Source organism: Rosa rugosa, chromosome 2 (assembly GCF_958449725.1).
Source record: "Rosa rugosa chromosome 2, drRosRugo1.1, whole genome shotgun sequence".
NCBI classification, from domain to species: Eukaryota; Viridiplantae; Streptophyta; class Magnoliopsida; order Rosales; family Rosaceae; genus Rosa; species Rosa rugosa.
The window spans coordinates 18216182-18288270 of NC_084821.1; the positions used below are offsets into that span (position 1 = coordinate 18216182).

At 39.0% G+C, this 72089-nt stretch overlaps 4 protein-coding genes across 4 annotated transcripts; all 4 read right to left on the bottom strand.

The window, feature by feature from the left end:
- Window positions 1-5084: 5084 nt before the first annotated feature.
- On the bottom strand, window positions 5085-10787 carry LOC133732110 (ABC transporter A family member 2-like). The gene is made up of 16 exons (XM_062159577.1): window positions 10344-10787; window positions 9549-9780; window positions 9280-9449; window positions 8966-9151; window positions 8783-8878; window positions 8501-8701; window positions 8244-8400; window positions 7929-8155; window positions 7459-7576; window positions 7289-7365; window positions 7079-7168; window positions 6784-6927; window positions 6395-6700; window positions 6238-6318; window positions 5584-5760; window positions 5085-5459 (listed from the first exon to the last, which is right to left on the bottom strand). The coding sequence occupies exons 1-16, from the start codon at window positions 10710-10712 to the stop codon at window positions 5202-5204; spliced, it is 2889 nt and encodes a 962-aa protein (XP_062015561.1). The 5' UTR covers window positions 10713-10787; the 3' UTR covers window positions 5085-5201.
- A 2212-nt stretch (window positions 10788-12999) lies between these two features.
- Window positions 13000-14253, bottom strand: LOC133730477 (F-box protein CPR1-like). The gene has a single exon (XM_062158058.1). It carries the CDS (start codon window positions 14251-14253, stop codon window positions 13000-13002), a length of 1254 nt encoding a protein of 417 aa, XP_062014042.1.
- An 11650-nt stretch (window positions 14254-25903) lies between these two features.
- On the bottom strand, window positions 25904-26707 carry LOC133730478 (uncharacterized). The gene is made up of 2 exons (XM_062158060.1): window positions 26557-26707; window positions 25904-26436 (listed from the first exon to the last, which is right to left on the bottom strand). Exons 1-2 carry the CDS (start codon window positions 26705-26707, stop codon window positions 25904-25906), a joined length of 684 nt encoding a protein of 227 aa, XP_062014044.1.
- Window positions 26708-35078: 8371 nt separating this feature from the next.
- Window positions 35079-39822, bottom strand: LOC133732322 (uncharacterized). The gene is made up of 10 exons (XM_062159850.1): window positions 39359-39822; window positions 38617-38647; window positions 38347-38495; window positions 37974-38065; window positions 37845-37852; window positions 37672-37743; window positions 37339-37506; window positions 37011-37106; window positions 36006-36125; window positions 35079-35462 (listed from the first exon to the last, which is right to left on the bottom strand). Exons 1-10 carry the CDS (start codon window positions 39376-39378, stop codon window positions 35337-35339), a joined length of 882 nt encoding a protein of 293 aa, XP_062015834.1. The 5' UTR covers window positions 39379-39822; the 3' UTR covers window positions 35079-35336.
- Window positions 39823-72089: the final 32267 nt, after the last annotated feature.

A 72089-nucleotide genomic window follows, 5' to 3' on the forward strand; every position in this document is an offset into this window, starting at 1 on the left:
TTCCAGATACATTCTGTTGACAAATGATGGAGAGCCTGAATGCTTTGAGGAGGCAAAGACTCATGCAGACAGTGATAAGTGGATGTTGGCAATGAAGTCTGAGATGGAGTCCTTATTGAAGAATGGCACCTATGAGTTGGTGGAGCTTCCTAAAGGCAGAAAAGCACTCAAAAATAAATGGTTGTTTAAGTTGAAGAGAGATGAGAATGAACAGTTGACAAAGTTCAAGGCTCGCTTGGTTGTGAAAGGTTTTGGGCAGAAGGAAGGAGTAGATTTTGACGAGATCTTCTCACCAGTTGTCAAGATGACTTCTATTAGAGTTATTTTGGGCATGGCAGCTAGCATGGATCTTGAGATGGAGCAGTTAGATGTGAAAACGGTATTTCTTCATGGTGATTTGGAAGAAGAAATATACATGGAGCAACCAAAAGGTTTCAAAGTTGAGGGAAAGGAGAACATGGTTTGCAAGTTGAAGAAAAGTTTATACGGGCTTAAGCAAGCGCCAAGGCAATGGTACAAGAAATTTGACTCATTCATGATGGGTCATGGGTACAAGAGAACTGATGCAGATCCATGTGTGTATATTCAACAGTTTACTGGAGGTAACTTCATAATTTTGTTGCTCTATGTTGATAGTGGGCCAAGACGTTTCTATGATTCGCAAGTTGAAAGCAGATTTATCAACGTCATTTGATATGAAAGACTTAGGGCCAGCTAAGCAGATTTTGGGCATGGAGATTACTCGTGACAGGCAAATGAAGAAAGGATTAAATTCTGTTTAGTCCCTGTACTATGACCATTTTTTCGTTTCAGTCTCTAACATTCTCAATTAATCTGAAAAGTCCCTAACGTCAAAATTTCCGTCTGATTGGTCCCTCCCGCGTCAAATTAGGAGTTGGCCTTAGGTGAAATGTCAAATATACCCCTCTGTTATTTCTTTTTCCTTTTTAATTTCTTTTTCTCCTTTTTTTTTCTTTTTCCTTTTTAATTTCTTTTTTTTTCTTTTTTCTTTTTCCTTTTTCATTTCTTTTTTGCTTTTTTATTTTTTATTTATCCTTTTTAATTTCTTTTTTTTTTCCTTTTTTATTTTTTCTTTTTCCTTTTTAATGACCATCGCATCCTGCTGCATCGGTAGCGCCACGTCGGCGAACCAATCCAGATCGACCCGAAACCCCAATTCTTGTTCTCCATGCCGGCGGCCCTTTTTTTTTTCTTTTTTCTTTTTCCTTTTCCTTTTCCTTTTTTTGTTTTTCTTTTTAATTTCTTTTTTCTTTTTTCTTTTCTTTTTTCTTTTTTCTTTTTCTTTTTTAATGACCATCGTATCATGCTGCATCGGTAGCGCCACGTCGGCGAACCAATCCAAATCGACCCGAAACCCCAATTATTATTCTCCACGCCGGCGGCCATTTTCCTTTTCCATCACTATTCTTCTTCTTCACTTCTGGTTTTGGTCAACTTGGCCATCAAAAACCATCATTTCAACCGGACCCAAAATCCAAATCACCATTTTGAGCAAGACCCAAAAACCTCAGGGTCTGAAAAAATGGTAGTTTTCAGTGAAAAGTTTCCAGATTGAGGCTTGATGTGGAGAGAGAAAGTGAGATTTGAGTGGGAGAGAGAGAAGTAGGCTGTGAAAACAAGAGGGGAGTGGTTTAGCGGCAAATTTCCGAGCTGATTGGGATCTGCTTGTGTTTGGGAGATGGCGTCGGCGATGATGGAGGCAAGGGCGGATCCCAACAGAGGGAGATGGCTTCAGAGAAGGTGAAGAAGTGATCGATCAGCTCCTAGCCTCTTGCTTTTGCTCGATGTCCATCTCTGCACCGCCAAGCTAGATCTTTGCTGGGTTTGGTTTCTATTTGGGGAGAGAAACAGATGGGTAGTGGAGTTTGATCGGAATGGGATTGGTGGGTTGAGGAAGGAGAAAGTAGGCAAAATGAAAAGAAAAAAAAAAGGAAAAAAAGAAATTAAAAAGGAACAAGAAAAAAAGAAGAAAAAGCAAAAAAGAAATTAAAAAGGAAAAAAAGGAAAAAAATAAAAAAGGAACAAGAAAAAAAGAAGAAAAAGCAAAAAAGATATTAAAAAGAAAAAAGGAAAAAAGGAAAAAAAGAAATTAAAAAGAAAAAAGAAAAAAAAAGGAGAAAAAGAAATTAAAAAGAAAAAATAAAAATAAAAGGAGAAAAAGAAATTAAAAAGGAAAAATAAATAATAGAGGGGTATATTGGACATTTTACCTAAGACCAACTTCTAATTTGTCGCGGGAGGGACCAATCAGACGGAAATTTTGACGTTAGGGACTTTTCAGATTAATTGAGAATGTCAGGGACTGAAACGAAAAAAGGGTCATAGTACAGGGACTAAACATAATTTAATCCATGAAGAAATTATGGCTGTCACAGGAGAGGTATGTTGAACGGGTGCTTGAAAGGTTCAACATGAAAGAAGCTAAGCCAGTAAGCTCACCTCTAGGCAATCATTTCAAGTTAAGCAGATTATTATGCCCAACTACACAAGTGGAGAAGGATAAGATGACAGGTATCCCTTATTCATCAGCTGTTGGTAGTCTTATGTATGCCATGGTATGCACTCGCCCAGATATTGCACATGCAGTTGGTGTTGTTAGTAGATATCTTTCTAACCCTGGCAGAGAGCATTGGGAAGCTGTTAAGTGGATACTTACATATTTGAGGGGCACCTCAAAGTTGTGTTTGTGTTTTGGTGGATCAGAACGGATCTTGGAAGGTTTCACAGATGCAGATTTGGCAGGAGACCTTGATAATAGAAAGTCCACTTCTGGATACTTATTTACATTTTCTGGGGGAGCTGTGTCATGGCAGTCCAAGTTACAGAAGTGTGTTGCCTTATCCACCACAGAATCTGAGTACATAGCAGCAAATGAAGCAGGCAAGGAAATGTTATGGCTGCAAAGGTTCGTTTAAGAGTTGGGTGTGAAGCAAGAAAATTATGTGGTGCATTGTGATAGTCAAAGTGCTATTCACTTGAGCAAAAATTCAGTGTATCAACCCCGCACTAAGCACATTGATCATCGTTATCATTGGATTCGAGATGCAGTGTCAAAGAAGTTTTTCCAGTTGAGAAAAATTCACACCAACAAGAATATTTCAGATATGTTGACTAAAGTTGTTCCCAAGCAGAAGCTGGAGTTTTGCATTAAGGCTGCTGGGATGGACTTCCATTGAGAAGTCATGGTACCCATGGTCTAGAGGGGGAGATTGTTGAATATTCTAGACCATGTGACTTTTGGGTTCTCCCATAGAGATAGTTATTGTCTCTACACATTCCTATGCAAGTTTCTTGAAGGATTCATGAATATGGAAGATTCATGAATGAGTATTCATTGGAAGAGTTGAATGGAGCATTAATGAAGACATCTAGAGGGTTCCTCCTTAGCCTATATAAGGAGAGGTCATTTGCTCATTCTAATCATCAATCCAATCTCATCTTCATCCAAGTAGAGAGTGAAGAGTGTCCACTTCAAGTTGAGAGTGTTGTAGTTGTTAGGTAGCAAAACAAGTGAGAGAGAGAGTTTCCTTCAAGTAGTGTTCTTGAAGTTGTGTATCTCTTGTACCCATCTTATCATAGTGGAAGTTCTTGTTGTTGCTGCCCCGTGGACGTAGGCACCTTGCCGAACCACGTTATATCCGGTGTTCTCTTTCCATTACTTTTTTTATTATTTCTTTGCATATTATCCTTTTGTGGTTGGAGTTATTATTTCCATTCTATTAATTTTCCCAACAATTTGGTTAATCTTTAATCAAAGAGATTCTTTCCTAATTGGAGTCTAATTAGGGTTGGCATTGCTTCCTCATATATAGCATGAAAAACACACGGTGAAGGCACCAAAGTGATGCAAGAATTATTTGGAGAGTCTTGCTTGAGATTGTGCTTTTATAAGAGATCTAAACACTTGTTCCTTGTTTAAGTGTTATAGGTCATTTGTTCATGTGCATGGAGTCGCTTGAGATCTGAAGAGTTTCTGTGAAGCAAGAAGAGTGATAGTCGAAGAACAATCAAGTGAAGAAGGAGTTCAAGATTGAAGACAGACTTTGTATTAGTTTTGTCTATTCATTGTAGCCGCGCTAGTGCTATTTGAAGTTGTAAAGAACATATATTTCGTCATAAATTAATTGTTCTTTTTTTTGGGTTCTCAAGAGTAAGAGCCCCGCAGTGTTTTTAATCTCATATTTGAGGTTTTCACTGCGTAACCAAAATCTGGTGTTCTGTTTGTTAATTTTGGTTTCTGCTGCCTAGTAAGAATTGATCCATAGCTTGCAATCCCCGTTTTCCAGAAAACACATTCTGTCCTTATATTTTCACAATGTATGCGGAAAATAAAGACAGACCAAGCCATTCATAGTCTATGCATTGTAGACACAAGAATACTTGGTCAGTGGTGTGGGAAGTTTCAGAAGGTGGTTGGTGCTTGGTAGTGGACTTCCTTCTTGGTGGATTTGTACTGAGAAGAAATGTTGTTGCTTTGTGGTTCGGTCCCAAGTGGTGAGAAGGAGATTACTGTGCTTGTTGCTATTGAAGTTTCGGTGAGTTTCGATAAATGAAGGGTTACGGGTGAGAGCACAGCAAGATTTGCATACGCACCTGAAGCGCATCAGGGACTTGCCTGGTAGCCTTGGGAGTATATGAAAGCATGTAATTACGTTTGGGAGCTCCGGAAGCATGGGATATTATGATTCAAAAGTATTTTGGTGAATGGAAAAACTTTGCAGCTTCATAGTTTTATGAATTTTTATCAGAAAGCGAATATGCTGACTAAGGCTACGTTGCTTCGCGTTATCCGCGAGACTCTGAATAAACAACATATATATACTTGGTTTTAGTTAATAAGACCATACAAAGAGAACATTCAGCTGCTTGAGACAAAACAAACAAGAAGAAGAAAGCTGCTAACTCACAAAGGCTACGACTTAAACGTAATTATTTATCATTGCAAGAAAAATTAATTGCCGAACTAGCTGAAAAGCTCCACCGTTAAACATCCGTATATCTGTGTGTGTGTGTGTGTGTGTGTGTGTGTGGGTTTGGGTGGGGGTTTGGGGTTGAGAAGAATCTTAAAATAAATATGTGATCGATAATATGTGAAATTCTAAATGGCTATGTACTCACAATGGAGGAACTCGTGAAATATACAACTAATATGTACATTTGGTAACATATGACCAAGTGTATCAATGAGAGGTGGTGGTATTACTGATTTGATCAGGGTGGATTACAACTCCATGAACTGGTAACAGATTGCGGCGTGAAGTAGGTGCCAAGGAAGGCATTGGTTCAACATTTGGAGGTATTGGAGTTTCAGGTGAGTGGCCTGAAATGCAGAGGGAACCGGAATCATCTTGCACCCAGTAAACTTCTACCATAACTCCTCTTGGATTTTCTGTGGATTCTGTACCGGGAATCCCAATAAACCTAGCTCCTACAGGTATCTGCAAAACCATTGAGATACATTAGGAAGAGAAAATTGAGAGAATAAATTATCAAGTGATTTTATACTTGATGTAAACATATCTTGCTACAGAAGTAATTAAAAGAGAAAGAAGCTGCACTTACCTCGATTAAGGCTCCGGATGTTAATGTGAGAGTGACCAACCTCCCCTCAGCCGTAGCAGTTTCTAGCTCTGCCTGCCTTGCAATATTCAAGAAAACTTCTTCAAGAGTTGTAAGACCCAGTTGGATGTCTGAGATACCAAACTCAATTTCTCTATCTTGAAGCTCCTTAAAAAATTTCTGAAGATTATAAAAAACAAGAAATAAGAACAATAGAACATTTACGAACTTCTATAGTGAGACTTCTTTTGTTAAGAAAAGGTCATTCATACTAATTATTATTATTATTATTATTTTGAACAGTACTAGTTTTGAAACATGAGATATACTTAGTATAGCAAATATAAATACAACTCCTATGGACATAAGCAATAAGAGTATTGAGGAACATTCACATGAAACTACATAATAAACAATTGAAGCATCTTGGCAAGCATGTCAAATGTAATATTAAAGAAGTATATAAGAAGTATAAATCAGTCAATATCAAATTACTTGATGCCAATATTTACAGTATCTTATTTCAATTCAACCGCCACATCATAGGAGGATACTATGCCATCCTTCTTCTACTGGGTTTCAGTAGAAGAACCAAAACAAAAACTTTGAAAGGAAACAGTAGATTTGAAAGGTATAAGAAAAAAAGTAGAAGATTACCGTCAGAAGTGCCTCTCTGTCATGAGGAATAACAAAAGTCAGAAAGGCTTTGTTCTCTTCTTTCGGTAAAACATCCAAATGCTGTCAAATATTTTCCATGTTAGCATTAACCTTTGTACGCATAGATAAGTACAAACCATTTTCGAAATAAACATACATATTTAAAGAACTGCTTCACTGCCTCATGGTGAGGTGTAGTAAGTGCATCCCCATGTGGAGGGCTTTGTCCATTGGTGCTTTCACTGAAACTAACAGTAGCAATAAAGCCAGTACCAAACCGTGATTTCAGCCTGATTGAAGTACCAATGCAACGGAGCCTACCCTTTGCCATTATTCCTATCCTATCACTTAAAATGTCAGCTTCTTCCATTGAGTGAGTGGTTAGGACAATTGCACGCCCCTTTTTTGCATCCTCAATGATGTCCCACACATGTCTTCTAGTTATTGGATCCATACCAGTTGTCTGCATGCATAAATTATATTACAGAAAAAAAGATAGAGTAGATGAACTTGTAAAGGAAAAAAAAAAAATTCTGATTTCCATACCGGTTCATCTAAGATGACTAACTTTGGATCACCAATAAGGGCTATTGCCACACTTAAGCGACGTTTCATTCCTCCACTGTAACTCCCAGCTCTAATTTTGGCTGCCTCGGTGAGTCTTACTTCTACCAATGACTTCTGAGCAACCTGCAGTTGAGAAAGAGCATTCAACTTATTCAGAACAGAAGATCATTCTTGTCCAGGGAACAAAAATGAAAGATCAAAGCATGTTGAATCCCTTATTCAAATCAGTGTAGTCCATATGCATGGCATAAAAGAAATTTAGTGTAGCACATACCACTTTTATTGAAGCTGGGGATAGGCCTTTAATACTAGCAAACAGGTGGAGGTGCTCTTGCCCAGACAATGCATCCCAAAGAATATCAAACTATGACAAGAGGCACAGTAGAGATAAGTCGGTCTAATTTTTTGAAATGAGTTGTTACAACATGGTGATAAATGATAACTATCTAATGCTAATATCTGTTAATGTAGGAGGAAAAGGTACCTGCGGACAAACTCCTATAATTTGCCGAATTTTAGCCATGCCAACAGAGCTTCGAACAGAGTTCCTATAAATCAATGCTGTTACAAGACAATTTACAATATTATCATATGACTTCACCTTGGTAAATTTCTGATTGAATGAGCCAAAAGTAATGTAATTATAGGTCTTACCATCTCCGCCAGTAACAGGTGTGATGCCAGTCAAACAATTGATTGTGGTGGTCTTCCCAGCTCCATTTGGCCCAAGTAAACAAAATAGCTGATTCTTGGAAAAATTCACCCATAGACCCTGTATTTAGGAACAAATGAATTGTTAAGATTTTGATTCCAGTTGGGACAGCTATGATCAGGGTAGCTGCAGTAAAGTAGGCACGGGTATCAACGTCTAAGCCCACAGTAAACATATGATGAGCCCAAACAAGAAATCCAAGAACAACTATACTGAGTACATTACTTAATTGAAAAACCTCACCCTATACACTGCCCCTGTACTGTATTTTTTGTCTTTAAGCAGTGACAACTAATGAGAATTGAGAAAGATGGGAGAAACATTGATCATGAAATACAGACTTAAACAAGGTGAAGTCCTTTAGTGTCTACATACTTCCTCTGAAAAATACAACTCAGAAAAGGTTCTTTACCTTCAGAGCATGGTAAGGTGACGTGCTCTTGCATCTACAGCAACCAATATTTGTGGTCCCTGGATATGATTTTGAGAGGCCACGTATCTGAACTGCAATATTTGGATCAACTATGCCCTCGCTAGTTTGTTGTTTTACAATGTTCTCTTCTTCAAGTACATCTTCATCATCCGGAGTAAGTGGCTCCTGTTCTGGAACTGAACCTATGCAACTGCAAATGCCACCCTCTATGAAAGAGAGGAGAAGCACGAAGTAATAAGTACCATTCAACAAATGGAAACTGAAGCACAAACTGAATTACAGTCTTATTAATACCTTCCACTTTTCCACCCTTCCCTAGCCAGTACCCAGGATTTAAAAAGTAAAAAACTGATTTTCTGACACCAGATACATTTGGGATGATATTATCGAAGTAGATAGCCAATACAAACCAGAGAAAGAATGTTGCCGCCAGCCATTTAAAAATGTCACTCTGTCAAAAATTTAAAGAGAAATATTAATAGTTATGAGCTAATCAAATGGACTTAAGCTATAGTTCAAGCTTGAGATTGACTAACAATATGATAACATACAATTGTTATAACGCAGTCCGTTTCATTTGGTGGACACTTTGTTATTCCACTCCATTTTATGCCCATATCATAAGGGGGAGATGTTGCACCAGAGAGTATCTCTAGAGCTTTGGCAAGAAGATTTGGCGGGAATAATGACCACATTATTCTATACCTTTTGCGGATGTTTTGGCTGTAGGGAAATCCAGCGGCTGTGACAATCTGCGATGAAAAAATGGGTTCTGTTATTACCATTGAACCAATAACCCCTAATCTATAAATTTCAAACCTGAGGAAGCTTGCCTGGGTGACAGATCCAACAATATATATGGAGAAACCCACAGTTGTTGATGAAGATGACTTGCTTATGAATGCCGATAACATAAAGGCAAAACCAATCTGGCAATAATGTTAAGAGAGAAGGGGTCAAAGGATCAGCAAGAACAAGTGTAAATTAAAGCAAGTAATTGCAAGATACAGACTTACCATATTGAGTTGAAAAAGAAAGAAAATGAGGAAGATGACCGCAAAATTGTTTTTCAGGAACATATCAAACTGAAATATGATTCCAAACAGAGTGATGAAAAGTGATGAGAGAAGTGTGATAATTCCCTCCCATGTGAGCCATGAGAACCAGTATGCAGAGTCATAAAGACCCATAATTGTCATTGCCTGCAGGGCAGAACACATACAGCGGTAAATAACTAATTGATTTTGTAAATGCAAAGCAATGCTAGGCATACTTAAGGTCCATCTAACCAGACAAGCATTCATCAATTGAAGTTGTTTACAGTCATTACCTGTCGAAGCTTTAGTTCTTTTTCTGTGATCAAAGAACTCATTTGAAACACAAAACCAAACATGGAAGTTGCAAGAAAGAAGGTCGGCCCTACTGTCTGCAATGCAGAGGGAATCTCCCTTGAAGGGTGTGCAAATTCTTTTAGCGCAACAACCCAGCTGAAGTTTGGAACTGAACACAAGTCATTATGTGAGTGCTAAGCTCTTGGTGATAGTCATGCAAGTAAAACTTTCTGCAAAATAATACATGGGGACTATTGGGAACAGATACCTCCAATTAAAGACCTAGCAATTTCACGCTCTGCAGCAATCTGAAGGGGAATTTGAAATTTGAATGTGGGATCCTCAAATTGCCCTTGTTTTGCAAGAGTAGTAGAGTTGGTCTGTATGCCATAACTAATAACACTAGCATTTCTTTCCACAAAATGCAAAGCTCCGGGGCAGTACATAGGATTACTAAATAGCCATACATCTACATCAGCTTTTGTTTTAAATGATTTGACCTGCGCATAAAGCAGGAGGAGAGTAATTACATGACTTTGATGATCTTTCAGACTGCTTTCGAAGGATCTTCCTTTGAAAAGAACATATTAACACTATCACATACATTATTTAAAAATATATACATATAAAAAATAATAATAATAATACCAGCTAAGCTTTATTTGGCTAACAGATAAAACCCAACCAACCTACCTATCTCCGAGAACCCTAAAACCATAAACTTTAGCATTTCAATTTTGGATCTTCCACTTCTTTTACTTTTGAACCAAACCCTGATCGTTTAATTTCAATCATGAACCTTACAACACTCGCTCAAAACCAATTTTGGACAACTGACCACATTTTCTTAGACAATGCTACTTATCATTGACTTTTCTTGAATATTTCCCCAAGTTTTGACTAAATCAAACAGAATATATGCCTTCCTCTAAATCTAAGCAAAGACCAAATTAAATGCAGCCACACAAATAACGTGCCTTACTGCTATGCAATTAAAACTCCACTCCTTCAGTTTCTGGTAACCAAACACAACAAACAACAAACAGAAAAAAATCTTTAGTACCTTTATCGACGGAATCGGCCGGCCGGGATTGTTAGCCATGATAGCAGTGGCAATGCTCCGAATCCTAGGGCTGTCATTTCCGCTCCACACAAAGTCAAAGCAGGGCTTGTGGATGTAGTACTTGTCCTCGCACGGCGGGATCGGCGGCGCAACCAGAGGCTGGGGATCGGTTACGCTCTTGTAAGTGGTGGAGGAGGCGAATCGAGCCATCATGGCCTTCTGGATACAGAAGAGGAGGAAGACGAAGAACAAGGACGAGAAGAGCTGGAGGAACGTCGCCGCCTTCTTCCGCCATGCCAGCAGCAGGTTCTTCCGGAACAGAGCCTTGAATTGCTGAAACAGCAATGGGACTCCGCTCTGCAAATCCATGGCGGATTCTGAGAGGTTTTGGGCTACGGATTTGAGCGTTTGATTTCTGAGAGTCTCGACATTTTTTAAGTAATGGGGTTTTGGGGGGTATTTATAGTGGGGGGGGATGAACTGAGGGGGGTGAAGTGGTTTAAGCATTTGTGATAGATTTACGGATTTGCCACTGGGTTTTACTTGGTACTAGAGCTGACATCGGATGTTATTTTTTTTGTTTTTTTTCTGCTTCTTTAGTCAAAGTATGTGAAATTTCGTGATGTTTTGCGAGGGGTCACTTAACCTCTTGCGTGACCCAACGTTCAAGAGATAGATATTGTTGTTAAAAGAAAAAAGTTGGTAAGAACTTTTTTTTATTTCAAGCCAAATTGTTCAACTTTCAAGGATTAGGATCGGTCTATTTTTTATCTATATACATTTTTTTTAAGAAAAAATTTAGAAATATATATATATATATATATATATATACATGATATAAACAAAACTTTCATTTTCTGTTTGGACAAGAAAAGTCATTCAAAGAAGGTTGATTTTACAAATGCGGGAATTAGCTAGGAAAAAACATAATCTGGTGTATAAGTTTAGAAACTAAAGTCAACACGCACAAATTTCTCTATATGATGTAATCATGTGCACAATAGCATTAGTTTCGAGACAACTATTTATAATTTTGTTATAGTGTAATGCGTTATACTTTGTTTCTGTTACAATAGCATTAGTTTCGAGACAACTATTTATAATTTTGTTATAGTGTAATGCGTCATACTTTGTTTCTATTACGATTTAGCTAGTGTCATCTAGTAATTATGATTTTTGATGTAATTAGCAAACTAGCTCATTGACTTAATAATTTTTGTTAGTTTTGATTTAGTGTTGTATAAATATATTTCGAGTTAAATAATGCAATGTGAAAAAGAAATCCTCTATCTTGTGACACCACAAAATAAATCTCTTTTTTAGTTAAATTATTAATTCCTTGGCCATTAGCTTGATTTCCATAATATTAAAATTTCCAAAAATAACCCACCTTATGCCATTAAAATGATTTTTAACCTTGGTCAGCTACTCTCTTGGAGGTCACAAGATCGAGTGCTCATTTGTATGAAGCTGCAGGACTAGTACTAATGGAAGCTTAATGGCAGCCAACGGAGTAGAATCCTTGATACTGAGAGTCTAAGACCACAGATTTTGAACAGCCCGAGGAATTTACACAAACAATCAGTGGTACTTGTAAATCTAATGGAGGCTCAATGGCAGCCAACAGAGTAGAATCCAATGATGGTGAAGATACTGAGACCACAGATTTTGAACAGCCCGAGGAATTTAAACAAACAATCAGTAGTACTTGTAAATTGTTAGACTTCGATCTCAACAAACCTGCTCCTTCCGGAGAATAATTAAGGAATCATCGATCAATGTCCATATATATACAAGTATATAGAAATATTAGCTTGTTTTGAAAAAACCTCTAGGGTGTGCACAATAGCTAGCAGCTCAATTGTTTTCTCAATAAGATGAGCTTTGACTGCGGTATCTATTGATAAGGGTTGGGATGTGAGAGGAGTGAGAGTTACTTATATGTACCGTGTTGTCGCCATTGCTTATGGACATAGGCAATTAACTAGAATCGATGGGGTCACTGGGGTGAAATATACAGCTTATGTTGAACTACTAAAGAATGAAAGACATTTCTCTCAAAACATGCTTTTGAGTAATAAACGATGCGCAATTCCATCAATCATATATAGATATAGTATATTGCAGTTACATCAGTATAAAAACCAAAACATGCCCTAGAAACACGTACAATATTATAAGAACTCAATTTAGTAGATTCACCACTTTGATGCAGTTGCATACTCTATTTTGCTCCAAACACAGAACTGCATAATATATTATAGAAACAGTCCCATTTAGAGAGGGACGTCAAACTTTTTGTATAAAAAAGATGACCTCCTCATAACTCAATTATCGGAACCGCACATTAGTTATGTGGATCTTTTCAAGAGTTATCCCTGCAATCGAAATGTAGTTACATAGTAAATGAGATGAAGCTAAAACGATGAATATGCAATGAAAAGATTCGAATAATTTTGTGCTCAATGATGCTTGAATGAGAATGGTTCTGATTATCTGTTGATACCACTAGATGATCAGGAGGTCCTCTGTTTAATACAAGAAAATCCTCTCTGGAATGATAAATTACACACACGCACACATATCACACACATAAATCAACAGAAAAGACTTACGGTGATAGTTTAGATATCCACTGCTCCGCTACCAGTTATGTTCACCCATAAGTCTCTATGTACGTAGCTTGGTTATATGAATCACAAACACGGATCCGAGAAGCAATCCTAGATTTCTTCTTATGTACATTATATAATATAAATGATGATAAGTTCCCTGAATTCCAAGTCATCAGAACTTCACCATTCTGTAAAATAACTATCGGCCCAATGTAATGTATATCAGGAAGTGCTGGAGGTCGAGGTACACAGTCTCTATGAATTTGCACTTTAGTCCAAGATTCCATGACCCCATATTCCTCCATCGTCCAAATTGTAAACAATATAGGGTCCAAGATCACTTCATGGGCACAGTACACAAAGAGAGAATTTCTAATGGTGCTCATTCCTATTTGGGAATATTTGTTGTTAGAAAGAAAGGATAGACGTACCATCTCCAAAAATTTCTCCTCCGCTAAATTAAATAAGATAATTCTTGATGTTGAACTATATTGATAATCACGGCCTTTTTCTATCCAATGTAGGGCTCCGTTTGATAAGCACCCCTGCCCAGATATTTTACCATAATCTCTCAGGTTTCCAACATTCCTCCATGAACCCTTTTTCAGCGTAAAGACCTCGATTTTCGTTGTTGTTGTACCACCCAATATGACCTTGAAATCTTCAGTTGTAGAATCATAACCGAATCCATAAAACATATCACCCCAATTAGCATCACTAACAGTTTGTTCTGGTAACTTGCTGGCATCTCCGGCACAAGGGTTCCATAGAAAAACCCCGCCGCAGCGAGCTTTCAGGCATATCAAACCATTGCAAGAACCCACAATAACTTCCAAAATTCCCGGAATATCAAGCTCTTTGCTTGCAGTGTGGCCAACAAAATTCTTCAACGAGTCAACCAACATGGATTCCGGATGATGTTCTAAGAAGTTCTTATTGTGTAAGAACAGGAGCCTAATTGTGCAGTTAGTACTGTTGTCGATCCCATTGATTGCGTGGTTGAGGTGCTTCTTAACAAAATAAGAACTGGAGATTAGAGCACGCCATGACTTGCAAACAGAACGACACCGTAGTAAATATTTCACTGGTAGCCTTGACAGTATCTCTACAATAATATCGTCGTTCCAGCTCTCTGAACATAAGCAAGGTTGTTTATTAAGCACGCCGCCTGAGAAGAACAGTTGCCGGAGCCAATTTCGAAGGCGGTCTGCACTGTAAATTTGTGATGGTGGTGGCGGCATGCGATTGCATATGGCCATACACCCTGCCATAAGCCCTAAATTTAAGGTTTCCATGACTGTGAGGTTTATTGTTAATTATTTGATTTGCAGCTGGTGTGTATACATCTGCCGTTATAAAGAAAGGTGGGGTTTTTTTTTTTAGGGTAATGTCACAAAAGTCTAATTTTACCACAATTGTTTATATTTTTCTCTCTTTATTTCCCATAAATAATTTTTTGTTCTTTTTCTTTTCTTTTTCAGTGATTTTTGTTTTTTTTGTTTCTTTCTATTTATTGTTTTGCCTCCTTCCTTTTATCTCTTAGAAATTGCTGTTTGTGGTCTTCCTCTCGACCCCGAGTCTGAGAGTAATATAACTTGAACAACAAGATTATAGGTCAGAGATTACTCTTATAACTTGAACGCAACAAGATGGATTATAGGTGTAATCGATCCAAACATATAGTAATCAAATATTTTTATTCAAAGATCAATTATTAAAAGAGATTAAAAATAGAATCCAAACAAGTTGTTCTTGTTTGGCATCCTTGCCGGAGTGAGGCCCTATTTGAGAGTAGATCAAATAAAACAACTTACACAGTATCCAACCTAAGTGCAATCAAAAATTTTGGAGCAATCTGTTATGAATCTTTTGTTAATTAAGTTTCCTACTCTAATCAGGTTGTTGCTGTGAGAGTGTGAGGTTATTTGTTTTTTGTAATAGTCACCTCTAGTTTCTTGACATGTGTCATGTGCCAGCTTGCACCTTGTTTTTTTTTTTTTTTTTTTATGATTAGCTTGCACCTTGTTGCTTGGTATTTAGTTATTTACAGGTTGTTTTGCTTTGTTGAAGGAATCTATCAAATCAAAAATCTGCATTTCTAATTACTTAGGGTTTCTCTTAATTTTCTTCTTTCCTTTTGAAACGATGTTATTTCCTAACTTTCATCTCAGGGATCCTAACACAATCTCTGTATCATCTTTCGGTTGTTGATTTCCATGTGTTTTTTTGGCACACGATTTCGAATCTGACTTCGAATTGAATCGAAGTTTATGAGATTTCACAAAGTACAGAAACAACAAACAAAGAGTGTAGGGGAGTGTTAATCACAAGTTTCGTTGTGGGAGATGAAGGTAAGTGGGTCGAAGGGCTGAGAGGAGTATGGGATCAGATCGGATCGCCATGGCTGCCGGAGTGGGATCTGGTTGCCGGTTCGATCGGGTTTGGCGACGGTAACGCATCGGGGGTGACGTTTGGTGGGGGTGGCTCCATATTGGGTTCGGTGGGCGTTCGACTTCTGCGGCGGCGGCAACATTACCAATGGTTTGGACAGGTTGCTGTTTCGATCTTCCATGGCCGCTGCTGTTGGGTCTGGCTACTGTTTCGATCTGGTATGTGGATTGTTGGAGAGAGACGCTCCAGATTGGGTTGGGTGGGCAGTGTTGGTGGTGGTGCACTAGTGGTGGTTGTTTAAGGGTGGTGGCGACCTGTGAAGGCGGCAGCAACGATAACAAAGAATGGGCTGGGCCATTGGAATGTTCTCTCAACATGAGGTTGGATAGATCGTGGATTTGGACTCAGACTCTGGGCCCACATTGGGCTGATGGTGATTTTACTTTACTTTATTTATTTTGGTTTTTACTTTTAGTAAAATGTGGCTTTATGCCGGTAATAAGTCCCTACCGAGTTGTGGTAGGGCGACGTGGGCTCTGTCCCGGACTGCACACAAACACTTTGTGTGCCTTGTTTGCTCTGGTTAGGCGGTGAGTTCCTTGCTTCGTCAAATGGTCGCAACCTCCCAGTAGCAGGATGAAACTAAGTGACACCGGATTTGTTTTCCGGTGGCAACATAGTGGGAAAGCTGATAGTAATAGTAACTTATGGCTCCGCGTGAGCAATATCTTTCTGGTATGTCACCACCTTTGTAAAGCGAATAGAGTAGCCACAAGTGCACTCTTCGCTAATTGGTGCATGGTAGAATACATATTTTTTGTAGAGACTCTCGTTATTATCTCGGGATGTTCTCCTTATGCTTATTGTAATTTGGGGTTCAGGTATCATGTCCCCCCTATGTATTCTGAGGTTTTATTAATGATCAAGGCTTAAGGGCAGCCGTACTGGCCCTATTTCAAAAAAAAAAAAAAGGATCAAGAATAAGGGAGGAGTCCACTTCCAACCATATATATTTTCAATCTCTAACCCAAACTAGTCCAACCGCTTTAATGACAGCCTTCATTAGATTTTTAAGATTCTCCATGGTTATTTTGTTTTCCAATTTCTTTTTTTTTTTTTCGAAAGGGAGCTGGTGCGGCTGCCCTCAAGCCTTGATTAATGAAACTGCAGAATACAAGGGGGCTTGGAAGGGGGACATAGAGCCTAAACCCCACATTACAATAAGCATCAAGAGAACATCCCAAAATAATATCAGGAGTCTCCACAAAATCTATGTATTCTAACATGCACCAATTAGCAAAGAGTGCTCGATTGGCTACTCTATTTGCTTTGACAAAGCAGTTAAATAATGGAAAGATAACTCTATAACGAAGAAACATCATTACAAATAGCACATCTTTCCTACTATATTGCTGCACTGAAACAAATCTGACGACACTTTGTTTCATCCTGCCACTAGAAGGCTGCGTCCATTTGATCAAGAAAAATCTCGCTACCTCGCTAGGCCAGACAAGACACACTGAGTGTGCATACCGGGACAACGCCCACGTCGCCCTGCCATAAAATGGTAGGGATTTATTACCGGCATAAAGCCACTTGTGTAATAACAATAAAACATTAATGTAAAATAATATGGGTCCAAGGCTAAAGCCCAGGCCCAACATTCACCAAGCCCAAGTAGAAGGCTGCAATGAGCCCAACACCACCTTCTCGTCTGAAACCCATCCGCAATTATACCACCGCCATCACACCTACCACCGTCTGCCACTGACTGTGCGCCTACCAACCATCGAATCGCAGCTCCCAGCCGGCTATAGGACGCCTGCGATCTAAGACTTCCAAAATCCTTTCCACGAAACCCCTTACTTCGATATGCACATAGATCAAAAGTAATTCCCCAACATCTACTTCGATCTGCACACTGATCCTTTGACCTCCAGCAGAGTTGGAATCCAGTAACCCATCGTGGGACACACAGCCCCACCCTCCCACCTTCAATCTTCCGCCGTATCTCTCCACAAAACCCTATAGTCTCAACCGAGAACAACCTGGTACCGTCACCATCACCTCCTCTACTCCAACTTAATTTGTTTATAGAGAACCCACCGTTGTCCATCAAGGACACAATACACTAGAGGTCAAGAGATCACATCGGCCTGCACCTGCCAAGAGCCGACGAGGCCAGAGGCCCACTTCTACTCGGAGGGCGGCCAGACGAGAAGGGAGGAAGGCTGAAAGAAGGGCGCGTTCCTTTAGGCTAGGTTTTTTTTCTTAAGACTTGTAATTTGTTCATAGAGGAATTAATGCGTTTTCCAATTTCAATATAGGTTGTTTATCAATACCAACACTTATATATCACTTGCCTAAACCAATCAACGTAGTGAAGAGAAGTACACAGTGTTTGAATTGAATAAAGTTGTACATGTGCTAAGCATTTAAATAATCAAACTACCTACCACTTTGTTTTACATAAGTTTCAAACAGTTAAAAAGATTTGCATCCAAAAGAGAATCGATATGATGGGACAAAGGTCATAAAGCCCTACATGACACAAGCAGCCTAAGTGCTGCATAGAACCGCCAACAGCGATCATAGCAAGACTTGATTTTGGACAAAAGGAACTCTAACCAGTTCATCGCCATACGCCCTTTGCTAAAAATCCTAGCCACCTTCTAGTCTTCATATATATATATATATATATATATATATTGCTTCGTTTTTCTTGTTCATTCTTCTTCCTAAGTGCCGCATAGAACCGCCAACAACGATCATAGCAAGCCTTGATTCTGGACGAAAGGAACTCTAACCAGTTCATCGCCATACGCCTTTTGCTAAAAATCCTAGGCACCTTCTAGTCTGCATATATTGCTTCCTTTTTCTTTTTCATTCTTCTTAGTACCTTTTTTTTTTTTTTTTTGCAATTCCTACTACTTCAACACATTCTCGTGTAAATTGACTATCTTTTCTTTCCTACGTGCTCTTCCATTTACCTTCACAAAAGATGACATCGATCTAAAGTCTTTTTGAAATACAAGTAACTTTTTTGAAAGGGGAAATGATCATTTACCCAAATTCAAGGTTAGTTAACCCCACTTACCCAAACACTCTAAGAGTTTGACCACTTAAACAACAAGTTACATTCCAACTCTGTCAAAGCAGGCCTGTTTTCTTCAAAATTTCTGACCATTTTGTCCTTTTGTAATTGTTAAGCTTTCAAAATCGTAACAGAATGAGATTTAGAGAGAGAAGCTCCCTGATTTTAGAGAGAGAGAGGATCGGCGCAATTTCTAGAGAGAGAAGCTCCCCAGTTTTTGAGAGAGAAGCTCTGCCATTTTAAAGAGAGAGAGGAGCTGGGCGATTTCTAGAGAGAGGAGCTGTGCGAGTTCTAGAGCGAGAAGCTCTGCGATTTCTAGTGAGAGAAGCTCTGCTGCGATTATCACATGGAGTGAGATCGGGCTCTTGTTTGTGTTCCTCCATCGAGGTTTGATTCTTTTCTTCATCGATCTCTAATTGTTTGATTTTAGCTCAGTTTTATCTGTTTGATTTGAATTTCTAGGTCTTTTTGTGTACGAATTGCTGTGTTAATTTCGAACTGATTTTGGAGAATATGAGCTTCGTGTTAACTTTGAACTAGTTATGAAGTGTTTTTGTAGTTCTGATTTAAATTTCTAGGTCTTTTTGTGTACATTGTGTTACTTTTGAATTTCTGTGTTAACTTTGAACTGATTTTGGTGAATCTCAGCTTCGTGTTAACTTTGAGCTGGTTGTGAAGTGTTTTGCAGTTCTGACTGTACTATTAGGGGGCAATAATGTGTTTTAATTGTTATCCAGTCTCTATAATTGTTGGTTAGTGATCTTTTCCTTTGTGTACGTTCAGAGCAATTTGTTACAGTTTCTGAAGTGTTTTGGTAGTTCTGACTACATTATTGGGGGGCAATAATATGTTTATTAGGGGGCAGTAATATGTCTTAAGTGTTATGAAGTCTCTATAATTGTTGTTAAGTGATCTTTTCCTTTGTGTTCATAGTAATTTGGTACTGCTTCTGATGTGTTTTGGTAGTTCTGATTGTATTACTGGGGGCAATAATATGTTTATTGGGGGCCAATAATAGCTTTGTTTTGTTATTTTTTTGCAGGAATATGGCTGATCCTTTGGTTGCTAGGTACATTTATTCTAGAAAAGGTTATATGATTCCTCTGAATCAATATATGAGCTATTCTGACTTGTGTGAAGACATTTTTTGTACGTTCTAGTTTTTGCCAAGTGATGTTATTGAGCTTCAGTATTCAGTTCCTAGTTGTGAAGTACTTTCGTGTTGATATGTACAAGAAGAGCTACAATTTTCCTATTCGGCCGATAACCATTGTTGATATGTCTTCTTTTGAATCTGCTACTGACTTTATATTACCTCCCCTTGCGAAGAGGCCACTCGGGAAGCCTAGGGTGAAGCGATTCAAGTCTAATGGAAATGTTGAAAAGAAGCTAATTCGTTGCGGCCGTTGCGGCAAAATGGGGCAGTCTGATAGGAGCATTTTAATGCGACGTTTTAACTGCTATTTCCCTACATTTCCTGCGTTATTTCCTTAAAGAAACCCTGTTTAGGAAAGTTTCCATTCTTCGATTGGGAAAGTTCCTAATTGTAGAAAGTTTCCGTTTTGTAGTTTCTATTTCTCATTTTTAGAAAGTTTCCCATTTTAGTTTAGGAAAGTTTCCATTTCTTATTTTAGAAAGTTTCTATTTTCAGGTCCTTGGAATAAATAAGTTGAAATGAGCTTATAAATGGAAAGAGGAGCTAACCAACGTTGGAGGGAGACAAGATGAGATACAAAGGGTTGCATAAATGAGCAGAAATGAAGAAAAGAAGCTTTCCTGTTTCAACCAGGAAATCCTGTCCAGAAGAGGAAACCCTGCCAAAACGAGACTCTTGAGTCAACCAAGAATGGAAATCGAAATGATGAAGTGTCATGGCGTGAGAGAAGCTTCTTGAAGACCTTAGAAGATGACATGGCAAGGAGGTGACGCAAGAAGGCCCGAGAACTCTCTAGAATTAAATTGGATTTTCGGCAATGGACAAAAGCCCATGAAATCAGGGTTTTGTGACGCAAAGGAGTATATGTGGAGCGTTTGCCGTGATATGCCAAGAGGAAAAGAAGGAAAGCAACGTGAAAATAAAGAGGAGAATAAAAGATTATGCCAAGAGATTTTCTAGGGAGACTTTTAAGGAAGGAAATATTCTTGGAGGAGTAATTTTGTGTGATTGCCGTGAAAAGGGAGAGAGAATGTGTGATGCCAACGTGAAAATCAGAAAATAATCAAGGAGATGACGCCAAGAGAAGAAATAGGGAGAAGTTTAAGGAAGGAAGAAGTGTGGACAACAAGAAAAAGCTCAAAAGGCGTCTAGATACATTCCCTACTTTCTCTAAAGAGTTTTGGCCGAAATTGAAGTATAAAATCAGAAATTATCTTATATATTTCTGCAACTAAATATTAGGGAGGTATTTTAGAGAGTTTTGATTGGTTGGACCACATCACAGGGCTTACTTGGCAAGCTATCATTGGAGGAAACTATGTGGAATTATCAATTTAATTCCGTGAGAATTATTAGAGAAATACACGGCTTGGAGAGCAAGGAGGCCGTCCCCTATATAAACTCTCTCTATTGTCACGTCTAGGGTTCCTCTCGACACACTTTACTCTCCCATAATTTAGAAAAAAAAATCATATAGTTAACGTCTAGCCTCTCCTCCTCTCTCCATTCTCTAGTTCATCTTTGGCGTTTCAAGCAAGGCAAGGAAGAAGGAAGAAGAAGCCGCGAGCATCCCTCCACCATCCACCTTGGAGCCGTGAAGCTTGAAGATTTGCTTTCAAAGTTCAAGTTCAACGTCCAAGACCTTCATTCCCATCTCCATTCACGGTGTAATTCAACCTTGGCCCTTGTAATCACTTTTGATTTTTCCTTGCTTGAATTCGTTGGTTATGTTCTAGTTAACAATAACATTTGAAATAAGAGTTTAATTCCGAGTTCTATGATTGAATAAATTTCAGATTCCTATATTGTGATTCTTAAGTTGCTTTTGTGAGATTGTTTAATTAAATTTATTTAATCGAAATCCTTTATGTGTTAATCTTGTGTGGTTCGAAACATATAGGGTTAATATATAATTGTTGCTAGATTTAAGAACATGATTCAACTTATTGTTTTGTGAACTTGAATCAAAAGTAGTAAAGGTTTTGGACAAAAACCGAATTTAATTGAAAATGATTGCAATTAGATGGACTTTTTCATACTAAGTTGTACACTTGAGTTGATATCCTTTCTTGTGTTCTTCATGCGTCTAACATGTTATGATTGCCTAGCTTTCTAGAACTTGAATGCATGCATGTTTGATAGGATTAATCTTTGTGCTTTCACTTAGGTTAATTAGCATTGGAAAGTAAAATATGGGAAATTATTTGCTTTGAATATTTCACATGATCAACTATTTCTCATGACTTAAGATGAACAATATTAGGGTTGAGTCGAATTTGATTATGAATTTGGTTTTGATCTTTGTTTCATATGTTCCATTTTTGTATTTGTGTTTATATATTTTCTTTGCTTGGTTTCTTTTAATTTTCGAAATCCTAAATCCAAAAATTCCCCTTAATTCGTAAATATGTTTATACTCTCTTTTATTTTTGTAAATAAAATACTTTGTTTTAATTTTAATTGTTTATTTGTTTGACAATGACAGGTGTACCCTCAATCCCCGGATTAGATCGATCCCTACTTGCTTATACTATTGATGATATTTTTAGGGTTAAATTATATGCTTGCTTTTAGCGTATCACAGTCATAACAAGTTGAGCTGCACAGAACCTCTTGTTCAGCAGTAGTACATGTTTATGTAAAGAATTATTAGGTTTTACAGTTTCTATTGGGGGGCAGTAATAGGTTTATTGGGAGGCAATAATTGTTTATATTCAGGCTCATTGAACCATTTTTCTTTTGAGAATGATTGATACTAACTTTTAATTTGGTTTCTGTTGCTTTTAGAGAAATGGATTAAATTTTGAACAGGTTTGAGTTTGCAATGATTGCTTACAGGTGGTTTATTGGGGGGCAATAATTTGTCTATTGTCCCCCAATAAACCTGATTATTTGGGGACATTATTTCATCATGTGATTTGAAACCCAACTATACTTTTGCAAACTAATTTAAAACCCAACTGAGTTTCTTCTAACCATCTTTATAAAGATTATTGGGGGGCAATAAAAATTTTATGAACCTCCAATAATCCTAATTATTTTGTGGATTGAATCTATCAACAATTTGTTGAAAGGACCTGTAATAATTTGAAGGTAACAGAAGTATTTCATATCATCTAAATCATGTCATTTCACCATAATTTGAAAATAAGTTTAATATGAGAATTTACAATCCCTATTTTTGGAATCCCTAAGTTAAATTCCTACTTTCAAAATGAAGATCCTACTTTACAGTACATTGGATATCATGTTCAGGACTTCAGTCTTCACTTTCTCCAAGCTCCATCAAGGGTCATGATTCTCTCTAACATTCTTTTCCTCATGCTGTCCCCAGCTTCCTTGCTTGGTTCCTCCCCCTTTATTATGCTCTCCATGAAATGAAGCATAAAAGATCTGTAATCGCTGCTGATCTTTTGTTCTGCGTGCTAAACAAAACCGAAATGATCATTTATAATCAAACATCCTAGCACATTATTGGAGGACAATAATATGTCTATTACCCCCCAATAGACCATCAAAAAAATCACCACTTTCTATCGTTCACAGATTATTGCACTTTAATAAACACAAAACAACAGAAAACTTTTCAAAGCCTCAATTACAATGATTAATGAACCACAGTCAAGACATTTTTTTTGGGGGGGGGGGGGGGCAATAATCTGTCTATTCCCCCCAATAGACCATAAAAAAAACACTTCACTTTCTATCATTCACAGATTATTGCACTATATAGCCCCAATTACAATGATTAATGAACCACAGTCAAGACATTATTGGGGAGCAATAATCTGTCTATTGCCCCCCAATAGACCACCAAAAAACCACTCTAATTACATTCAATAGCAGATTAATGTACTTTAATAAACAGTGCAGTGATTATTGGCCCCCAATAGAAAGTCTATTGGGGGGCAATAATCTTTTTTTTTTTTTGGTTTGGACTCCACAACAATAGACTTTCAATCAGTCTGCATTTTCACTCAATTAACAGTTTATAATCAAAAAACAACTTTCAAAACAGTATTTCACACGTATGAACCAGAAATCCTAGATTTCACATATTTTCACACATGCAAAGTCAATTTCACAGATATGAACCAAATTGAAGTTATTAGCAAGTTTAAATCGAAGGTTTATGTAATTGATTTCACAGAAAACCTGAAAATCTGAAAAAACGAATCGGAAATTCAATTTTTACCTCTTTCGATATTTCCGAAGCCGGAGAAAATAGAACCGTTGCCGGACCTTGAATCCTAATCGCCAGTGTTTGGTGAGTATCGTGGTCGTTTACCCAGAGTTAGAGTTAGAGAGAGAGAGAGAGAGAGAGGGAGAAAGTTTGAAACTGTTTTGACTTGTGAGAGAGAAAACTGAATAGAGTCATGGTGTTAGTGGGTAGTGGCACGTTTATAATTTCTTTCTTCTTTTTTTCGGAGCCCAGAAGTATCGTTGCACTGTTAGTTTGGGTAAGTGGGCGCAAATATCTATAGGTGGAGTGTTTGGGTTTCTGTTGGGCTTATTTTGGGTAAGTGGTCACGGCCCCTTTTTGAAATTCATCCTATCCTACAAGCAAAACAGTTCTTGGCACAAAAAACCAGCTAGCTCCATTTATGCATGGGGTTATGAGCATATGTGACAAGCCCGGTCCATTACTCCTAGCATTCTAAAATGTTTACTGTTTGCACATTTTGGTGCAACTAATATTTGTAGAAGTGAATTTTCAAAAGAATTGTTCTTAAGACTCACCTCAAGGTGTATCTGTTCATACACTCCACTTGTGATTAGTGAATCATTTCACACTTTTATATTAGATTCATTTGTAAATCGTCATTCAATGCTACCTGATCACGTGTATCAAAAGAATGGATCACTTGTCATGAGAATCTAAATTGTTACGAAAGTAATTTATTTCGATATATCACTACAAATATCAATTAGATGTGTTTTATGATGATATTTAAAGAGTTGTTAAAATAAATAAATAAACAGTTCTGATCATGAATTTGTAAGGCGAAGATTTGCTAACCACAACTTTGGTGAATTGTGAATTTGAAGTTCGTTCACCTATGAACCTAAGAATTTACATTGCATTATTTAGCCTTATATAGATATCTTATACCTTTTTTTTTTTATCAAAGAAGAACATCATTAATAGACGAAGATTACAATGAGTTTAGAAGCTAGAGTTTCCCGAACTAATCAGAGGAAAGCCCTGCCCAATTAGACTTCATACGCAAAGTCTGTATTGACACACTGTTGGAGCCAACTTGGCCCCGACTCCAAACAAAGAAAAGGCTGACTCAACTTTAAGGCTTCCTTTGCTAAGCGGTGTGCAACCTTGTTGCAGTCCCGCTTCACAAATCGCCAACTACAAACTGCAAAAGACTTAACTAACTGCCTGACCTCGTCTAGCAAATGACCCTCCAACCTAAGATCTTCACTTTCATCATGCAATGCATTTAGAAATGTCATTGCATCCCCTTCAATTTCCAGCATGTTAAAACCAACATGAATAGAAAACCTGATACTATGTAGCAATGCCAACGCTTCAACTGCCCTTAGGGAGAGATTACCTACTTGAGGAACAGCTAAAGCACCTTTTAACCTGCCCTCATGATCTCTAAACACAGCGCCCAAACCACTGACCCCATTTTTGGAATCAGTTGCACCATCGAAGTTCAGTTTCAGTCGCCCCAAAATAGGAGGTTGCCATGTCGTTACTTGCTCTTGCGCAGAACTCCTAGTCAACGTATCATTTTTGTTAGTACTCCCCACCTTGGTGAACTGAGCATGCCACTCCCCTGCAGCTTGTACCATCTCATCCGGGCCCAGCTGTCTCTCCCCATGCCTATTCAAATTCTTGTTCCTCCAGAGCCACCAAACAAGAAAACAGAAGCTCTCCATATCACTACCAACTGCTACACTACTAACATGAGTAAATAAGTCCACAAGAGAGGGTTCTTTCCAAGTCTTGCAAACTTCACTCAAGAAAGTAAGCTTCCAAACACTTTTTGCTTTTGGGGAGTCCCAAAAAAATGTGAATAGCTGATTCCATGGAACTACCACATTGCCAGCATGTCGCATCCGAGACAATCTTTCTTATGGACAAATTTTGAGCACAAGGTAGGAAATTATGGGCAATGCTCCATAGTAAAAGCGTGACCTTCTGTGGAACATTCAATTTCCATACCTTTCTCCAAAAGTCTGAAGCTGTTGAAGAGCTGGAACTAGCCACAGGAGGTTTCTTATTTTCTTGTAGATCACAAGCTACCTAGTAGCCTGTCTTGACAGTGAAAATCCCATTTTTTGTCTAGTGCCATACAAGTTTATCTGGAGTAGTTCTCAACCCCATGGGCAGACCAAGAATCATTTCTGTCTCATGTGACAAGAATAAAGATCTCACCATAGGAACATTCCAAGCCCCCGATTCCGTGAACAGCCTTTCAACTTTCCAGTCCACCGGGACGTTAATAGGTGAAACCACTCTGAAACTTGTTGGGCACGGCAGCCACCTGTCAGACTTAATGCTAACTCTTTTTCCATCGCCAATACGCCATCTAGTACCTCTGTTAATGACTTGTTTACCCCATATCAGTCCTCTCCAAACCGCCGACGGAGAAGTTCCCACAGTAGCATCTAGAAAACAAGAATTTGGAAAATACTTTGCTTGCAACAACTCACTAACCAAAGATGATCTACCCCAGAAGATTCTCCAAACTGTCTTTGCAAGCATGGATTGATTGACAGCTCTCAAATCCCGAAAGCCCAAACCTCCATCTTCCTTCCTCCTACACAGTCTCTCCCAATTGCACCAATGTATACCTCTCACTCCACCTCCCTTCCCTCACCAGAATTGACTAACCTTAGATTGGAATTTTTTGCAGACGCTAATTGGCAATTGGAACACACTCATGGAATAAGTAGGGATAGCTTGTGCAACTGCTTTTATTAATACAAGCTTACTTGCTTTAGAGAGGAACTTCCCTTGCCAATCTTGAAGATGGGAATCCAATCTTTCATTCATCTTCCGGAAAACTTCTTTCTTGTTTCTTCCAATTGTAGTAGGGAGCCCCAAATATTTCTCATGAAACTCCACAATTGATACATTGAGCATCTATTGTATTTCTAATTGCATCTGATCAGGCACATTAGGACCAAAAGACAAAGCAGACTTTTGAAAATTAATACGTTGACCCGCTGCACACTCATACAACAAGAGACACTGCTTCAAAGAAGTACAATCATGGATAGTAGCATTCACAAACAGTAGGCTATCATCAGCGAATAATAGGTGAGAAATAGATGGTGCAGATGGAGCTACTCATACTCCCTGAATCATGCCTAACTCATCTGCACGATGAAGCAACCCGGATAATCCCTCAGAGACAAAAAGGAATAAATACGGAGAGAGAGGATCACCCTGTCGAATTCCTCTTGTAGGCTTAAAATTCCCAACAGATTGTCCCTGCCAAAGAATGGAGAAAGAAACTGACCTCACACACCTCATTACCAGATTCACCCACTCATTAGCAAAGCCCAATTTCTTCATAACTTCTTCAAGAAAAACCCATTCCACCTGGTCGTAGGCCTTACTAATATCCAACTTTAGTACCATCTTCGGCGTGCAAGTCGTCTTGTGAAGACGAATAGTGTGAACTGTCTCGAATGCTGCAATAACATTGTCTTGAATATTCCTCCCTGGCACAAAGGCACTTTGGGTACAAGATATAATATCTGGCAGGTACTTCTTAAGTCTATTTGCCACTATTTTAGAAATAAGCTTGTACACAATAGAACAGAGGCTTATTGGGCGAAATTCAGTTACATGCTTTGGGTTAGAGATTTTAGGGATGAGGGAGATCAATGTATGATTGAACTCACCCATCTCCTTCCCCTCATTCAACACACCCAAGTAGAAATTACTCACATCATCCCCCACCACAGACCAGTAAGATTTGAAAAACAAAGCTGACATACCATCCAAACCTGGGGATTTCGTAGCCCCCATGTGTTTAAGAGCCAACTCGATCAATTTCCAATCTCTCAAACTTCTGTAACAGTTTACTATTTACCACATCGATCACCTTCTGTGGGATTGTATCAAGTACCAAATCCATATGACTGCAACCTTCGGAAGTGTAAAGATTGGAGAAAAAAGAAACAAACGCTGCCTGAACATCCTTCACCTCTTCACACCAAACTCCAGCCTCATCAAAAACGCCCACAACTTTATTATGCTGACCACGACCTTTAGCATATGCATGGAAGAATTTTGTGTTTTTGTCTCCTCCTTGCAACCAATCGATACGAGATCTCTGCTTCCAAATTGATTCCTCATACTCCGCATACCTTTCCAGTTCCTCTTTAATAGTTGCTCTCTACTTCCTTTCTGCCTCGGTAGAAACATCAATAGGAAACTGTTGCAACTTATTTTTTAATTCCACAATCTTCCTTGGAACATGACCCAGGACATTTTTATTCCAATCTTGTAACCTGTTTGCACAGCTGCCCAACTTGGAGAAGAGATCATCAAATTCCCTTGACTCCCATACCTCTTTTACGATGTCTGCACACTGGTCTTCTTTAGCCCAGAAGCTTTCAAACAAAAATCTTCTATTACTTTTCTTTTATTTTGGCAGACCAACCCCTAAGACGTCAAATAAAAGGGGGAGGTGATCACTTGCTCCCACGTCCAAATGGAAGACATGTATATTAGGAAAAGAAGCTGTTGCACCTGGATTAACAAAGCCCCTATCCAATCTCTCCGAAATTGTGCCACTAGTCCACGTAAACTTGGGTCCTGTAAATTCAATTTCGTGCAACAAACAGTCATTCACTACCTCAGCAAATCTCTCCATTTGACAAATCGGCCTAAGTCGCCCATCACTCTTCTCATCATCCCTGAGAATCTCATTAAAGTCACCGAAAATAATCCAGTCTTCATTGGGCAACATGTGTGATAGGCGACGAATCAACTCCCACGAATGGTGCCTTTCGCCAGTAGCCGGATTACCATAAAATCCCGTGAATCTCAGTCTTTTGTCATTCACCATTACAGTACCATCTATAAAACCAGGAGTTGCATCAAATACAGTAACTTGCAAACCATTCTTCCATAATAGCGCCAATCCCCCACCTTGTTTTCCAGTTCTATCCACAACTCTGCACTGATTATAACCAAGTGAACCACACAATTTAACCATCGCCTCTTTCTTCTTCTTGGTTTCCATCAAGAAAACTAAGTCAGGATCTTGAGCCCTAAGCAACTTCTTCAGGGCATTGAATGTGGACGGGTTCCCAAGCCTGCGCACATTCCAGCTTAAGATGATCATTGTTCGTGGTGGGCCCGGCCTTCGGGTCCCACCACTTTAGTTCCCTGCCCAGTAGAACTAGATCCTCCCTTAATCATGCCCTTCTTAGGGTTTTTCACTGGTGAGTTGTAAAGCAGTTGCTTGCCAGGAGAACGAGACAAAGTAAAGCCTTGAACTTTCCCACATTTAGTAGGAGACCTTCTCTTCTGCTTATGATCAACTTCCAAAAACCCGGCTTCATTCTTATTCGTTCCACTTCCCTTCTTCCTCCCTCCATGATTAGAGGTAGAAGTTCTCTCACTCGTATCCTCCAACTTAGAGCCCTGCTTCATAGGAGGAGAGGAGAGATATACTCTTCCAGTAACCACTTCTTCCACCACCGGGACATCGATTAGATTTGTTAGAGAGGCATGACCAGCCCCCGGGGTCGTTTCATTTTGAGGAGCATCAACCATAGCCACTTCACTTACCACATCAGAGACCCGTGTCATGTCATGTTCATCCCAAATCAACTTCCTTGTTTTCGACTCCCCAATATGTTGAACCCCACGTAAGACTCCTTCCTCCCTCCTATCAGAAACATATTCCCCATCCTCCCCTTCTTCTCTACCTCGTATCACCCCACACACTGGGTAATCAGGAACTCTCAAGGACCACACTTTCTTGCCTACATTCAGCCCAAAAGTTCGGCCTTGCAGTTGACCATAGAGATCGATTGAATAAACATCCTTAGAGAGAGAGTCTTCCAACGCCCATATTTCACATCTGTAATCTTCCCTTCGAATCTAGCTGCACAATTTTCCCCCACATGATCCAATACGCCACAATAGAGACAAAAATGGGGTATGTGTTCATACTCAAATTTCACCGTGCACAAGGAATCATCCCTTGGAGCAAGCTGCATACGAATACCTTTACTCAAGGGATCACACGTCTTCAACCCCACTCTTATTCGAAGAAAGCTCCCAGTACCATCCCCAAAACTCCCTGGATCGGTATAAACATATTCCCTAATGCTTCTTCCAATCTTCTGACCCGTCTCCTCAGTAAGAAACGCCGGAGGGAGTCCGGTAGCGCTAATCCAGAATTTTTGCACCAGCAATGAGACCTCGCCAGGATTTACCAGGCCATCGGATGGAGCCAGAGCCACCAAGGCATTATCAAAAGACCAGGGGCATCCATTTAGAACTCTTTGTCGATCACCATCCGAGTTGAAAGAGAAGACAAATCTACCCGAGTCTTCCCAATCCAGAATGGAGAAGCCCTCCTTCGTCCTCCATATCTTTTTTAGGATACTTCTGAATGACTCCTTATTCACACTCTTATTAGAAATGACCTTGCCAATCAGCCAAAACCTCTTGGCCATAAGCGTTGCAGGGTCATCCACCATAATAACTTCCAGTTCCTCCTCATCATGGATGGCCAGCCGCCGTGAAAAATCTCCCACAACCTCCTCCATCCAAAGCAACAGACTCACCCCTATCGACCACAACCACACCAGCAGAGTAACGAACCACCACATGCAAGGTACAAACACAGGTAGCGCCGCCACAGGGTGGTACTCGTCGTTCCAAACCCTAGGTTTCACTTAACCCTAACTCCACACGAGAAGGGACTTGCCATGTAACGGTTTCTTCAGTAGTTTGTTATCTTATACTTAGTTATGTAATTTTCAAGGTAAATCCAGGGTGGACCTAAGACATTATTTAGTTGTTCTTTTTTTATCAGAATAACGGAATTCATCATATTTAGAAAACTGAGCTTTTTTCCTTTTTAGTGGGGCTTCAAATCTAGTCAAGTTAAAGGGGTCATCCTCATGCCCATGTTATTCTTTACTAACAGATTAAGGGTCAAGTAGAGGTAAGAAATTTTGTCAAGAATATAGGGTCAAGGCTACTCTAAAAATTGTCTCACATGTTGAACAACCAGAAATTGAGATTGCTTCTCCAGAGAATGTCCACATTGAAGATATTGAGAATGGGGTATCAAGGAGCTATTAGATCCATTGGTTGCTCAAAACATTGATAATAGGCTTGTTGTTTTAGTTTATGCATCTGTTGATGAGATTGGGCCTATTGATTCAAGTGTGACTGTGTTGGCTGATCCAAATGAACCACATATGGCTATCATGGCTCCAACAATATCTACATGTAATGTCAATTTTTCGACTAGTAACAGTTATGAGATCATTGCTAAAGTGAAACAAGATGAGTCCATTGTTGCAAATGAATAAGAGATAGTTGGATTCCTCATAAAAGCTTTGGTTGACACTGAGGATTCTGCTTTAGTAGAACATAATGTTCAAAAGCTCTGTTGGGGTTGGGGTGATTTGAAAAATAAAGAACCTCTTGATCATACATTTTATGCTCAATATGAGATTTATTCTCCTAGCGTGAATGTTGTTGCAATAGAGAAATATTACTTTCTTTTTCTTTCTTTTTTCGAGGAGAAGTGATAATTTCATTAATGTGGTAATATTACTAAGGAACACACTATTCCTGCCTCGATAAAAGTGATGCCCCATACAGAATATTACATTTACATTTGCATCAACCTGATACCAATGGCAACAAAAAAATTATAGAGTACAAAGCAACAAAAAATAATCAACCCCTGGACCCAAATTTAAACTGTGTAGTAACCAAAACTCAATCGACAAGCTAAACACCCCCTTCTTCAACTGTCACTACCGAAGGCCAATCACATAGCCTTGCCAAACAATGGTTGCAACTTAATAAAAAAAATTAAAAATTAAAAAAAAATCTGGGACAAGGCCCAAGGACCCGATCTCACAACTACCATTCAACAAGCCCCTCCACCCCCGTAAAGTCGAACCCAAAAGAAGACATCCACAAATCCAACGCTACCATCTAAAAGCCCAATCACCCTACCCAGTCCTCAGAGCACCTCCTTCAGCAGCCAACTACCCGTCCGACTGAACTTGTCACAAACTCACAATCCAATACGACTAGAGCCTATGCCAAAGGGGGAACCCTCCTAAAACCTAGGTCAAGTGCATGGAGCGCTTTCTAGATGATTATTATTATTATTATTTTGGTTACATCCTCATTGGTGGTTTTTTTACCCTTCTAGACTGTTTTTTGAATCAAGGAAATAGTATATTCATCACAAGCTAGAATAGGCCGTTACATACCTTTCCGCTGTCATTTAAGGACATAGACAGATAAGAAGATAAAGGTAGTACCCACATGTGGTACACAGAAATAGACCTACTCATTATACATTCAAGTACGTAGAGGTAGCGGAAATCCTCCTTCAGTACTACTCTAGAGGCGCTAGAGAGACATTGGGTGCACATCAGTGCTTAGGTTCCTAAATACAAGGAAATTATTGTAAAAGACAAAGCTAAAAACATAGTAGTAAGCCCAACAACATCCAAAGGAGTAGTCCAACTTTAGAGCCCATCAAGCCAGCCTGGTCTCAGCCCATCCTCCCCTGACGACATGTCGTACGCCTCAAGCCCAGCTGCTCCGCCCGACCCATGCTGCCCTGATTTACGCCACCGCGACCTCTTGCCACTTCGACCCAAACCGCGCCACAGCACACGCCATCCTGAAGCACGCCGGTCCACCGCCTCACCCTCTGCCCATCGTCGATACAGAACCCATGTCGTCAGTCTTGATCAGCACAACCACGTTGCTGGTTGAGATGCGGCCAGAAAACACAAGCCGAAAGCTTTCTGCGACTACTTCGAGCGCAACCACCCATGGAATGCCCTCGAACCATATTGGATCGAATACCCGTTCGGCAGCAGACCTCAAGACGTCAGCGAGGCCGGAGGCCAGCACAGGTCGGGCGCTGCCGGACGAGGTCAAATACTCAAACGGAAAAGAAACCGGTCTTTGAGTTTTTAGGTTACCCCTCTGGACTGTTATTTTGTGTGTTGGTTGTTTTATATACAATTTTTTTAATGAAAAAATAAATGATTTCCCGAAAATCATAGGAGCTTGTTGGATCGCACATATTAATCTAGATCCAACTCACATATTAATCTGGATCCAACTCACAGTTGGACGAAACATCAAGACCAGATTTGAGCCCAAACCCATTTGTCCAATTCAAGTAGGTCCATATCATATCTCACCTACTTAACTTGGACGATTCCCTCTACTCTAATTTGGTAACGTTTTCATTTCCCTCATTTTTGGTTACCAAAACGAAGTCCCAGCGAATCAATCAGCGCCCAAGCTTTGATCATCTGTAAAACCCCACATCAGTTTCAATCAAGAAACCCCTCTTCTTCTTCTTCTTGCTGATCGTGAAAAACTTACCAGAGCGAAACCCACAAGAAGACGAAGATCAAGAAAGCATGGACGACAATGAAGACGAACAGACAAGTTCTCTTCCTCCCAAGAAGAGACTGAAACAACACCATCGTCGTCAGCCTAATCATGAAGGCAGCAGCAGTGAAATCCATTCTTGCAATGTCTGCCAGAAAAGCTTCGCATCACTCAAGGCTTTGAACGGCCACATGAAAATCCACGGCGGAAGCAAGTCCAAGGCTGCCAGGCCTCCGTTTCCGGCGCCGGAACCATCTGAAGACAAAGACGATGATGGTGTTAGTGCTAGTAGTTATTCCGATACCAACATAAAGAAAGATGTTGATGTAGCAAGCTTCTTGCAATACTTGAGCGATATCGAAATTCAGAGGAACGGGCCAAACGGGCCAAGGGAAGAAGGGTATTGTTGGAAGCAATGCAGTAGAGATTACAATGCAGAAGTCCGGCTTGGTTATGGAGTTTCAGGGAAGAAGGCAATGCCGGTTCCATACAAGGACAACCCTTCATCCAAGAAAGTGAAAATTGATGGTACAACTAGAACTGGTTCTGCTTTGGTACAGAAGAAGTTGACTGGAGGTAAAAGAAAGGCTTCTGTGGAAGATGATGAGAAAGGTGATCAAAGCAGAGTACCAAAATATTTCACAAGTAATATTTCAAAGAAGGTAAAGATTGTTGGCAGAGGTGAAGACCCCAAAAGAGACATGGTTTCACATGACCAATCCCGGAAGCTGCAGATTCCAAGAAAGCCCCAAGTTGAGTCAAGTAAAACCTTCCCAGCTTCACAAGCAACGGAGACTTTCAGCTGGAATTGTAAAAGTAGCAGATCGGCTAGTGCGAGTGTGAAAATAGGTGAATCTGGGTTTGGTACTAAGTATGCTGCAAAAAGTAGTACGAGTTTGAAAATAGGTGAATCTGGGTTTGGTGCTAAGTATGGAACAAAGAGTAATACGAGTGTAAAAATGGGTCATTCTGGGTTTGGTACCAAGTATGCAAAGAGTAATACGAGTGTAAAAGTGGGTGAATCTCGGTTTGGTACTAAGTTGGCTGCTCGTGCTCCTACTAGTACTAAAGAAGCTGCAGTGGAGGATAACAAACAGCATGTGTGCGAAATTTGCCACAGGACGTTTAAGACTTATCAGGGTCTTGGTGGCCACAGGAGGATTCATAATTCGAAAGGAGGAGTGGCGAAAGAAGCTCCTACAGCACCTGAGGTCAGAGCAGCGACAGGGCATGAAGATGGTGAGACTGGTGTAGACCCTCAAGGCCACAGGAGTGTTGGTAGTTCTAGAAGAGTATCAGTGAGAAAAGCTCCTGCTGCACCTGTGGTTAGAGCACCGTCTGATCATGAAGATGGTGGGAGTGATGAAGACCCTGAAGCAGCATTGCATGCAGAAGAAGCAGGGGCCAAAACTGAAGGGCGCCATGAAAGAGGTTTCAATCTCAACCAAGTCCCAGATGAGGATTCGGATGGAGCTGCTTAATGTGGTTGTTTATTAGCTGGAAGATTTAAAGGAAGCTGAATCAACTGCTCCTATTTGATCTCACTTTAAAAGTTCTTATAATTTGTTTTTCCCATAGAACATAGAATCCAGAGCAGGTTCACTTGACAAAGGAAAGGAATCTGAAAGTGCTGGTGAATCAGTAGTGTACATACCCAAATGAAAATGACGGAAACTGCAAAATAAAGAATCCTATAGTATGTTTCTTGTGTACATCTCTGTATCTCGTAGCTTTTTGAGTTTATAAAGCTGTCCTAGTATCTGTGGTATATTTTTCTTTAATTACTGAGAAAAATTATGAATGGGGTGCATTTCCACAAAGCCTGAAGTAAAATGCTCTGAAAACGCAACTGAAAGAAAAAGGACTGTACACAAGCAGAAAAAATTCTGGGTATTTCTTTGATAAAAATTTCTGGTCATTTACATGTTAGTTATACTACACTCCTTGCCAAGTTTATGCTGCCAGAAACGTCTCTTCACCCCTAGCATGTCAACTACAAATATCTGATATGCCTGGCGCACTCTAACATAAATAGGTGCACTCCACTGTTGTCTGATGGCCGCGATGTGACTTGGCACAAGCGTAGAGAACTTGCTCTCCTCTGAATGAAATACCCACTGAGGTGTTGGATTTAAGTTGATAGTTGAGTTGAGAGTTGAGACCTCTGGCCAAGATAAATGTCTTCACTTTCGGGTGATAATCTCTGGCCAAAATCGTCCATGCTCTTCACCAAAGTTGGCCTCCCATGTTTCTGCAGCTTCATCATGGAATAGCAGTCATTATCAATTGATGCATTATCAATTTGTGAGGAAGTCAACAGACTACATTTTCAAGTGTTTTTAAGACATAATATTCAACCCACAATGAAAAAATAAAATCGTGCATCAAACAAATTGATACTTTGTGTCTGATTTAAATTAATGCAAAGGAACAACTGACATTGTCCACAATGTGAAAGTAGTAGTGGTAAAATTGGAAATTACACGGCTGATATTATTCACAATGAAACCACAGGGACCAGATCGTAAATTTTAGTAAATTCCAGGGTATAAGAGAATTACTTTGGCTTTAAAAAGCAAGATACTACCACCAACACAGATAAGCCACAAGAAACTGAATATAGTCTCTTACATCAAATTACTAACTATTCAATTATATATTGATTAAAATCCCTAAAAGTTCCTTTTTATTTATTTCTTCTTTAGATAGCTAATGCAGTATATTATGGCATACAATCTCAGTTGATCATGTCAAGTTTAGAACCAAGAACCAATGAGTTGTCAGTTTAGAAATTTCATACCTCAGCTAATGAGTCGCTTTGTTGATCAAGTTCACGTAGCTGTTGCATAGTCATTCCAAACCATTCATCTATCCAAGCAAAACAATTGCGGTGACTTTCAAGGAAAAGAGCCCTTTCACCCTGTATAGAAATATAACGGGAAGTTAAGCTCCACAAAGATTTGAAGACAAATATATGGAAGATAAGTAATGCATTATCAAAATTAATGGATTCAGAGCATTACAAATTCCTGACAACTCGTTTTCATTTCCTTTACCATTGTACCTTTTATTCCACCTAAAATCATTCTAGCTACAAGCTATCCCTATGTGATATTTCTCTACAATTGTTTCTCTTTTATTCCAAGCATGTGATGCAAGACTGATGGACACCAAGGCAGACTCATAATTTTGTTTATAGAAATGGTGCAGTATGAAATTTCATAAGATGAATGTCTTTTTCATTTGTTGGGCTTTTAGAAGCTCTGATATGAAACATAACATTTTAGAACTTTCAAGCTGTCATATTTATATAAAATATATATTGCGTCAAGGTTCAGTTTCTACTTTCTCGTATTAATACAGGGTAGAATAGCAATTCTAAGCAACATAAATGGTTAGAAATATTTAAGTAACTCAAAGTTTGACATGCAAGGCAAGCATATTAGAGCATTCGAACAATCAGCTCGGCAAAAGTAAAATCCTATAAAAACCTTTGCAAGTGATCCTGCCCCTATCTATCTATATCTACGTGTGTGTGCGTGCGTGTGTGTTCCAACGACTACAAATACAGTAGAACAATCAATATAGATTGAGTGCAACACATTTGCACGAACTTTTATGTGTATGTTGCAAATTTCAATTCTGCAGCTCTTAAAATGTGAATTAATCAGTGGCCAATAAAAACAAACATGTCAATCATTCTGCTTGCAAATAAACTTTAGAAGTCAAGTTAAACAAAATAGTGACTAATGTTGAAATAATGCCATTTTCCTAGCTATTGGATGCACTAAGACCAGAGACATACCAATAGCAAAGCTTGTTCAAGTTTATAGCCAAATCCCCAATATGGCGCATCTATGGTGACCAACTTGTAGGCTGTCATAACTGGACTTGACGTATCCTGAAATTTAGGTAACAATTAACAGATTAGAGCTAGATTTTCCTGATGAAAACAGAAACAAAAAGCAGATGGTGCAGAGCAATTTTTTGCAATTTTTTACATAGAAAGTGCAAAGTCCAAGTATATAAAACTAAAGTTTATTCACTTGCAAAGAAACTTGTTTTCTTTCTTTATATGAGAGAGTGAGCCATAGATTCAACCCAAACAATTTACTGGTAAGGGAGATTCGAACCTGCCATCCCTCTAAAAGTGGACCACGGCCAGTCTTCTCTGATTTAAAATTAGAGAAGTCTGTATTGTTACTACCAACCACGTAACTCCAGTAATCCCTTGCAGATGAAGCTATATCAACAATTTCCACATCCCTGGCTGCTAATATTTCTTTGCTTAGACCATGTACCTGGTTTGTCGGTAAATGGAAAATACATTAAATTACAAATTTATTGCTACAGACTGAGTTCTAATTTTAATTTCTTCTCAAAAAGGAAAGAAAAAGTGAAAAAAGGAGTTTTGACTTTTAAGTCTGACTAAATCAGAGGGAACAGAACATTTTCAAGAAACTTACATTTTCGGACTGACCATTATCAGCCCTATGAACAGTTTCAATGGTCAACTGAAATTTGGTGAAGTATGGGCACTGCACAGATACAAAACAAATAATGCTGCTTCAGCAATCTTCAAAGGCAAAGAATATACATGGAATACTTATTATTTCAAAAGACAGACAAGAAATATTACCTTGATTACTGTACGATTGGGCATCCATTGAAGAGAAACCAAAGAGTCAAAAACCTTGTTAGATAAATTTCTTAAGTCTGTTTAACAAATGATATACACAGATAATAACAAGATAAAGACATGGCAAACCTGTTTTGCATCTTGGGTATGCGTTCCAGGCTTCCTCTTGCATGATGAGTGCATCTGCTGGTGCAAAAGTTGTAAGCCAAGTAGGAGCTTTGCTGGAATAAAAGGTTTTATGAGTAAGATAATGTAACCTTGAGATTCACAACAATTGACAGCATGAAGTGTATTAATCAATGAGCCACTCCAGTAAACAAATGACTAAGCAGTTGTTTCAAAATGTAAATCAATCATTAGTTCACTAACAATAAGGGTTTCTACAAGTTTATTTGTTCATTAGCAACCTGTACTTCAATGTTTCACGTACACCTATCACATGATAATTCAGCAGCAACTTAAATCATAAAATCAACTACATTACTATCTGTTTTGGAATTACCTTTGTAGACGATAAACCTTAGAAGTGTATTGACCCTTTCCAAAGACATCATCTTCAAAGGATTTATTCTCTAAAATTTCCACCCCTTCCGTACTATTCGTGTTCTGTTGCTGCATCTTTGTGACCATATATGCCTGAGCAACTTGATACTGCAATCCAAAGACATCATTTAACAAGCACTCCATAAGTTTTTGATAAGTGAAGTTCAACATTGCAATAAAACTAAGGATTCTACAGAATTAAAATCATAAATTCGGAGCTGCATTTTACCTCTTCTAGAGACATGGGCATCACAATACGACTTCACATGCAAGTCCCCAATTGGAGAGTCAGGAGTTAAGGAATACCTCAATACAAAACAGAAAACTGATTTCATCTATAATAAGACTTGCACAAACAAACTCAATATCGCCTTTTGTACATAATTCCTATATACGCCCATGGAATAAATGAGTACGTATACACCTACATACACATATGGTATGTATACAGTTGTACATATAAACATGGTTAACTAGATCAATAAACACGAGTAATTTACAAGAGAAAGTATCATGTATATTCGACATTTCACCTAAAGCCACCTTATACAAACTTGAAAGCAGCAATTAAAGTTTTCGCCATTAGTTTTTTTCGGAATGTAGAAGAGATTAGAAAACTTCAACATCTAAATCCTTCAATGTTTGATCACAGTAGCATAAACAAATATTCCAATAACTGCAGAAGTGAGACTAGCACAAGAAGGGCAACAACATAAACTAGAACACTACCAAACAAACCATTATACACAAGCAGATGCACCAAAATAACCCCTAATTCGTTCAGTTGGTCTGAACCCAATTCATGCCTCCACAGAACAAAGCCCACACCAAAGCAACAAATATCAAAACTTTAACCACTTCAATTTTCTCACCAACCAAAAAAACAGTCAGCGCAAAATTTCAAACCCAGAAACCATGATCAAATTGGAAGAAAAAAAAAAAAAAAAAAAAGCAAACCCAAAAAAGGATACAATTCCTTCATCAGAACCATCTCTACCCCAAAGTCTCAACCTTTAGCTTCAAATGTGGCACAGAAAACGAAAAGAGACAGAACCCAGATAGCAAAACGAGGACGAAGAATATCAGACAACGTTGAAGATGTCTTTGCTTAAGCGGGTTGCGAGAGATGTCTGGTTTTGTGGGATGAAAAATCTTTAGTACGTGTCTTATTGGTTGGCCTTGTAATAAAGGAAGGGCACGTCACGACTCACGAGTCACAACCCATAACTCACCAGCGCATTTTAGCCGACGGGGTCAATGATCGTGAAGAGTCACCAGTCCTTTTCTCACTGCCTCGTTTATTTTGACTTTCTGCGATTCTAGACCTAACCGCCGTCCAACGCGTTTTTGAAACCCGTTGCCACCGAGACGGCGTCGTTTCTGTTAGACTTTCCAGAGCAATTTCTAGGTCGGCAACGCTGAAGCTTTTGCCTTTTTGAGTTTTCTACTTTTCTATATTCCCTCTGAGATTGACCAGAAGAAATTTTTTTTTTTTTTTTTCTTTTATATTTAGAAAGGAACAAAATAGGTACGGCAGCCACAACAAGGTATGCTTAAGTTTGTTGTATCTATTTAAGACCACATAATCCGGCTGTCACATGCGATTAAGTGAATTTCCATTTATGAATCTTTTGCTTCTCCAGCTAAGTATAGGGTTCCTAATTATTATGTACCAACTAAATTATATTCCTTAATGATGCGTATAGGAGTTGTATGTTTCTCTTACTATAATCATCTTTGCTGTTTAAAGAGTATGATTTGGGTTTGCATTGCCCAAATTTAAGTTCCATGTGACAACATTTATGTGTTGTACTCATTAGAAAATTTTGATTATGATAAGCATTGCAAGTTTAAGACCCATTAGTTACAGAACTATTTATCAAACTTCAAGTTGACTAATGAAGAATGCTCATCTTACGACCGAGCAAACGAGGTTAATCGTGTGGTCGAGCAAATACGACATCATAGAGGTAAGCCTATTGAGTGTGCCCAATGCTCATCTTATAGCTAAACTGCTAAAATGTTAATCCTTTGGGTAAAAACTTGAAAACAACCATGAAATCCATTCATCTTGGTTATTAAAAGTCTATACTGGCTTCAATTATTACATTTATATGCACGGAGAGACACGCAACACTATTCTGAACGGGAAAAAATCATTAAAGCCAATAGAGAATAGCTAACTTATGTTCGATTGAAAATATGTAGGGAATAGTTGTTGGAATTATATGGAAATCTAGGATTGAGGTTCTTTTGACTTGGGTAATATGGGTTGAAGAAAGATTGAAGATTTCTTGATTGAATTTGTTATCAAGCTTTATGGATGATTTCAAAGATTTGAGTGTAATTTGTTCCAACACCAAATATCGGTTACGGCAACAAGAATCGAAACCTTAACCAAACTCCATTGGTTCGGTTTTCCTCGATTTCAAATTTAGAAAACGCACGACTCGAGTCGAACCAAACTTGTCGGTTCTGATTCTGAAAAAAAAAAATATATATATATATATATATATATATTTAAAACCCTAACCAATTAGCCCCAGCATAAGAATACCTATCTCCCCAATGGGACCTCATTTAATTTTATTTTCTTACTGTTTTAGGCAATCAATATTCAAGAGAAAATTGCTGTGTATTCTCATTGATAATAGGGGCCTCTTTATATAGAGGATTACAATGCATAGAATCTGAATTGTACAAGGAAAGATAATCATATAATGAATGGATATCTCTAAGATATTCTCCGAGATTATCTCTAATTAAAACTCAATTACCACTAGATCAAGTAACCTAGAGTTTGGGCTAGACACAATTTGGATTTACTTAAACACTCCCCCTTGTGTCGCCCAAACGCGGTGCTTCTCTCGTTGCCTCGTTAAAAACCTTGTCGAGTAACAAAAACCCAGTGGGACAAAAATAACCTCGGTCGAAGGAGAAAAATAGCACAACACGCCCTTCACATTTTGAGATCAACATGTAGACATCTCCCCCTGATGTCTGCGTCTCCCCCTGATGACTACGATCATGGGAGTTCAGATAACTTTCGCAAGCCATTGCTTGCAACATGTTTCTCGAACGTGGATTTAGGCAATGACTTGGTGAACAAGTCTGCCACATTGTCCTCAGATCAAACCTGGTTCACTTTGATCTTGAGGAGCTTCTATTGTTGCGGATTGTAGAAGAACTTAGGCGATATATGCTTGGTGTTGTCGCCCTTGATGTAGCCTTGTTTCATTTGCTCAATGCAAGTAGCATTATCCTCATAAATGCTAGCTAGTAGGCTCATCTGTGGTGGATTCCAAACCACAATTACTTCAAACACGTGTAACTATGGATCTAAGCCATATACATTCACGAACTGCTTCGTGAAGAGCGATAATCTCTACATGGTTCGAAGAAGTAGCGACTAAAGTCTGTTTAGTAGACCTCCAAGATATCGCGGTCTTACCCATGGTGAATATATAACCAGTTTGGGAACAACCTTTGTGCGGGTCAGAGAGATACCCAGCATCAGCAAAACCTTCCAAAACACTTATGTCATTTTGGGATGGGGAGAGGGAACGCAGACCACTGTTGGTGGCGTTCTTGACATATGATGGGTCCGAATCCATCGTCTCTCTGTAGGGATAGAACAAGCCCATATCAATCGTACCACTTAGGTATCGAAAGATATCTTTAACACCAGTCCAATGGCGTCGTGTTGGTGCAGAATTATATCTAGCTAACAAGTTCACTGCAAATGAGATGTCCGGTCTTGTGCATTGTGCTAAGTACAATAATGCGCCTATTGCACTTAGATATGACACTTCTGCCTCTAGAACATCTCCGTCGTCTCCTTTTGGACGGAATGGATCCTTCTTTGGATCAAGACTACGGACGACCATTGGGGTGCTTGAAGGCTTAACTTTGTCAGTATTGAAACGCCTAAGCATCTTTTGGGTATAAGCTGATTGATGTATCAGGATACCATCTTCACGGTGCTCAAGTTCCAAACCGAGGCAAAACCGTGTTTTCCCAAGATCTTTCATCTCAAACTCGGATTTCAAGTGTTCAGCGGTTTCCCTTAACTCTTTAAGGGTGCCAATTATGTTCATGTCATCGACATAAACCGCTACTATTGCAAATCCGGAACTTGTTCTTTTTATGAACACACATGGGCATAGTTCATTATTGACATATCCCTTCCCAATCAAGTAGTCACTTAGACGGTTATACCACATCCGTCTGGATTGCTTCAATCCATATAGTGAGCGTTTCAATCTTATTGCAAACGCGCTCCGTGGTTTAGAGCCACTTGATTTGGGTAACTGAAGTCCATATGGGACCTTCATGTATATCTCTGTATCTAGATCCCCATATAGATACGCAGTAACCACATCCATAAGCTGCATGTTCAGTTTTTCGGAAACTACCAAACTGACAAGATAGCGGAACGTGATAACGTCCATTACTGGAGAGTAGGTCACCTCGTAGTCGATTCCAGGGCGGTGTGAGAAGCCTTGCACCACAAGGCGAGCTTTATGCCTTACAATCTCGTTTCTCTCATTACGCTTTCTAATGAATACCCATTTATGACCAACTGGTTTGGTGTTGGGTGGTATTGGCACAACGGCCCGAATACCTTTCTCTTTGCTAGATAATCAAGTTCTGCCTGGATCGCATGTTTCCATTTTGGCCAATCAGCTCTACGTTGGCATTCATCAACGGAGCGTGGTTCGATGTCATCGGTCTCAATAATCTAACGCGCTACTGAATACGCGAATACATCATCAATTATGATGGAGTTTCTTTCCCACGTCCCATGTACACTAGTGTAATTTAAAGAGATCTCTACGTTCTCAGGGATAGGTTCTGACATTGAGGCGTCCCCCAAAGATGTCTCTTGGACATAATCATAATCCGGAACATTCTCATGGAACGGATTTTGAGTATCGATGATCAAAGGACTTGTTTGTCCCTCATTCGCTCGTTTTCTAGGGTGAGTATCCTTCGAACCAATTGGTCTACCGCGCTTCCTTGCAGGACCTGCGGCCATAGACGCCATATCACTGCCATTCTGGGCAGTGCTCCATCTCCTGGTGTCATGGGAGTGGCGTTACGTCTAGTATTTGGGACGTCAATCCTTGCAGGCACGTTTGCAGCAGGTATATGTGATCTCGTCACTTTAGCAACATCAGAAAACACATCAGGCAGAGTGTCTGTTACGTTCTGGAGCTCGATATTTCGTCGCACTTCAAGTTCGGACTGTGCGGTACGGGGATCGAGATGAGACATAGTGGGGACAGACCACGACAATTCCTGTCATTCCTGTTGAACATCTGTGTTCTTATCTCCCCCTAATGACGGGAAGACTGTCTCATCAAAGTGACAATCCGCAAATCTAGCGGTAAATAGATCGCCTGTCAAGGGTTCAAGGTAGCGGACGATAGTTAGAGATTCATATCCAACATAGATGTCCATTCGTCTCTGTGGCAGCGTAATAGGCACATAAATGGCACACCCAAAAATGCATAAGTGCGAGATATCAGGCTCGTACCCAGTCACTAGTTGTAAAGCAGAAAAAGGTTGGGTGGCAGTGGGTCGTAGACAAATTAGCGTGGCTGCGTGCAATATTGCATATCCCCAAGCAGAAACAGGGAGATTGGTGCGCATAACTAATGTCCGTGCTATCATTTGTAGTCGTTTGATAGTGGCTTCCGCGAGTCCATTTTGGGTATGAACATGGGGAACTGGATGCTCTACATCAATCTCCAGTGACATGCAATAGTCATCGAACGTTTTCGATGTAAACTCCCCAGCATTATCAAGTCGAATTGACTTAATTGGATGGTCTGGGTAGTGAGCCCGTAGACTGATAATCTGGGCTAGGAGTTTAGCATAAGCAGCATTTCGAGTGGACAACAGCGTGACATGTGACCAGCGTGTCGACGCATCAACCAATACCATAAAATATTTAAAAGGTCTGCATTGGTCCACAGATATCCCTTTGGATTCTCTGTAAGAACGGAATGAGTATTTTGGGATCCTTTGCGTAGGACGGTCTCAGTCCTAATTTCCCTAAGGAACAGACTTTGCAAAATGAGCGAGGGGCCTTAGAAGCAACCAATGAGGATTTTGGTTGGGCCTGAGCGTCGGAATCGCTATTAGAAGCAAAATTTGTGACTATATCACCCATCATGGCGTTGGAACCATGGGAAGTGGCACCCATGGCGCCATTGCCATGGGTGACGCCCTTTTTGGCGTTGTCAAGGACTCAAGGGGGACATGGGCGGCCCTAGGCCTGCTGTGGACGGCGGCTGCGGCGGCGGTCACACTAAGTCCGGGAATCAATCTTTGATTCTTGCTTCTTTTCACTCGAAAGAATGAATGTCCGTGTGAAGTTTTTAGTATACGGATCATCATGTCACAACCAAGATGTCCTAGTCGGTCATGCCAAAGCCAAAATGTGTCGGAATCCAAGAGATCTTCTCTTATGACATTATTGGATTCAATTGGTCGAATGGTAGTGACATAAAGTCCACTAGATTGACACATAAGCTTCTCTAAGATGCACTTTCGTCCGCAATCATTAGAGGTAATGCAAAGGAACTCTTTTCCGTTCTCAGTATGCGTTTCCGCATGGAATCCGTTGGCTCGGATATATTTAAAGCTCAATAAGGTTCGATTTGCCTTAGGAGCGTACAGAACTTCTGCGACATTAATCAAGGTGCCATTTGGCAAAAGGAATTGGGTCATTCCATGTCCTTGAACTAATCCTGATGGCCCAGCCATTGTAGTCACAGAGGAATATGTAGGCAACATCTCCAATAATAATTGCCTATGGCGGAGAATGGTGTGCGTAGTCGCACTATTCGCAAGACATTGCAGTTCTCCAGAATCCATTCCTAAAAGAAAAAGCTAGTAATTAAAAAGGAGTTATAAAGAAAAGAACTCAACTTTTATTAATAAGCCAACAGAATTACATCATTGTCTCTTTCACTAGAGAAAATCTAATCCAAAAACTAGCTAATGCAAAACAATGGTAGTCGTCTAACTTATTTCGGTAGCTCCAAAGCAAATGTGACCAGGTGAGTAGAGAGATGTCGGTGGAGCAAGGCTCGCTTAAGTACCATGTAGATACCTCTACTAGCAAGACTATTTTCTATGTCACCAAGCATAAGTAACACCCTCTTAGGGGGCCCACAAGCCAAGATGGGACCCAACCGCGACTTGCATCTTGTAACCCAATGTCCAAACTACGCCACGGTAGTCGGAAGCGGCCAATACCTCGCCGGGAAGCCACCTTCCCGGCCTTGCCAAGTTATCTCCATAATATGACTTCTACACTAGAATGGTGGGTTTAGCATCCCACATGGAAGAAAATGTAAGATGGAGGGGTTCCCTTACCTATAAAAGGGACCCCTCATCCCACTTAAACACCATTCCATTACATCCTCATGTAATCCTCTTGGGCCGCAAGGCTCAACACACATAGTTAAGCTTTCAAGTGGACGTAGTCTCCCACTAAGGCGGGAGACGAACCACTATACTTCTTGTGTCTTCTCTCTCTCTATCTTTTACGTTAATTAGACCCCTCGGTCACTAACATTAACATACCACTTATCTCAAAACCTTCCTAGACATCACACTTACTTTGGGTGAGCCTACTTTGAAGAAAAACTAAACCATTGGCATTTACTACAAAAATAATATGGCAATTGCCTACATCTCTTGGAAAATAAAAAGACTTAATCAAAATCGCCAGTTTTTGGATCTTGACCCTTAAAGTCTTCCACCCTTAGATCGAGATCGCCATCTTGATCTTCTTGTTCCATGTAATGTGCCTCCCTTGCTTCACGATACATCTTGTATGCGTTTGCAACATTTTGGGATGCTTTACACACCCTTGCCCAATGTCCGAGTAGTCCACACCTAAGACAAGCTTCTTTATGGTCAGGTTCCCTTGATCGAGGCGCTTTAGGAGCGCTTTGGGATGGCTTCTCTCTCTCTTCACACGTTTACCTCCACGGTTCCGTGCACTCCTATCTTGGCGGTTTCCTTCCTCTTTAGGTCGAGAATATGGACCAGAACGTCCAAAATTATTCATTTCCTTAGGGTTTCGCTCCTTGCGCCCTCCCTTAGGGGCACAACTATAATTAGACTCCGGAATTGGCTTGGCTCCCACGGGTCTAGAATTATAGTTCTTCACAAGTATGTTGTCGTGTTTTTCAGCTACGTTCATGGCACCAATAAGCTCATGAAATCTTGTGATGCATCCGGCATTTGACATCAATCCGATAGTTCTTGGCTATCATCAATGTAGAGACGGGGAAGGTAGATAGACTCTTCTCGATCAACATCGTATCAGTGATTTTCTGCCCACAAAATTTCATCAAAGACTTGATACGAAGTGCTTCCGAATTGTAGTCTAGTACAGACTTGAAATCACAGAAGTGGAGGCTATGCCATCTCACTTCTAAGTCTGGAAGCAGGGAGTCACGAACGTTGCCAAAACGCTGCTCGAGTTCTACCCATAGTTTTCTTGGGTCTTCCTCATTGAGGTACTCATTCTGGAGCGCGTCATTCATGTGCCTTGTCATGAGAATGATGGCTTTAGCTTCATTCGCCTCTCTCGTAGCTCTATTCGCTTCAAAAGCGGCAGCTTGTTGAGGAGTAAGCACGTTTTGACTTGGCTCTTGGATCGTACTCATGATCCCATCATCCTTAAGATGCTGGCGCACGTCACGGACCCACTTGTGGTATCCTGTGCCTGTTGTCTCTAGTGGAGCGAAGCTCAACTTGTTCAGGTTACTCATCCTGAAAAACAACAAGAAAATAGGGTTAGTTTCGGAGCGAAAAAGGCTACCACGAAAACAATAAAAATTTATGAGCGTAGTCGCTTCCAAGAAATTAGGAATTTCTGAGCGTAGTCGCTTCCAAGAAATTCGATTCCAAGAGGGATTGGATTAGATCAAAACAATGATGTTTGTGGTCGATCGTTTTATCTCAATAAACTCTAAGTTTGGAGGACTCTACAAGCTCCAAGCTTGGAGTGAGCACGAACCCCCACAGTTTGGCTTAATTTTGTCTCCCCTATGATGAAGAAAAGGGGGGTAGAAAAAGGGAGGTTGTAAGTCCCCGAGAAAAGAAGAGAAATTAAATTAAAAAAAACTTTGAAAAAAACGGAAACTTTTAGAAAAAAAAAAAAAAATACCTCGAAATAGGTCACCGGAAAATTTGGCCTAAAAAGTGACCGGAGATGATGTGGCAGTACCAGTGCTGACGTGGCACTGCCAGAGCTGATGTGGCTGGTCTGCAGTAGTCTGACGAGGCGCAGGCTGTAGACGTGGCAGGGCTAACGCGGTAGTGCTGATGTAGGCCTCATCATGGGCCGGGCTAGGGCCAGCCCTACCCTAAATTTTAGGGCTTAGGGTATGGTCGGGCCGGGCTTTGACCGAGTCAACAAAAAATAGGGCCGGGCCGGGCCAGGGCTTCAATATGTAAGCCCTTACCCGCCCTTAAAGCCCATTCCGCAAGGGTCAAAAGGGTCGGGCCGGGATTTTGTTTAACTCACATAAAACAAAATTTTGGCAACTAAGTATGCTCTCTGTCTGAAACTTCCAAAAAAAATTTGAACTCAAAAACTACTTCAACCATCATACTTGAGAACCTAGGTTAATTACAAATAAGTGAATAACTACAAATCCCACTACACTTGAGTTAATTAGGCATTCTCATTGAAATTGCACCCAGAGGCTACAAAAACTGTTTTCATCAATTCACAAAAAGTACCAGCAGATTTGAGACAAAAACTGAAGCAAACTTTCCTTTCGTAAGCTAAATTTCCTTCATCTCTTACTAACATCAACAGAAGAAATAGGCTTTTTCATGGCAACCAAACAAAGAACCTGCAATACACAAATATATTTCAGTTCAGCAACATTACATGTCATATGCGGCTAAAATTGCTAGTCCTGATATACAACAACCACATGCCTACAATTTAACTCCGCAATAACATGTCATAGTTATATGATAATAAACAATATAGTCTTTAGCTAAACTATATTAGTTGGACAACCATATAAGATTAGCCTACCAAGATAAAGACTCAGTTGACATGTTATCAGAGCTTGACTCTGGATAAAGATGGATGGTAGTTAGTTACTTGTGGTAATAAATTGCAATTCAAGGCCTGTATAGTACAAAGTTTACTTATACATTGGCTGGGAGGAGACCATATCCATTCCGAGTTCTAAAATATAGCCAAAAATCTAAAGGCTTCATTATGGCAAGAGAAGAAGCGAGGAGATTATGCCTACAAAGATGTGTTAAACACTTCCCCAACAACATCACGAAAAACCATTGAGAAATAATTTGAAAAGAAACAAGGTTACAATATAACCTTGTGTTAGCCTTGTGTTTCTTCAGGTTAGCCTTGCGTTTCTTCAATTTTCTGGGCTTGCATAAATCATTCAACCACTCATCGGCATCGTTTTGCATTCTGATTCACACCCTTGTGGCCTCGTTCAATCCAGCCTCTTTTGATCTGAGCAGATAGCAAATATTGCTCAAGTTCCTGAATCAGAATTGAGTTTGGGGATGTTTTGGAGGAAGGCGGCTGAGGTTTGGTGGATTATGGTTTTGGAGGAGATTGGGGAAGTGGAATAGAGAAGAAGAGAGTGGCGGATCGGGAAGGGTCTGTGCGAGTTCATGCCTCTCTCTAAATGGTTGTCGCCTCTCGCTACTAAACCCTATCGCTCAGAATCTCAGATTAGAAGTTTAGGTCGAGCTTGGATGACCTAGATGGCTCTCTCTCACTTATAATTTGGACTCGGACTCGGGCCAAGAAAATGGGCCTCATATAGTCATACATTAATTGGGTTTAGGACAGAACATACCCATTCTGCCATTTTCTAATAACAGTTTATATATTTCCATTTCTATGTATTATGTAATAGAAAATATTAAAAATAAAATACAAATTTTAGGGTTGGGCCGGGCCGGGCTTGGCCCCAACGGGCTCAATAGGGCCAGGCCGTAGGGTAGGGCCGGGCTTCATTTGCATGACCCATACCCTACCCTATTTGAGAAAGGGTCGGGCCGGCCCGCCCTAATGGAAGGGCCGGGCCGGGCGGGCTTTGGGCCAAAGGGCCATATGATGAGGCCTATGCTGATGTGGCGGTGGGCTTCTAGGCTCCTTGGTCTTCTGGGCCGAGGGCTTGACTTTTGACTCTAGGCCGAGGGCTAGACTTCTGACTCTAGGCCGAGGGCTTGACTTCTGGCTCTGGGCCGAGGGGCTGACTTCTCATTCTGGGCCAAGCTCTGATCCTTCTTGGCTGATGGCTGATCGTTCTCGGCTGGGCTGATCCTTCTAGGCTGATGGCTGACAGGGACAGAGAGAAACTGCAAGGATGAAGGTCAGGCGGCGGTTCAGGGCGCAGACACTTCTGGTGGGCGGTTTAGATATTTTTAGGTCGGTTCCGGTGGTGATTTTTCTGGTTCCCGGAATCTGGGGACGAGGCGCTGGTGGTGGTGAAGTATGGCTGTTGGAGGCGGAGAGGAAGGCCTTGAACCGGGCAGAGGAACTTCTGTCACTTCCGGAGGCCGATTAGGTGTTTTTCGGGCCGGTTCTGGTGGTGGCGCCGCCGGTTCTGGACTCCTGGAGTTGAGAGGTTCAAGGTGGGCGGCGGTGGTTTCTGGGATTTGAAGGCTACAAATTTAGGGTTTCAGGGTTAGGGCGTCGTGCTGATAACATGTTTTAGGGAATCAATATTCGAGAGAAAATTGCTGTGTATTCTCATTGATAATAGGGGCCTCTTTATATAGAGGATTACAATGCATAGAATCTGAATTGTACAAGGAAAGGCAATCATACAATGAATGGATATCTCTAAGATATTCTCCGAGATTATCTCTAATTAAACCCCTATTACCACTAGCTCAAGTAACCTAGAGTTTGGGCCAGACACAATTTGGATTTACTTAAACACTTACTAATTTATCTTTTCAATATTCGTTCTCATATTCTCTTGGTGTAAGTCACTGTGCTCACTTTTTTTTTCTTTTTTTTTGGTTCGTTGGTTGGTGTCAATTGATTTTTTCAATGAATTTCATGAATTTTATCTCTTAGATGACGTCAATGAAACCTTTCTTTCAAACCAAAAGCAACATCAAGTTATGCATCTCATCATAAAGCCATTCCAGCTTGATTAATTGAACCAAAATGTATTCTCATCGACCAGATTTGCTATTGAACTCAATGATAAGGGGAATTGAAACTATTTAGGAAATGTGAAAAGAGTCGATGTCAAGTGTATCAAAGAGACGAAGTGGTGTTAGCTCAGTGGTTAGAGCACCCACTACCTATGTACGAAGTCATGGGTTCGAGTCACCATGGGGGCAGGAGTGAAACCCTTTGATCCTCTTTTTTTAAAAGAGTAAAAAAAAAAAAAAAAAAAAAAAAAAACCTTGAGAACTTTGTAAGATAGCAATGAACCTTTATATTCAACCTTGAGGCCATTTCCATTTGGATGATGCTTTTTCAAGAAAAAGGTTGAGATTTATGGAGTGAGATATGAGTAATTTTTTTTTTTTTTTTTATGCGAGTAAGGGTGAGAATTAGGTGTGTGCAAACATCGGTTCAAACCGATTAAACTAATTGAAATGGATTGGTAATTCTGGATAGGTTCAGTTCTTTATGTCAAAAATTTTAAAATTGTTTAAGGAAAACTGAAATTGGGAGAGAATTGAGTAGTGTTTTTATTGATAATAGGGGCCTCTTTATATAGAGAATTACAAGACATAGAACAGAGTTGTACAAGGAAAGATAATTGTACAATTAATCGGATATCTATGAATATCTCCGAGAATATCTCTAATTCAAAATCCTATTACAACTAGGTTAAGTAACCTAGAGTTTGGGTCACACACATATTCTGGATTTACTTGAATACTCCCCCTTGTGTCGCTCAAACGTGGTGCTCCTCTCTTTGCCTCATTAAAAACTTTGCTGAGTAACAAAAACCCAGTGGGACAAAAATAACCTCAATCGAAGAGGAAAAAGAGTACAACACACCCTTCACGTTTCGAGACCATACATGTAGACATCACCCCTTGATGTCTGCATCTTCCCCTGATGACAACGGTCATGGCAATTCGGATAACTTCCGCAAACGATGCTACCAACATGTTTCTCGAAAGTGAAATTTAGGCAATGACTTAGTGAGCAAGTCTACCACACTGTCCTCAGATCGAACCTAGTTCACTTTGATCTTGAGGAGAGTCTGTTGTTGCTGATTATGCTTGGTGTTGTCGCTTTTGATGTAGCCTTACTTCAATTGTTCAAAGCAAGTGACATTATCCTCATAAATACTCGTAGGCTCATCTGTGGTAGACTTCAAACTACAATTGCTTCGAACATGTGTAATTATGGATCCAATCCATATACATTCACGAACCATTTCGTGAAGAGCAATAATCTCTGCATGGTTCGAAGATATAGCGACCAGGGTTTTCTTTATAGACCTCCAAGATATCGCAGTCTTTAACCATGGTGAACACTTAACCATTTTGGGAATGACCTTTGTGTGGGTCAAAAAGATACCCAACATCAACAAAACCTTCCAAAACACATGTCGTTTTGGGACGAGGATAGAGGACGCAGGCCAGTGTTAGCAGCGTTCCTGGTGTGTGATGGGTCCGACTCCATCGTCTCTCTGTAGGGATAGAACAAGCTCATATCAATCGTACATCTCAAGTACCGAAAGATATCTTTTACACCAATCCAACGGCGTCGAGTTGGTGCAAAGCTATATCTAGCTAACAAGTTCACAGCAAATGAGATGTCCGATCTAGTGCATTGAGCTAAGCACAATAATGCGCCTATTGCACTTAAATAAGACACTTCTACCTCTAGCACATCTTCGTCATTATCCTTCGGACGAAGAAGATCATTTTCAGGATCAAGACTACGGACTATCATGGGGGTGCTTGAAGGCTTTGACCCTGTCAAAATGCCTAAGCATCTATTAACACGATGCTCAAGTTCCAAACCGAGATATAATTGTGTTCTCCCAAAATCCTTCATCTCAAACTCAGATTTCAAGTGTTCAGCAGTTTCCCTTAACTCTTTAAGGGCTTCTAATGAAGATCATGTCCAACATGAACCGCGATAGAATATGAAACTTGTTATGGAAATGCGTGGGCATATCCCTTCTCAATCAAGTAGTCACTTTAGTAAGCGTTTCAACCTCTTTGTAAACACGCTCCGTGGTCTGGAGCCACTTGACTTAGGTAAATGAAGTTCACCATGAACCTTCATGTATATTTCATATCTAGATCCCTATAGAGATACGTAGTGACCACATTTGTAAGCTGCATGTTTAGTTATTCGGAAACTACCAAACTAACAAGGTAGTGGAGTGCAATGACATCCATTACGAGAGAATATGTCTTATCGTAGTCAATTCCAGGGCGTTTTTGTGAGAAGCCTTGTGCCACAAGGCGAGATTCCATCTCTTTTTTCTCATCACGCTTTCTAACGAAGACCCATTAGTCAATAGGTTTTATGTTAGGAGGTGTTGGCATCACTGGCTCGAAAACCTTCCTCTTTGTTAGAGAATCCAACTTAACCTGGATAGCATCTTTCCATGTAGGCCAATTTTCTCTACATTGGCATTCGTTCATCAACGGAGTGTGGTTCGATATCATCGGACTCAACAAACTCATGTGCTATGAAATGCGTGAATACATCATCAATTATGATGGAGTTTCTATCCCACGTCTCATGTACACTAGTGTAATTTTCATAGAGCTCTATATTCCTAGAAATAGGTTCTGACGTTGAGGCGTCCCCCAACGATTACCATAATCCGGAAGATTCTCATGAGACGGATTTTGAGTGTCGATGATCCAAGGATTGGGTTGTGCCAAAGTATTCTTCGAACCCACGGGCCTCCAACGCATCCTAGCTGGGGCCATGGCCTGTAACGCCAGAGTGCCACTCTCTATGGCTTGGTGCCATGCCTACTTCCATGTAGGGTGGCGTTACGTCCTCTCTTAGGGACGTCCATCCTTGCAGGCATATTTGCAGCAGACATATGTGTGATATCGTCACTTTAACGGGGATCGAGATTAGACATAGTAGGGACAGACCACAACAATTCCTGTCGTTTCTGTTGAACATTCGTGTTCTTATCTCCCCCTAACGACAGGAAGACTGTCTCATCAAAGTGACAGTCTGCAAGACATGCGGTAAAGAGATCGCCTAGTAAGGGCATTAAGTGGCGGACAATTGTTGGAGTCTCATATCCAACGTATTTGCCTAGTCGTCTGTGAGGACCCATTGTAGTGCACTGTGGTGGCGCAAGAGGCACATAAATGGCTCACTCAAATATGCTTAAGTATGAGATACTTTTACCCAGTCACTAGCTGTAACGCAGAGATAGATTGAGTGGCAGTGGATCATAGACGAATTAGTATAGTTGCATGCGATATTGCATCACATCAAGCTGTTATAGGGAGATTGGTGCGCATTACCAATGTCCGGGCTACCATCGTAGTCGATTCCACGAGACCATTTGGGTGTGTGTATGGGAATATGATGTTCAACATCAATCCCATTGCAATAACCATCGAAAGTCTTCGATGTAAACTCTCTAGCATTGTCAAGTTTAATTTGACTGAATGGGATGATCCGGGGAGTGAACCCATCACTATATAATCATTGCTAGAAGTCTAGTATAAGCAGCATTACAAGTGGACAATGGCACAACATGTGACCAGCGTGTTTGTGTGTCAACCAACATCATAAAATATTTAAACGTCCGCAGGTTGGTTGAATCAGTCCACAGAATCCCCTTGGATTCTATGTAAGAAAAGAATGAGTATTTTTGTATCCTTTACATAGGACGGTCTCAGTCATAATTTCCTTAAGGAACATGCTTTATAGAACGAGCGAAAGGCATTAGAAGCAACCAATGAGGATTTTGGTTGGGCTTGAGCGTCTGAAACGCTATTTGAAGCAAAGATGGTGATTGCAGTATCACCTGGGGCGCCATCACCATGGTGGACGCCATCCATGGCGTCATGGATAGGGACTGTGCCAGCTCTAGGCTAGTGGTGGACGGCGACGGCGCTAGAGGCAGCGGTGACGGTCACACTTAGTCCAAGAATCAACTTTTGATTCATGCTTCGTTTCACTCGAAATAATGGATGTCCGTGTGAAGTCTGTAGTAGACGGATCATCATATCATGACTAGGATGACCTATCCTGTCGTGACAAAGCCAATATCTGTCTAAATCCAAGAGATCTTATCTCATTACTTTATTAGATTTAATAGCTTGAATAGTGACATAGAGTTCACTAGAGATCGAGACACATAAACTTCTCTAAGATGCGCCATTGTTAGCAATCATTAGAGGTATTGCAAAGGAACTCATTCTCGTTCTCTACATGCGTTTTCGCATGGAATCCATTAGCTATTCATAGGGTACGATTTTCCCTAGGAGTGTATAGAGTTTCTGTGACAATAATCAAGGTACCATTTGGTAAGGGGAACTTGGACTATTCCATGTCCTTGAACTAATACCGATGGTCCAGCCATCGTAGTCACAACATAATATGTTTAGAATCAAAATGGAGTCATAATGAAAAGAACTCGAAATTTTATTTATAAGCCAACAGAGTTACATCATTGTCTCTTTGACCAAAGAAAATCTAATCCAAAATGCTAGCTAATGCAAAACAATGGTAGTATTCCAACTTCTTTCGGTAACTCCAAAATAAATATGACCAGGTGAGTAGAGAGATGTTGGTGGAGTAAAGCTCGCTTAAGTTCCACTTATCTCAAAACCTTTCTAGACATCATACTCATTTTGGATGAGCCTATGTGAAGAAAAACTAAACCTATGGCATTTACTACAAAATATATGGCAATAGCCTATTACATCTCTTCAAAAAATAAAGACTTAACCAGAATTGGCAATCTATTGATCCCAGCCAGATTTGAAGTCTTCAACCCTTCATTCTAGATCATCTTCTTGATCTTCTTGTTCCACATAGTGAGCTTCTCTTGCTTCACAATATGCTTTATAGGCTGTGACAATATTTCCACGAGCTCTACAAATGTGTGCCAATGACCGGACACTCCACATCGGGAACATACATCTCTGTGCTCAAACTCCATTGATTGAGGCACTTTGAAAGTGTCATAAGAATGGCTCTTAGTGTTGGTGGCGCCACCAACATGGCCAGAGACGTTTCCTTCCTCTCTCTTTCCACGTTGACCTCTTCAGTTCCGTGTTCGCCTATTTTGGCGGTGACCTTCATTTGTAGAGCGATTATATGGACCAGAACGTCCAGAAGTATCCCTAAGATTAGGGTTTTGCTTTTGGCTCCCTCTCTTAGGGGCGCGACTATAATTGGACTCCGGAATATGCTCTGTTTCCATGAATCTCGAATTATAATTATTCACAAGGATGTTGTCATGATTTTCAGCGACATTCATAGCTCCAATGAGCTCATGAAACCTTGTGATCCGTCCTGCAGTAACATCGATTCGATAGTTCTTAGCAACCATCATTGCAGGGACGGGGAAGGTAGATAGAGTCTTCTCAGTCAACATCGCATCTGTGATCTCTTTACCACAGAATTCCATTAAGGATTTAATGCGAAGTGCTTCCGAGTTGTAGTCAAGAACTGACTTGAAATCACAGAAGCGGAGGCTATGCCATCTCACTTCTAGGTCAGGAAGCAGGGAGTCACAGATGTTGCCAAATCTTTCTTTGAGTGAGACCCACAGCCTTCTGGGGTCTTCTTCATTCATACACTCGTACTGGAGCGAATCATCCATATGACGAGTCATTAGGAAGATGGCTTTCGCCTTATTTGCCTCTAAGGCTGCTCTATTTGCTTCTAAAGCTTGAGCTTGCTCAACAGTTAGCACGTCCTGGCTAGGCTCGAGAATCGTATCTAGGATTCCATCGGCTTTGAGATGCTGGCGAATATCACGACCCCACTTGTGATATCCAGAGCCAGGTGTTTCCAATGGAGCGAAGTTTGTTCAGGTTACTCATCCTGAAAGAGAACAAGAAATTAGGGTTAGTTTCAGAGCGTAAAAGGCTACCACGAAAACATATAAAATTTCTGAGCGTAGTCGTTCCCAAGAAATTATGATTTTCCGAGCGTAATCGCTTCCAAGAAATTAGAGATTTCTGAGCGTAGTCACTTCCAAGAACTCCGATTTTAAGAGGTATTGGATTAGATCAAACAATGATGTGTTCATGGTCGATCATAACTTCTCAACAAACTCTAAGTTTGGAGGACTCTACAAGCTCCTAGCTTGGAGTGAGCATGAACCCCCACAGTTCGGATTTGGGTCTCCCCTATGAAGAAGAAAGAGGGGTAGAAGAAGGGAGGTTGCGAGTCCCAAAAAAAAAATTGAAATTACGAAAGCAAAAGGAATTGAATAAAATAAATTAAAATACCTCGGATGGGCTTGAAGAAAAAAACTGGATGGGCCGCTCTTTTTTTTCTTCTTCTTTCGCTAGTGGGCCGCAGGGCATTCTTCCTTTTCTTTCTCTTTTTTTTTTCTTTGCTGGGCCGCGTTACTTTCGTGGGTCACGTGCCTTTTTCCTCTTTTTTATTTTTTCTTCACGTCTTCTTCTTCTGGGGCCCACTCCTCCTTTTTTTTCTCTTTCTTCTTCTTCCGCATCTTCTTCTTCTGGGGCCCACTCCTCCCCTTTTTTTCTTCACTTTCTTCTTCTTCCGCATCTTCTTCCTCTGGGGCCCACTCCTCCCTTTTTTTCTCTTTCTTCTTCTTCTGCGTCTTCTTCTTTTCTGGTAGTGGGCCAGACCACGTTTCTTCCTCTTTTCTTTTATTCTTCTGGGCTGCAACTCTTCTTTTCTCTTGGGCTGGGCTGGTTGGAACAAAGGACAGATGCAGAGATTGTTTCTGGGAGTCCCGACGGTTCAAGAACGTGCAGCATTTCAGCAAGCCGGTCCGGCAGCTTTCTGGCCTGTTCCGGGAGGGAAAGTTCTGATTCCCGGAATCCTGAGTCATGCTACTAATGATGGCCAAAATATGACGGTAGAAGGCGGTCTGGAGAGATGCGAACCGGGCAGAAAACTTTTTTCTCTTCTTGAGGTCGGTTCATAACTTTTCCAGTCGGTTCTGTTGACTCCGCCGGTTGTTCTGGACTCGTGGGATCGAGAGCTTCAAGGTGGGGGTCGGTGGTTGCTAGGGTTTGAAGGCTACGATTTTAGAATTTCAGAGTTAGGGCTTCGTGCTGATAATGTGTTTAAGGAAAACTGAAATTAGGAGAGAATTGAGTCGTGTTTTTATTGATAATAGGGGCCTCTTTATATAAATGATTACAAGATATAGAATTAGAGTTGTACAAGGAAAGATAATCGTACAATTAATCGGATATCTATGAATATCTTCGAGAATATCTCTAATTCAAAACTCTATTACAACTAGGTCAAGTAACCTAGAGTTTGGGTCAGATACATATTTTATATTTACTTGAACATGCAAAAATATGGTTTATTAAAGCATCTCCAATGGAGATGTCAAAATGCTTGTATCAAATTCAAATTTGAAGGCTAATGTAACAGTGTTATTTATGCTAAACTCCTTCTCCAATGAATGGATTAAATAATAAGAATATTTTATTTTTTAAAATTGTTTTATTTACTTGTTTAAGAAAAAAAAATTAATTTGTTTTATTTTTCAAACACTTAACCCTTTATCTCTCCTCAACATCTCCTTCTTCTCAACTTCTTTTCTAGTTTTTTTTATATCTTTTTTACAAGAACAAACATCAGATGCCCAGGTTTGTAATCAAGATGCCTAGGTTCCAAGATTCAAGCTACCCATGAAAACAATTCTAAGAAAAAAAAAAACCAACCCATGATAACTAAAGCAAGAACATATCCAAGCAACATTGCCTATCAAGCCTTCTGTTTCATCCTCTTTCTCCAAATCAAGCTTCACCGCTGATCTCGACCATCATCTCAACATCACAATCGACCACCATGACACTACTATAGTCTGAGTGGTCGGGGCTTGATCTTATCGGATCTGCTTCAATCTAATTTGTTAGTTTTTCTTTCTAACTCCAACTCTCCAATTCTCTTTCTCTCTTTTCGAATCAAAACTGAATCTAAAGATCTGCCATGAATGGTTTTGGTCAGGGTAGGAAGAAAGAGAGGGAAGAGAAGGAAAGACAGAGAAGAAGAGAATGATTCATGGTATTAAAAAGTGAAAAGAAACAAATTGACATTTTTCAGAGATCTGTCAAATTTGATTGAGAGAATTGAAATGTCATATCCATGCAAGATTTGACAAATATGCTGGAGCATTTTCATCTTTCATTTGCTACCATTGAAGCTCCACGGTGAATTTTGACACCACTGTTGGATCAAGATGCTCTTATCCAACCAAACCAATTTGAGAATTGTATACTTTGGTTCACGTGTTGCTCAAACTCATGCTAACCAAATCAACCGCTAGTTGTACATTGGAAAAAAAATTATTAGAGAAATTTGCAACTACCCAAGGACCTTAATCCCCAAAACAATCTATAAATATTGTAATATCAAATAATATTTGGTACGTAGGAAAAAAAACAATTGTTAATGCAATCCATATTGGAAGATAAGGCACTTGATGACATATTGTTAGCATTGAAGCCACCCTCAAGTATAAAGGTCAAGTTATAGTGTAGTGTAGTGGGTTTAAAGTAAGGAATATCTTACCCAAGGGATTGGTAAATTACACTCTAGCTAGGGAAGATCACCTAGAGGAAAACTAGAAAGAATATGCAAATGTACAATCACAAAGTAAGGCTCACAAGTGAACCCAAGTTCATGGTGAGTATGTGCAAGATAGTGTATAGTGATTTGATTTGATGTTGGGAATAGTTTTGATTCGAATTGAAACAACTAGAGCAAGTAAAGTAAACTAAGCTATGCTAAAGAGCTTGTTATGAAATGGATGAGAGTTGGAGCATAGGCTGTCCACCATAGCCTCCCTTGCATGCATTGATGTTCAAACCATAAGTAATGCAATCTGAATTACCCAATTACCCTCTTAGCATCCAGGTAAGACTATTAAGGCCTAAGCTCCTCTTATTTTATCAATTCCAACCGGATACGTGTATAATTAACTACCTAAGAAGAAATCTTATTACAGGGTAAGTTTCAATTCATTATTCCTAAATCCATAAAAATTAGAGCTTAGATAACCAAGCAAGCAAACCAATCATAGGTCTAGGTGATTTTAACTCACTACCTTCACATGCACACACTATGTGCTTTCGTGCTCTTAATGTCTAGAGGTGACTAATCTCAAAACACTAATCATGTGATGAGAATACATTATACTTCAACTAGTCAAATTCAAATATAAGCATTCACTTTTTGATTTACCATGTGAATGTGGTAATGGAAAATTGCACCAAACATAGTATTCACATCAATATCATACAAGATTGGCTAGGGCTTTCAACCCTAGCCCTAACAAATTCACTACTCACTCATAACTAGATATACAAACTTCAACATTCTAGATACATCAAGAATAAAGAGTTAGGGAGTAAAGAGTGACTATTGGTGATGTCAAAAGTGGTGGTGGAGATGGGTCTCCAAGCTCATGATGTGGTGGATGTCTCCTTCTTCTTGTTCCAAGCTCTTGATATGTGGAATGGTGAAAGTAAGAGTAGCTAGTAATGATTTGTGGTGTGGAGGGTTATGAAATTGGTGGGAAGATGAGTTTGGTGGTGGAAATGGTGGTTATGGAGGTGGAGATGGTGGTGTGGTGTTGTAGAGAGAAAAAAAAGGATGTCTTGGTGAGATGATGATGATGAATGGAGTCAAGAATGGTTCAAGATAAGGTCCTTGACCTCCTTTAATCAGCTATTTTCCTTTGGTCCCAAGATGTGCAAGAGATGCCCTTACACCCTTATCTCCCAAATGGTCACAAAATTGCAAGGTGACAAAAGGACAATGTGTAGGGAGATTTTTGAATTTCAAGTGGTGGGAGATTCTCACAACCATGGTCCTCCTTAGCTGGATAAAGGGTTCTCCATGAGTGGTCGCTCGCCGGAAAAGTTCGCTGGAAAATCCGATTTGTATTTTTTGCCCAAATTCTATATATGTCTTTTCCTCCTAGTTTCACTTCTTCACATTCCAAGCGTCATTTAGTCATTTTCTTCTCAATGCATATATGGTTTTCTAGAAAGGAAAAAAAAAAGGATTAAAAGTAATAAAATAATGAGGAGGACAAGGCCATTTCCATAGTTTTGGCATAATTAGAGCATTTTTAGCAATACTACCCATTTTTGAGTCAAACTTTAGCAAAAATAACTAAAAAGTCATTTTAGCTAGTCACTTTAGAAATACGTCTGCATCAGTGCTCTATATTTTAGCTAGTTTTGAATTTATATTATTTTTTAAATGAAGATTAAATAGTTTAAATGTATTTATAAATTACATAAAATAACTTAAAAGGAATGTTTTAAACTATAGAGAACCTCATCTCGCTCTCTATATTTAGGAGCGAGATAGCTAAACGTTATAATAGAGAGCTACTTAGGAGTTGCTAGCCAAATAGTCACCCTCAAATATAAGGGCCAAGTTATAGTGTAGGGATTATGAGTAGGGGATATCGTACCCAATGGATTAGAAAACCCACTCTAGCTAGGAAAAACCTAAAAGGTGCTAGATGAATATGCAAATGTACAAATCACAAACTAGAGCTCACAATTGAACCAAAGTTCATGGTGAATATATGCAAGATGGTGTGGTGGTTTGATTTTGGTTTTGGAGATGGTTTAAACTCAAATTAACACCCAATAAAAACTTGAAATGTAAATTAGGATATGCTAAACTAAATGTGATAGATTGGATGGAAGTTAGAGATTTAGGTTGTTCACCATAGCCTCCCTTGCATGCATTGATGTTCAAACTAGATGTAAAACAATCCCAAGTATCCAATTACCCTCTTAGCATCCAGATAAGACTACTAAGGCCTAAACTCCTTTGATTTTATCAATTCCCACCGGAAAAGTGCGAAATTAATTACCCAAGAACAAGTAATATTACCAGATAAGTATCAATTCCTTGCTCCTAGATGCATAAAGGTTTGAGTTTAGATAATCAAGCAAGCAAACCAATCCTAGGTCTAGGTGATTTTAACTCACTACTCTCACATACACACCTAGTGTGCTATCATGCTATTAATGTTCAAAGTTAGCTACTCTCTAAACATTGTTCATGTAATGACAAATGCAAAGTATTCAAATTAGCTAGATTCAAATACAAGCATTCACTTCTTGAATTAGCATGTAAAGATGATCATGGAAATTGCATCAAATAAGATTCAAACATCAATTCATTACAAGTTTGGCTAGGGCTTTCAACCCTAGCCCCAACAATAGACTACCCACACATATCTACATAAACTAGAATCAACAAAACATTAAGCTATCAAAGAATAGAGTTTAGAAATGACTAGGGATGATTACAAGTGAAGGATGATGAAGTGGTTGATCATGGAAACTTTGTCATGGAGATGATGTGGTGGTTCCTCTTGTGCTCTAGCTTCTTCCTTGAACTCCTTCTTCAATACTTGAGATGATGATGATGCTTGGTATATGTAAGATGTTACGTGTAGTGATGTAGTTGGAAAATGAAGTGGTGGAGATTGACGTTTTATGGAGGAGATGGTAGTGGATTGTGGAGAGAAAAGAGAAAGAAAAGAATGTAATGGCTAAGTGTGGGTGATGCCTTCCTTGAGAGAATATATGCTTAAATAGATGGAGAGAGGTGTGAAATGGTGTTGAGAAGCAAAAGGGAGCAGCTCAAGCCTTGTAAGAAGCATGGAGATGGAGACGTGGAATATATGAGTGGTAATAGATCCCAAAATCAAGGGAGTGATGGTGTAGGTTGGAGTAGGAAATGATGAGTGAGAGATGGTGATTAAGCCTAAAACATGATAGATATTGAAGTGTTGATGATGATGGAATTTTGGGTAATATGGAGTGTTTTGTTGAATTGGAACCAAAAGGTTTTGAAATTTGGTTAAGATAGAATGATGGTGAATTGATGTAATGGAATAGATGTTATGGTACTTATCCTCCTTGCTCCTCCATGAATGTGGCCGAAAAATACATGGCATCACCATGCAGGGGCAGAGCCACGTGGGGACCCAGTAGGTCCCGTGCCCCACTGACTTTTATATATATTTTTAAATTTTTGTATTTTGATAATTAGAATAAGTACAGAAGAGTTAGTTAGTATCACCATAAGCCAACTTGGTGCAATGGCAAGGCGTGCATGAATTGTGCAATTAGTCCCAGGTTCAAATCATGCACGCATCTAGTTTAGATTAATTTTTCAATTTTTTTTAAGGACATTAACACAATTTTTTCTTACAATTTTAAAGTTAAAAATAAATTATGTCTCCATAATGAAAAAAAATTGTCTAATATCTAAAAGCAATAAATTTTACTAATAAAATACGTAATTTTAAAAAATTAGACTTTAGAAACAAGTAATTTTCATGTTTTAGGGCACAAATATATATATGACTTATGATCCAACAAGAGTCTTGTGCAGCTGCTAAAATAGATAAAAAACTAAACATGCTCTCTAAAATAGCTAATGAAGTAATGAGCCAAAATAGAGAGTCTGCTAAAGATACTCTTAGATTGTGACTCAACACAAATTTTTATTTCTTCACAGTAACACCCCTTACTTATGAAAGAGAGACTTATGCAACTAGCCCAAATGACACTCGGCGCTAAAATGACATATTATGTGTAGATGTAGTTGAGAGCTACACAATAAATATCTATAATTTTGCAATTCAGAAGAAAAGCCAAAGTGAGGAATTTTTTCATGCACTAGATGATGATACACTTTTTAGCTTTTATATGGTTTGTGTTTCAAAATTGCTTGAAGTATTGATCCATTTCAATAGTCAATACAAAAGAACTAAATTTTTGTTTAAAGAAAAAAAAATTATGTAGGTCAAAACTTACAAACCACCGGAATCAACACCACTAAATGAGATCGTTTGTATTTTTCTAGGTGGTTGGTTAGTCTAAAGGTTCAAACTGAAACATTTTGTGTAAAGATGTAGTTTTAAGTTCTAAATGGACCCAAACCAAATCATATGAAACCCTAGCAGGGATATGGGACTTGCCCCATCTAGTTTAGAGTAGACTTCAGAGTTAGGCAATTAAAACTGTAAAAATAAAGAATTGGACAACTTTGCATGATGGATAGCTTGATATAAAGAAGACAAAGGGTAGAACCCCTTAGAGGAAGGGCTAGGCGCTTTAAGGGGCTAGGTAAAGGGGACAATAGATAGGAGAAATGGAAGTTTGGGCTCTAGAGGGATTTGGTGTTGCTCATATTTTACAAGAGATGCTCAAGAACAATTTGCAGTTTTAATAAGTGGGTGTTGTTTTGGATTGATTTGAAATGCCTAAAAACGCAGTTTAAATTTAGCAAAGACGCTATCGACGAGGAATTATTTGATTAGTATTGCAACCGCTTTTAAGTGCTTTAAAAACTCATCCAAGACACATTCCATCTTTTAAAAAAAAAAAAATTAATTCTTTTAATTTGTTATTAAATATTTTTGTTAATTGAAAAGTGTTTTTAGGTCTTTGTAAACTGTAACAGAATGTACCCAAAGACTTGATGTGTGAAGACATAGAGGTATAATCGAGCCTTCTTAAAGTTCGGCCAGTCCACATATGAGATCCAACTAAAGACGCGAGTACAGGCGTAAGCCCAACAAGCACTGTCCACTCTGTTTGGGTTCCTGATACAGTGAGGAAAGCTAGATATAAAAATTGAAAAAGAGAAAGCCACTCAAAACAGGTTTTTGTATCATTAATGTTTTTTTGGAACAGGTTTAGGGTTTTTAGCTAGGGTTTGGGATTGTAATGCAAAATCATGCCAATTTTTCTCCCATTTTGCTTAAACTTAAAATGCAAGTGTTGGTTAGCTATCTGTAGGATCTCTTAGGCGTTGGGTTGTGTAACATAGCATTAGTTCAGTGGTGGTAGAATTAGCATTCCTCACTACTTACTTGACCAAGCCCATGATGTCGGAAGCTTAATCACAATAGAGCAAGGGCTCGTCAAGTGTCAAAAGTCTTATAAAATAAGGTAGAATCCACTAGCGAAAAACGCGCACAGTCGTAAGATAACAAAGAGATTCTTCTCTAATTTTTGGGTTTTTTCTTATTGATAACTCGAACTAAAATTATAATCTAAGAGGTGTCTAATAGAGGCATTGAAATAAACCTATTCAGACTAGAACTAGAAACTAATGATGGCTTTTGAAATATCATTTTGTATATATCATTTGGTAAGGTGCCAAAACATCCTGCGGCTAAGTTTGAAAAACGGCTTGCTAGCAGCAAGAAGAAAACAAGGCTGAATAGATTAGAACCTTATCTGCAAGCTGTTCTATAGCAGCCCACCAGTCATGTTTATCAGCACTTCAAATTCTTAATCCTAGCTATCATATCAATGTTCTTGCCGGAGCTCAAACCCGAGACTGGGTCTAAGATAGATGCAACCTTAGCCTACTCTCATCGATCTTATTTTGATTTAACATATATATAGACACTTTGCCCATGACATATATGGCATTCAGACGTGCTTCAGTTCACACGTGTCTGACCTGAAATTGGTCGTTTCGCCAAATTTTTATCTAGTAAAACTTGGTTTTGCTGTAAGTACTGCAGATCATGATCACTTAGGGTTTTGGCCGGGTTTAGGAGATGTGTTTACCCTAAACCCTAATTGGAGTTGTCGATCTGTTCTAAAAGTTGAATAAAAGGACACCTAAACATGTTGTTATCTTTCATTTTGGTCATATAAACAGGTTTCCCATCTAAACAGGAAAGCCTTTTACTATTAGTCTAAAGGCAATTATTTATGTTGGACTTCCTGGACTTGAGTTCTTCATCTTTAACGACCTAAATACTTCCCCTCAGTGACGGCAATTACGTAGTCTACTAGTATAGAATGTTAATTAGTTACGTTTGCACTTAGAAATACATTGAATTTTCCACTCTCTTTTTCCTTTTCTGGTCTCTTTCATGACCCTTCTTTCTTGGGGCTCATGATTGCTGATGAAACGGTTCAGACACTTCAGAAGTTCAGAATACATCTAATCCTTCTCCTCAAACTTCTAGAACCAGCAATGGTGGCATTTATTTATCCCGGTCACAACGTTGGAGACGAGCTTAATTGACTGGTATTCTAACTATGACATGCATGTTATTGTTGTTCTTCTCCAGTAAACTTCGAGCTGGTTAACCATGGTCGTGTGGAATTTTCCAAGAGAGACTACAGCTTTCCATGTAATTTCTAAATAAACAGATTGAAGGCATCTGATCGATCGATGTCGACTTTGAACGAGTCTGGAGTCTGGACTTATTTTAGGTGCAGGACTAGCTAGCTAGCTTGGGTTTTTAAGTCTCTGTTTCCCATTAGCTAGCTACCATTCGAGTATTTCAACACCATATGATGGATTTCTCTTCTGTTATTTTGGATGCATTATCTGTACTTAATTAGTAGATGAGCCATCGATAAGTGGGGATTAAGATTCTACGGTTTCTACCTGTGTAATCAAGTTACCGTGTCCGCTAATTAGGCTTGCTGAAAGAGACCGGAGAAAAAATAATTTATGCATGGGTTGTTCTCGGAGGTCAATTAGTCTTTAGCGGTCTCGGTGGAAGCTTGGGTGTAACCAAGACTAATTAACTGATGAGCTTAAACCGTGTGGGGCTTTGAGTTGTTTAAAACCAAATACTTCTGAATGGAATATGGAATTTACAAGCCTAACTAAAGACCTGCAAAGCTCATCCTATTGACAACTCGCACCTATTCAAACAATTTTTTCTTAGAAAAAGATTATGGTTGTGTACTCATTCCTTTTTTTTAAAGAAATTAGTCAATAATGTCTGACACATACTTTTATTATTTCTAAACCTAATTTCAGTTCAACGTAGATTTAGAATTAGTAATTAGTTCGGTTATTGATCACGAGATTAGTTGATTATTTATGCCACACATTCAGAAATATGATTTTTTTTTTTTTTTTTTATAAATTAAATAGAGGATTATGCGATATTAGTTCTTCTGCGACAGCCGATTTGGGGTGACTGACACTCACTCACAATCTCGAAAGAAAGGGGGTCATCGCAACGAGGAACTCACCGCCCGTCCCTCTATTTTATTTTATTAATAAAAGAAAAGAAATCACAAGAAGAAAGAGGGGAACAATAACCAAAACCTCTCTGAGAACAAAATGAACTAAAATACTCGAAGTGTGCACTAAGCTAAAATAGTTACAAACTGATGAATAGAAGAAGAGCATGCGGCAACCATGCATATATATGTGACCACGCAGCAACCACTTATATGGAACACACATATAGTGCAGTGCCTCAGCAACCATGCAGCAGAAACCACCATAACCCAAGCCCACCTTTGCATAAAATCTATCAAGCACATCAGAATTAGCTAATATGAAAATTAGGTAAACATTGCAGATTGTAAATAAAGGCAGCCAAAGCACAAGGAGGGCAAGAGTCCCACCAATAATGCCCCTCATGATCCATCTCATATTTAGCTAAGCAGTCAGCCACTTGATTCCTTTCTTGATAAATATGTGAAAATCAAATATGCATAGAGAAGAGAATGGTACAACAATTGACCTAATCAACACTTACACGCCAAGGAATTGAGCAATTTGTATTGGCAAGAATTCAGAAATATGATTTTTTTTGTTTCAGAAAATCAATTTCAATCAGCGATATATCTATGTAGCTCTAACTTCACGATTGGCACGAGACTTGTTAATTTTGACCCAAGACTTTGGGAAATTGTTCACGAAACAAGAGAGAGAGAGAGGACCGGTTGGTCTTTCACACGTGGTTTTTGGGCACATTTATTTGGTTTACAACTCTGGTTCGTGTCTCATCTCAAAATTGGAAAGTCTTGGTCAACGGTCTCAAGAATGTTCTGGTCTCGGTCTTCATACACCTAGGCATTATTGCCGTAAGAATATATATAATAATAGATAGGTGCCCTATCTTCACGAGCACGGCACCCTAACCATGCAACCCTAACCGTAGGATTTCGACGATGAACCCAATCTTCGTCATCTGATGATGTCAATACTCCAAACTTAAGTTGCCATGTTGGGATTGTATTTATTAAGCTTGCAACCTAATTATGCCCTATTAAATGTATTAAGATTGAAGCTCAAACGTATAAGTACCAATGCCGTATAGCAAAGGGACTAAAGAGCTAGTTAGACTGGTCTGTTAGACTACGATTATTCAACACGACTTATACATTTATAGTTGGTAATGACACAATGTCTTCTTCAGTCTAAGTAGGCCATTTAAGAAAAATGATAACAGCTAATTGGTGAGTATACTCAATTCTTTGAAATTTTTGTTCCCTCAATCACAATCAACAACTTCATAGAACTCCAGTACAGTGTATTTAATCGCAAGTGCAGATACACTAAATTTGCAATTGTTCCGAGCATACGTAATATATACCAGCATTCATATACTCGGTGCAATTCTACGTCTCTATACAGGTTTATCTCCACTAGAGAAAATTCCTCATTATGTAGGTTTTGATGTTTTTGTATGTATATATATTGTCTACAACTAATTTTGTGTGTGCCACCAAAATGTAAATCAATTATCTAAGTTGTTCAAGGATCATCACCGGAAAACAAATTAGTTGAATAAGAAATCGATCCTTTAATTATATGTGTAAACGAATACCAAGTATTTTAGATAAAATGTTAAAACAGCTTTTCTGATGATTATCCAGCTAAAGAATTTGCAAATTGGATTGTTTCGTAGTGACTCACATGCATATATTATTTAGTGGGATTTGTGGTTGGTTCCTCATAGTCCTTATCAAGGATAGTTAGGAGCTAATCAATCTTCTAATTCAGTGTTGAACTCTCTGGAAAACAACTAATTAATATTGATAGGGAAGTAATACCTCAAAAGCTATACTGCTGGTAAAGTATGTTACTACATCGCATAATGAAGTCAAATAAATCTTTATGAGACTGGGAAAGTTCAATTCCAGATGTCCTATAACTGAGCCACCGCAATAAAAACACACAGCTAGCTTTCATATTTCTTGTTCGAAGAATTAATTAATGAGAAATGATGTACTTTTCTTTATATTTAGGCAGGGTTTTAGAAATTTTGATTTTGAACTTGTTTTCATGCTTTAATTAAGCTATTGTCCTACCATTATTTCTTGCTGGTTATAGTTCATACAAGGAGCTAACGTAGGAAGTCAATCTTCTGAATCAGCATTGAACGACTCTAGAAACCAACAAATTAATATTGATAGGGAAATATTGTTGGTAAAGTTTTTTGTAACCACATCGCTTAGCTAGTGAAGTCATATAAATCATTAATATGAGCATTAGGAGAGTCACTTACTATTATCTTATATAATTAAGCCCCGCAGCAAAAACACAGAGCATTCATATTGCTTCTTCGAAGAATGATAAATGAAGCAAGTAGAAATATTTAGGGTTTTAGAAATATTAATTTTGAACTCGGTCTTCATGCTTTAAAGCTTTTGTCCTACCACTCTCTGTTGCTAGTTATAATAATACGTGTTTCACAGTTTGAGCACGAAATTGCATAGAATACGTGTTTCACTCTCTGGTGCAATGCTTAGTAATACGTTATAGTAATACGTGTTTCACAAATGCATAGTAATACATGTTTCACTCTCTGGTGAAATGCATAGAAATTGCAAGACGTACGCGCGGCGACTCATTATCACGAGTATCACATAATATCAATATTGTTCACATCTTAATTAATTTAATGTTGAGTACTATTTATATATTAAATACTCAGTGCTAAATCTCCTCTTCTCCTCCACCTTGGATGAGGGCATCTCAGCTAAACCATGAATTCTTATTCAAATGAGTTTGCAACAAATCTATATATTATATATATATCGGTGTACATATTATGAGTAAACTTTCCACTAATACATACACCATAAATAGATCAATAATCGATTTTTCAACATCGTTGGACTTGCACTCCAACAAGATAGATCGTGAATTTCGTGCAAAACAAACCCCCTTTCCAAGAATTGTATATATAACTGCTAGTTCTTTTTACATGCATGGTGTGCTATCAATCTGAACCCAAAGCTTCTTAGATAGACTTTGTGAAAGTGGAGGATATACCCATAAAAGTAGAATTTGGCATGTCTTCTTTTATTAAGGTCCACGCGTATAAGACCTTTAAGAGAAAAATAGATCATGCATGGTTAGTGGGTGTAGAGATGGGTTAAAAAAAAACACAGTCCAACTGCTTCCACTGCAAAGTAGAATTTGCAGAAAGCGGAGAAGAACTGAGTCCACAGTCGATCAGATGTACAGAGAAACCTAATTAAAATAGCTACTAGGGTTTAGAAAAGGAACTTATATTTGTTTTGTTAAGAACTTATGAATACATAATAGAATTTTTTATAGATCCATTGAGAGGTCGCAATCGTCAATGGTAGTTTAAGACTTTAGATAAGCAGAGCTTTCTTACTTCTTCATGCGCTCAACGAGCTAACCGGCTCTCCACCAACCATACCCCACCCTGCTTTTCTTTTTTGATCCCAACTTTGTATTATATAACGCTGTAAAAAACTATATGTACAACATTTACTGATTGTATTGTTGATCACTTTTTTGACGTATGTGATATATTGATGTTCGCGTGAGTGTAAATGTTTCCGACATTTACATTTGAATTCCATATCTTTTTTTTATTTATTATTTTTTTTTTTATGCAAGATTTCAGCTTTGCATTAATAAATCTTACCATTGTGAGATGTGGTCTGAGAGTCAATACATACTATACTTAATTATGTAGTAATTGAAGTATTAGTAGATACATCACATGTCAGATATCTAACAACATACAGCGCTATATGACATCTTACCTTGAAAGATACTGGAGCTAGCACTTGGCAAGTTATCTACATCGAGATACTTAGGTCGTTCTCAATGAGGTGAGTAGGTCATTAGGCGGTGGTTAGGGGGGGTAGAAAGCTACCACTGTCTCAGTAGATTGAGCAGGGCCAATCACTCACCAAAAGAACTCCTACTTTTAACTTACACCTCTCAATCTTTGCCACATCGCTTCCTGGCTAAAGGCTGGACAATTATTAGCTTTCTTCTCTTATAACATTGATAATAATTAGTCCCAGTGTGGACCATTTCCTGAAATTTGGTTAACTACACTTTTTACTCTCACGAATTAAGATCTCATTTGGCTCGCTGAATTAAAGAATCAAGAAAGAAAATTTAATTTTTTTTTTTTGTGTTTGGAATGTAAAAGGAAATGAAATACCTTTTCAAAGAAATGAAAAATAAAAAGAAAGTAGTTCCTTCCATATCTCTAAGGATTCATTTTTCCCACTTTTTTTTTAGTTTTTTCTTTACATTTATTACTCACATCTCATTAATTTATTGCATTAATTATGAATTTTTAAACAACTTTCCTAATAACTTTTTTTATGTTATCAACCATCGGAATTGAAAGTTCATAGGAAATTTAATTTCTCATCCTATGAGAAAAACAAATGAATTACTTTACTTTCTGTAACCAAATAAGGCGTAAAGGAAAAAAAAAAACTCCAAATGATGAGATACTCTCTACATTTATTTATTTATTTTTTGACTTTGTCAAGAGGAACCCAAAGGCTTCCTAGGTCCAAGATAAATTCTTTCGCCCCATGTGAAATGCTCCAACTGTGCATTGCAGCACGGTGTCTGACAACTTATTATGAAGGAATTTGAGAAAAGAAATAACAAAATCAGTAACGTCAATTATTTTATAGGAAATAATTCTAAATATCATTGTTGTTTGTACATAACATTGACAGCGGAAGTATGATGAACAAACTCTTGTAATGAATTTTATTTCTCTCATCGCATTTTTGACACATTATGACACAAATATATCTAACCAAAGATAACCGTTTTGTGGCTTTTGCACATTATGAGCTAAAATATTGTTTGTTCTGAAGAACTCTTTCTTACATCCTATAGCAAATAGAAGAAACTCATCTGTATCAAAAAAAAAAAAAAAAACAAGAAACAAAAATATAGAAGAAACTCATTTGAAGTTAATGCTAGTGATGGATGGTAGCTATCATGTCAAATCAAAAACCATTCTCATCAAAATCTCTCTTGACTCCTACAAGTATATGACTTTTCTGTTAATTTTTTTCCACCGTTTGAAATGATAGTCCAATAGACTGAAGTCCGAAAAATTGGGAGAATGAAGACAGGGAGAGGCGCCAAGTTTTCCCATTAGAAAGTTTACTTGGAAAGTTAGGCAATAAGCATAGAATTTGCATACAACAAAACAAAGATTTCTAGGTGACTATTCTAGGAAAACTAATTTCTTCTTGTTTCTTGTTTCTTATGTAGTTAGGCTTTTATGTCATCTTCTCGTTGATTACTCGACTTCTATTTTCTGATTAATAATGTTTCATTATTAATTAAAATAAATTCCTAGGAAAACCCTCACTACCTACTTTTCAATAAATCAACTATATTCGCTTATAAGGTAAATTTAGGATTCATTCAAATACATCTCAATTAAACTAAAA

Excerpts from the sequence above, each read along its gene's own strand:
- LOC133730478 (XM_062158060.1), bottom strand. The coding sequence starts at position 26,707 with ATGCTCAATGTATCAATTGTGGAGTTTCATGAGAAATATTTGGGGCTC. Across the intron at positions 26,437-26,556 it reads GAAGTTCCTCTCTAAAGCAA|GGAAGGGAGGTGGAGTGAGA; the intron begins GTAAGCTTGTAT and ends AATTCTGGTGAG.
- LOC133732322 (XM_062159850.1), bottom strand. The coding sequence starts at position 39,378 with ATGGTTCTGATGAAGGAATT. Across the intron at positions 38,648-39,358 it reads ATGGTTCTGATGAAGGAATT|TCGTATTGTGATGCCCATGT; the intron begins GTATCCTTTTTT and ends TTGCATGTGAAG. Across the intron at positions 38,066-38,346 it reads AAGGTTTATCGTCTACAAAG|CAAAGCTCCTACTTGGCTTA; the intron begins GTAATTCCAAAA and ends CTTTTATTCCAG.
- LOC133730477 (XM_062158058.1), bottom strand. The coding sequence starts at position 14,253 with ATGGAAACCTTAAATTTAGGGCTTATGGCAGGGTGTATGGCCATATGC.
- LOC133732110 (XM_062159577.1), bottom strand. The coding sequence starts at position 10,712 with ATGGATTTGCAGAGCGGAGTCCCATTGCTGTTTCAGCAATTCAAGGCT. Across the intron at positions 8,879-8,965 it reads TTCTTTTTCAACTCAATATG|ATTGGTTTTGCCTTTATGTT; the intron begins GTAAGTCTGTAT and ends CATTATTGCCAG. Across the intron at positions 8,156-8,243 it reads GAAGGGTGGAAAAGTGGAAG|AGGGTGGCATTTGCAGTTGC; the intron begins GTATTAATAAGA and ends TCTCTTTCATAG.